The following is a 60,948-nucleotide window of genomic DNA, read 5'->3' on the forward strand; positions in this document are numbered from 1 at the left end:
GTGTCAGGTGTGTTTGCTGCGTTTGTGGTGTGTTTGGTGCCTTCAGGTATGTTTGTTGTGTTTCAGGTATGTTTGGTGTGTTTCAGGTGTTTCAGGTGTGTTTGGTGTGTTTCAGGTGTGTTTGGTGTGTTTCAGGTGTATTAGGTGTGTTTCAGGTGTGTTTGGTGTGTTTCAGGTGTGTTTGGTGTGTTTCAGGTGTGTTTGGTGTGTTTCGGGTGTATTAGGTGTGTTTGGTGTGTTTCAGGTGTTTTTGGTGTGTTTCAGGTGTGTTTCAGGTGTGTTTGGTGTGTTTCAGGTGTGTTTGGTGTGTTTCAGGTGTTTCAGGTGTGTTTCAGGTGTGTTTGGTGTGTTTCAGGTGTTTTTGGTGTGTTTCAGGTGTATTAGGTGTGTTTCAGGTGTGTTTCAGGTGTTTTTGGTGTGTTTCAGGTGTGTTTGGTGTGTTTCAGGTGTGTTTGGTGTGTTTCAGGTATGTTTGGTGTGTTTCAGGTGTTTCAGGTGTATTAGGTGTGTTTGGTGTGTTTCAGGTGTGTTTGGTGTGTTTCAGGTGTATTAGGTGTGTTTGGTGTGTTTCAGGTGTATTTTGTGTGTTTGGTTTGTTTCAGGTGTGTTTGGTTTGTTTCAGGTGTATTTGGTGTGTTTGGTTTGTTTCAGGTGTGTTTGGTGTGTTTCAGGTGTATTAGGTGTGTTTGGTGTGTTTCAGGTGTGTTTGGTGTGTTTGGTTTGTTTCAGGTGTGTTTGGTGTGTTTCAGGTGTGTTTGGTGTGTTTCAGGTATGTTTGGTGTGTGTCAGGTGTGTTTGGTGTGTTTCAGGTGTGTTTGGTGTGTTTCAGGTGCCTTCAGGTATGTTTTGTGTGTGTCAGGTGTGTTTGGAGTGTTTCAGGTGTGTTTCAGGTGTGTTTGCTAGCTTCAGGTATATTAGGTGTGTTTCAGGTGTGTTTGGTGTGTTTCAGGTGTGTTTGGTGTTTTTCAGGTGTTTCAGGTGTATTAGGTGTGTTTGGTGTGTTTCAGGTGTATTTGGTGTGTTTTAGGTGTGTTTCAGGTTTGTGGTTCGTTCCAGGTGTGTTTGGTGGCTTCTGGTGTGTTTGGTGTGTGTCAGGTGTGTTTGCTGCGTTTGTGGTGTGTTTGGTGCTTTCAGGTATGTTTGGTGTGTGTCAGGTGTGTTTCAGGTGTGTTTGGTGCCGTCAGGTATGTTTGTTGTGTTTCAGGTGTTTTTGTTGTGTTTCAGGTGTGTTTGGTGTGTTTCAGGTGTGTTTGGTGCGTTTCAGGTGTGTTTAGTGTGTTTCAGGTGTGTTTGGTGTGTGTCAGGTGTTTCAGGTGTGTTTCAGGTGTTTCAGGTGTGTTTCAGGTTTGTTTGGTGTGTTTCAGGTGTGTTTGGTGTGTTTCAGGTGTGTTTCAGGTGTTTTTGGTGTGGTTCAGGTGTATTAGGTGTGTTTGGTGTGTTTCAGGTGTGTTTCAGGTGTGTTTGGTGCCGTCAGGTATGTTTGTTGTGTTTCAGGTGTTTTTGTTGTGTTTCAGGTGTGTTTGGTGTGTTTCAGGTGTGTTTGGTGTGTTTCAGGTGTGTTTGGTGCGTTTCAGGTGTGTTTAGTGTGTTTCAGGTGTGTTTGGTGTGTGTCAGTTGGTTCAGGTGTGTTTCAGGTGTTTCAGGTGTTTCAGGTGTGTTTCAGGTGTGTTTGGTGCCGTCAGGTATGTTTGTTGTGTTTCAGGTGTTTTTGTTGTGTTTGGTGTGTTTCAGGTGTGTTTGGTGTGTTTCAGGTGTGTTTGGTGCGTTTCAGGTGTGTTTGGTGCGTTTCAGGTGTGTTTGGTGTGTTTCAGGTATGTTTGGTGTGTGTCAGGTGTTTCAGGTGTGTTTCAGGTGTTTCAGGTGTGTTTCAGGTTTGTTTGGTGTGTTTCAGGTGTGTTTGGTGTGTTTCAGGTGTGTTTCAGGTGTTTTTGGTTTGGGTCAGGTGTATTAGGTGTGTTTGGTGTGTTTCAGGTGTATTTGGTGTGTTTCAGGTGTATTAGGTGTGTTTGGTTTGTTTCAGGTGTGTTTCATGTGTTTCAGGTGTGTTTCATGTGTTTCAGGTGTGTTTGGTGTGTTTCAGGTGTTTGGCAGCTTCAGGTGTGTTTGGTGCGTTTCAGGTGTGTTTAGTGTGTTTCAGGTGTGTTTGGTGTGTGTCAGGTGTTTCAGGTGTGTTTCAGGTGTTTCAGGTGTTTCAGGTGTGTTTCAGGTGTGTTTGGTGCCGTCAGGTATGTTTGTTGTGTTTCAGGTGTTTTTGTTGTGTTTGGTGTGTTTCAGGTGTGTTTGGTGTGTTTCAGGCGTGTTTGGTGCGTTTCAGGTGTGTTTCAGGTGTGTTTGGCAGCTTCAGGTGTGTTTGGTGTGTGTCAGGTGTGTTTGCTGCGTTTGTGGTGTGTTTGGTGCCTTCAGGTATGTTTGTTGTGTTTCAGGTATGTTTGGTGTGTTTCAGGTGTTTCAGGTGTGTTTCAGGTGTGTTTGGTGTGTTTCAGGTGTGTTTGGTGTGTTTCAGGTGTATTAGGTGTGTTTCAGGTGTGTTTGGTGTGTTTCAGGTGTGTTTGGTGTGTTTCAGGTGTGTTTGGTGTGTTTCAGGTGTGTTTGGTGTGTTTCGGGTGTATTAGGTGTGTTTGGTGTGTTTCAGGTGTTTTTGGTGTGTTTCAGGTGTTTCAGGTGTGTTTCAGGTGTGTTTGGTGTGTTTCAGGTGTGTTTGGTGTGTTTCAGGTGTTTCAGGTGTGTTTCAGGTGTGTTTGGTGTGTTTCAGGTATGTTTGGTGTGTTTCAGGTGTATTAGGTGTGTTTGGTGTGTTTCAGGTGTTTTTGGTGTGTTTCAGGTGTGTTTGGTGTGTTTCAGGTGTGTTAGGTGTGTTTCAGGTATGTTTGGTGTGTTTCAGGTGTTTCAGGTGTATTAGGTGTGTTTGGTGTGTTTCAGGTGTGTTTGGTGTGTTTCAGGTGTATTAGGTGTGTTTGGTGTGTTTCAGGTGTATTTTGTGTGTTTGGTTTGTTTCAGGTGTGTTTGGTTTGTTTCAGGTGTGTTTGGTGTGTTTCAGGTGTATTAGGTGTGTTTGGTGTGTTTCAGGTGTGTTTGGTGTGTTTGGTTTGTTTCAGGTGTGTTTGGTGTGTTTCAGGTGTGTTTGGTGTGTTTGGTTTGTTTCAGGTGTGTTTGGTGTGTTTCAGGTGTATTAGGTGTGTTTGGTGTGTTTCAGGTGTGTTTGGTGTGTTTCAGGTGTATTTGGTGTGTTTGGTTTGTTTCAGGTGTGTTTGGTGTGTTTCAGGTGTATTTGGTGTGTTTGGTTTGTTTCAGGTGTGTTTGGTGTGTTTCAGGTGTATTAGGTGTGTTTGGTGTGTTTCAGGTGTGTTTGGTGTGTTTGGTTTGTTTCAGGTGTGTTTGGTGTGTTTCAGGTGTGTTTGGTGTGTGTCAGGTGTGTTTGGTGTGTTTCAGGTGTGTTTGGTGTGTTTCGGGTGCCTTCAGGTATGTTTTGTGTGTGTCAGGTGTGTTTGGAGTGTTTCAGGTGTGTTTCAGGTGTGTTTGCTAGCTTCAGGTATATTAGGTGTGTTTCAGGTGTGTTTGGTGTGTTTCAGGTGTATTAGGTGTGTTTGGTGTGTTTCAGGTGTATTTGGTGTGTTTTAGGTGTGTTTCAGGTTTGTGGTTCGTTCCAGGTGTGTTTGGTGGCTTCTGGTGTGTTTGGTGTGTGTCAGGTGTGTTTGCTGCGTTTGTGGTGTGTTTGGTGCTTTCAGGTATGTTTGGTGTGTGTCAGGTGTGTTTCAGGTGTGTTTGGTGCCGTCAGGTATGTTTGTTGTGTTTCAGGTGTTTTTGTTGTGTTTCAGGTGTGTTTGGTGTGTTTCAGGTGTGTTTGGTGCGTTTCAGGTGTGTTTAGTGTGTTTCAGGTGTGTTTGGTGTGTGTCAGGTGTTTCAGGTGTGTTTCAGGTGTTTCAGGTGTGTTTCAGGTTTGTTTGGTGTGTTTCAGGTGTGTTTGGTGTGTTTCAGGTGTGTTTCAGGTGTTTTTGGTGTGGTTCAGGTGTATTAGGTGTGTTTGGTGTGTTTCAGGTGTGTTTCAGGTGTGTTTGGTGCCGTCAGGTATGTTTGTTGTGTTTCAGGTGTTTTTGTTGTGTTTGGTGTGTTTCAGGTGTGTTTGGTGTGTTTCAGGTGTATTAGGTGTGTTTCAGGTGTGTTTGGTGTGTTTCGGGTGTATTAGGTGTGTTTGGTGTGTTTCAGGTGTTTTTGGTGTGTTTCAGGTGTTTCAGGTGTGTTTCAGGTGTGTTTGGTGTGTTTCAGGTGTGTTTGGTGTGTTTCAGGTGTGTTTCAGGTGTGTTTGGTGTGTTTCAGGTGTATTAGGTGTGTTTGGTGTGTTTCAGGTGTTTTTGGTGTGTTTCAGGTGTGTTTGGTGTGTTTCAGGTGTGTTTGGTGTGTTTCAGGTATGTTTGGTGTGTTTCAGGTGTGTTTGGTGTGTTTGGTTTGTTTCAGGTGTGTTTGGTGTGTTTCAGGAGTGTTTGCTGCGTTTGTGGTGTGTTTCAGGTGTCCTGTGCATAAGCAGCTTCTTCAGGTCTACTCCACGCGGACTCTGACTGCTGCGGTTGCCAGGGAGACCGCTCAGGTGGAGGGAAGCTAGGCGGCTTGTTAACTTTAGCAGGACTTCACGCCGCGCTTCCCCGTGACATCTGACAGCACATGCACGCGCGGATGTGAACTGATGTGCGGATCTCCCATCAAGCCTTTCCGGCTGTTGGGAAACGTCTGACAGCTGCGTGGAAACACCGGGTTCTGTTCACTTAAACCAGTCCGAGCAGAAACACGCGACCCGGAACCGCTGTTCCGCCGTGAACCTGATCAGACGGAACCGGTGATAGCGTGCGCGCCGTTAGCGGTCACGTGATATTACTGTAAAGTAATGTTTACTAATGAGGGGGATTGTCACCTGGCTCTCTATTCACACACCTGGTTCCACGACCAGCCGAACCGCGGGTCCACTCCGCGTGGACGCGTCTATAACGTGCCAGTCCTGGAACATGCGCGCGCGGAGAGGAGCTGCAGACATTTTTCTTCCAGTTTGACGGAATGTTTCTGTCTTTGTCACACAGCAGATGCAGAAGAACCGGCAGTCCCGAGTCCAGGAGAGTCCAGGACCAGCAGGGACGAAGCTCCTTCTGAGGGCTCCAGTGACGGAACCTCATATTTACTGGAATTAGTCCCGTCCTCCGCCGCCCCCACCCCCTAACCCTCTCCTCCATCTCCCATCACCTTTCCTTAGAGGACCCCCCCCCCCCCGCATGAAAATACGGCTCTACCTGAGCCTGGTGGCCACGAAGCGGCACCGTGCAGCCTGCCGGGTTCCAGCAGCACCGTGCCGTGCCGTGCCGTGCGTGACATTGTTCCAGCCCGGCTGGGTACCCCGCTCTGGCCGCCTACCTTGCTTTTGGGGGTCTGTCGTAAGTCCATCCCGTTCCAGCCCCCAGATCTCCAAATCCTGCAGCGGGATAATTCCTCTCCATGAAAGAAAGGCTGGATGAAGCTGGGCAGATAGAGAGGAGGGGGGAGGGGAGGGAGGAACGTCCTCTCTGCGCGCTTCTGTTTATTTCTCTGCTGATGAGCCTGGAGACTCGGAGGAATGGGGAGGAGAAGCCGGGGGAGGCGGGGGGAGTCACAGCAGCCAGGAGCACCTCCTCCACCTCCTCCTCTCTGTCTATTGTCTCCGGTGATGAGCTGGTGGTCCTCCGGACCGACGGCGCGCGAGGTTCCGCTCGCAGAGCCGGGTTCGGGTCGGTCCAGCTGCAGCGCTGCTGCTGCAACATGTCGAGCTGTTCCAGCTCATTTTGTTCACATGACGCCATTTTTCAGTCAGGACTGTTCTCCTCCGTTCCTCTCAAACACAGTGTCACTTTCCCCGCGTGTCTGTCCACGCAGCTTCGTGGAGGATCATACAGAAAGCTGTTTAATGAACCAGCTGCATGCAGGCGAGTTACAGAACATGAAACAACGTTTACCAGCTTTATTATGAATTAATTCCAGTCAGACTCGTGGTTTTAATGTTTCTCTGCTCAGTGGGAGAAGGTCCGCACATGTGACACTGTGGAAGTTCACTCAGAAAAACTTGTGTTTATTTCTCTTCTTTAATGATCCCAGCCATGGCAGAGCTGCTGGTGGACAACATGTGCAGAAACATCCTCCTCCCGGTGGCTTCCGCAGCAACCAGCTCGCATTAAAGGAGAGAAACAATCCAGCAACTGTTGTGCTTTATGAATACAATCTTATAAAAGTTCCCTCAAACCATCTGAGTGTTTATGTGTTGGGAGGTGTCCCTGCCGTCTCCCGGGTCTGCTGGTTGGATGATGGTGCACCCCTGCAATCAGACAGACGCCTTTAGAACAGAGATTTCTGTGAGAAAAGCTGCTGCTGTGAAACAACCTGCGCTACAAGCAGGACCAGGACTTCATCCAGCGGGACGCTGGTCCTTCTGCAGCTAACAGGTTTGGAAAGCTGACACTTCATTTACAAACAGTTCGGGATGATAAACACCGTGAAGACTGAATGTGAAGCTCCTGTTTACCCTGAATAAGGTGGAGGTGGGGCGTCATGGGGTCCACAGTGGGTCAGAGCGTCGTTGTAGCTGGGGGGAGCAATGATCCCGGACAGAGGCACCACCTCTGGGGCCGAAGGACCGTCTCCTGCCATCCTCACCGGAACTCTGAATGAACACAAGTTTAGTTTCAGCATCTCTGCATGAAAACATGTGGGAGCCTAGCGGTCCGGAGGACAGAGGTGTTATAACAGCGTTATTAACGACAATGCAGCGTGTTATTACACTGACTGAGTGTATCGTCATGTCGCCGTTTCTCTGCCTCCTGTCTGAAGTGTCTTCACAACCAGCAGGGCTGCACGTAGAAGCTGGTCTCTGCAGAAAGCTGGCGTGTGAGATGACTGCAGGCGTGTCAGAATCAACACGTGTCAGAGCAGATTCACCTGGAACACAGTAGAACAGCTGCTATCGTCTGGCTTTCTCTTCGGAACGCTTCCAGGTTCCACCGGGCTCCATGTGATCTGCTCTGACACAGTAGCATGTTGATTCTGACACGCCTGTAGCATGCGGCCCTGCCGGCTGTGAAGCAGACCTGACAGAGGCAGAGGAAGGCGTGATGAAGACGTTTGGCCTCTTTGTCCTTCTGCAAGTTATTTCAGAAGTTTCTCTAGAAAATGTGTTGCATGAGGAAAGGCAGGAAGACTTCCACCCGGCGGTGAAGGCTTTCACAGCGAAACCCTAACCCTAACCCTAACCCCTAACCCTAACCCCTAACCCCTAACCCTAACCCTAACCCCTAACCCTAACCCCTAACCCCTAACCCTAACCCCTAACCCCTAACCCCTAACCCTAACCCTAACCCTTCCTCAGCGCTCTGTGTGGGACCTTACTGGGCCGCCCGTCTCCGCTTCTTTTTCTTGCTCTTGTAGAAGTAGATTCCCAACACGGTGGCGATGATAGCCGTCACCACGATGGCCAAGATCCCCGCAACCAACCCCGACACGTCCACTGGAGGCGTGTACCCTGCAGGGACACAAACACGGCATCAACACAGTATTATTCATCCAGCTTTTATCTTTCAGTTTTACTAATCAGAATCAAATCAAAGCCTGAAGACTCAAATCTAAACTGGTGTTCATGTTTCCTCACCGTGGCTGGTTTCTGTGACATACTTTTCCCAGAAGTCTTTCTGAAAATGGAAGCAGAATGAGCTTTAATGGGGAGGATTTGGTGGGAATGGGAAACTAGGATGTCTGTTTAGTTATAGTTCTGGAAATGTTTGCTAAATGAATGAAACTCCAGTCTGAGACTGAGACTTTGTCACTAGCATTACCGTGACAAGGTTGTCTTCGAAAATCTCCCTGGCCTCCTCGTAGTTGCACAGTTCTTCCCGACATTCTCTCTCCAAGTTGCCCTGCACCACCAGCTCAAAGTCCCAGCTGTTATACAGCAGCGAGCGGCTCAGGAAGGACGCTGCTGACTGCTCTTCCACAAACACCGGCTCTCCTGCAGGAGGATTCATGTCAAAACAAGCTTTCCTGGCAGCGTTTAGCTCCGTGGCTGCTGGGCCACGTAGAGACTCTGTCTGTGTCTGTAGGCTTTAAGGTTTAAACAATAAACCAGTCTGACCAGGTCTCACTGAGGCTCTTTCATTCTCTATGGTAGGGATGTGAGGTGTCAAACAAAACAAAGCGTGCAGCTTCCCGCCTCCAACATGGACGCCTTTCTGTCCACGCTGTGAAGTATCAAGTGGACCCTCTCCTACCTGATGGATCCATCAGATCCCAGGCCGGCTGCAGGAATTAAACATGAGGGGGCAGAAATGTGAACGGGCCGTCATCTGTGCACGTCATGCTTCAACGTTTGTTGTTGTTATTATTGTTTATAAGTGTTTTTAACAGGCCTGTTGGTAGAGTCCAACACTCTGAAGAAATGGATTGTCAGGTTTCTAACCAAAGACCTGTCCAGCTTGGGCGTCCCACCAGAAAGCTCCTGCTGGTACAGCTCCTAGGGTCACTGAGGCACGCAAACCCCCTGATCCCGACCCGGTGGCGGTCCCTCAGGGGGGAAACAGGATATAGAAATTATACATTACAATAAGTATTAGTCATCGAAGTTTTAACAACCAACAACTTAACGAATGTCTCATTAGACAGTCAATAACAATAAACCAAAATATTAAACTAAGGGGTAGCAGGTCAGCCAGGGGTGTCCAGCTCCGCTCCTCGTGGGTAACAGTCCTGCAGGTTTTCCATGTCTCCCTGCTCCAACACACCTCAAACTCAAACTAATCAGTCATTGTGCAGAACTTCATTGGCTGTTGGATCCATATAATGGAAGTCAGGTGTGTTGGAGCAGAAACACCCTGACTTTGAACACCACCAAGTTCGGCCAATCACAAACAACCAAAGCAGAGCAGAACATCAAACTCCAGAACACAATAAGGGGGCAGAACCTCAAAGAAAAACCTCACATTTATATAAAATCAAGAACAACTAAATAGAGTAGAACATTAAACGTTTTCCTTTTTCTTAAAACACTTTCTCTGCTCTACAATAACTCTCTCCTACTTTTCAGCCCCCAAAACTCCAAAACTCTCCCAAAGTTGTCCATGTCCAGATTATTAGGTTATGTTAAGTTAGGTTATTATGTCCAGGTCTTCTCATGGGCCAGTATCACCCAGTTCCTCTTTCTCTCCAATGACATGGCGCGACGGTACGGGGTTAGGACCAGTGCCAATGTGGAGAACGAACTCTCACATGATGCTGGAGTTTCCTGACAGGGTCTGGCACATACAGGTCATTTAGGCCCAGACACATCCAGTGCTCGTGTGATGGAGCAATGCTCCCAATGACAGTCTCACACACTTAAAAAGCAACAATGCTCTGTTGACACAACATATGGATGTTATATACTGCTGTATTTATTGTTAGTTAGTTATTAAGTAGCCGATCTCACCATATAAATCACTACGATGTATTTAACAGAGCTTCACCGCTGTTTTACCGCTGCAGCAGCTCAGCCAGGGAGGGGAAGAAACCTGACAATCAGCTTGTTTGTCAGCTCATTTGCATACTAACACTGATTGGTCGTTCACTGGGAGGAGAAAGAGGGGTTCCCACAATGCAATGCTGTACAACTGACCACGCAGCTCGGTGCAGAGGGGAGAGAAGTTAAGGTAGTTTCTGCATATTTGGCAGATTTGACTTGAGGGGGCAAACTGTTTGTCTGAGGGGGCGATACCCCCTCCTGCCCCGCCTAAAGCCAGCCTCAATCAGATCCACTTCGCTCTTCTGGACTCATTTCCTACCGAAAACGGCTGCTCTGCTCTGGATTGGCGCGGTTTCAAAGATGCTAAAACAGAACAATTGCTTATTTTAGCAAAGGTCAGATCCCTTCCAGACCAGGACGTGGTGCGGTAGGTCAGATCCCTTCCAGACCGGGACGTGGTGCGGTAGGTCAGATCCCTTCCAGACCGGGACGTGGTGCGGTAGGTCAGATCCCTTCCAGACCGGGACGTGGTGCGGTAGGTCAGATCCCTTCCAGACCGGGACGTGGTGCGGTAGGTCAGATCCCTTCCAGACCGGGACGTGGTGCGGTAGGTCAGATCCCTTCCAGACCGGGACGTGGTGCGGTAGGTCAGATCCCTTCCAGACCGGGACGTGGTGCGGTAGGTCAGATCCCTTCCAGACCGGGACGTGGTGCGGTAGGTCAGATCCCTTCCAGACCGGGACGTGGTGCGGTAGGTCAGATCCCTTCCAGACCGGGACGTGGTGCGGTAGGTCAGATCCCTTCCAGACCGGGACGTGGTGCGGTAGGTCAGATCCCTTCCAGACCGGGACGTGGTGCGGTAGGTCAGATCCCTTCCAGACCAGGACATGGTGCGGTAGGTCAGATCCCTTCCAGACCGGGACGTGGTGCGGTAGGTCAGATCCCTTCCAGACCAGGACATGGTGCGGTAGGTCAGATCCCTTCCAGACCGGGACGTGGTGCGGTAGGTCAGATCCCTTCCAGACCAGGACATGGTGCGGTAGGTCAGATCCCTTCCAGACCGGGACGTGGTGCGGTAGGTCAGATCCCTTCCAGACCGGGACGTGGTGCGGTAGGTCAGATCCCTTCCAGACCAGGACGTGGTGCGGTAGGTCAGATCCCTTCCAGACCGGGACGTGGTGCGGTAGGTCAGATCCCTTCCAGACCGGGACGTGGTGCGGTAGGTCAGATCCCTTCCAGACCGGGACGTGGTGCGGTAGGTCAGATCCCTTCCAGACCGGGACGTGGTGCGGTAGGTCAGATCCCTTCCAGACCGGGACGTGGTGCGGTAGGTCAGATCCCTTCCAGACCGGGACGTGGTGCGGTAGGTCAGATCCCTTCCAGACCGGGACGTGGTGCGGTAGGTCAGATCCCTTCCAGACCGGGACGTGGTGCGGTAGGTCAGATCCCTTCCAGACCGGGACGTGGTGCGGTAGGTCAGATCCCTTCCAGACCAGGACGTGGTGCGGTAGGTCAGATCCCTTCCAGACCAGGACATGGTGCGGTAGGTCAGATCCCTTCCAGACCAGGACGTGGTGCGGTAGGTCAGATCCCTTCCAGACCGGGACGTGGTGCGGTAGGTCAGATCCCTTCCAGACCGGGACGTGGTGCGGTAGGTCAGATCCCTTCCAGACCGGGACGTGGTGCGGTAGGTCAGATCCCTTCCAGACCGGGACGTGGTGCGGTAGGTCAGATCCCTTCCAGACCGGGACGTGGTGCGGTAGGTCAGATCCCTTCCAGACCGGGACGTGGTGCGGTAGGTCAGATCCCTTCCAGACCAGGACGTGGTGCGGTAGGTCAGATCCCTTCCAGACCAGGACGTGGTGCGGTAGGTCAGATCCCTTCCAGACCGGGACGTGGTGCGGTAGGTCAGATCCCTTCCAGACCGGGACGTGGTGCGGTAGGTCAGATCCCTTCCAGACCGGGACGTGGTGCGGTAGGTCAGATCCCTTCCAGACCGGGACGTGGTGCGGTAGGTCAGATCCCTTCCAGACCAGGACGTGGTGCGGTAGGTCAGATCCCTTCCAGACCGGGACGTGGTGCGGTAGGTCAGATCCCTTCCAGACCGGGACATGGTGCGGTAGGTCAGATCCCTTCCAGACCAGGACGTGGTGCGGTAGGTCAGATCCCTTCCAGACCAAGACGTGGTGCGGTAGGTCAGATCCCTTCCAGACCAGGACGTGGTGCGGTAGGTCAGATCCCTTCCAGACCGGGACGTGGTGCGGTAGGTCAGATCCCTTCCAGACCGGGACGTGGTGCGGTAGGTCAGATCCCTTCCAGACCAGGACGTGGTGCGGTAGGTCAGATCCCTTCCAGACCAAGACGTGGTGCGGTAGGTCAGATCCCTTCCAGACCAGGACGTGGTGCGGTAGGTCAGATCCCTTCCAGACCAAGACGTGGTGCGGTAGGTCAGATCCCTTCCAGACCGGGACATGGTGCGGTAGGTCAGATCCCTTCCAGACCGGGACGTGGTGCGGTAGGTCAGATCCCTTCCAGACCGGGACGTGGTGCGGTAGGTCAGATCCCTTCCAGACCGGGACGTGGTGCGGTAGGTCAGATCCCTTCCAGACCGGGACGTGGTGCGGTAGGTCAGATCCCTTCCAGACCGGGACGTGGTGCGGTAGGTCAGATCCCTTCCAGACCGGGACGTGGTGCGGTAGGTCAGATCCCTTCCAGACCGGGACGTGGTGCGGTAGGTCAGATCCCTTCCAGACCGGGACGTGGTGCGGTAGGTCAGATCCCTTCCAGACCGGGACGTGGTGCGGTAGGTCAGATCCCTTCCAGACCAGGACGTGGTGCGGTAGGTCAGATCCCTTCCAGACCGGGACGTGGTGCGGTAGGTCAGATCCCTTCCAGACCGGGACGTGGTGCGGTAGGTCAGATCCCTTCCAGACCAGGACGTGGTGCGGTAGGTCAGATCCCTTCCAGACCAGGATGTGGTGCGGTAGGTCAGATCCCTTCCAGACCGGGACGTGGTGCGGTAGGTCAGATCCCTTCCAGACCGGGACGTGGTGCGGTAGGTCAGATCCCTTCCAGACCGGGACGTGGTGCGGTAGGTCAGATCCCTTCCAGACCGGGACGTGGTGCGGTAGGTCAGATCCCTTCCAGACCAGGACGTGGTGCGGTAGGTCAGATCCCTTCCAGACCGGGACGTGGTGCGGTAGGTCAGATCCCTTCCAGACCGGGACGTGGTGCGGTAGGTCAGATCCCTTCCAGACCGGGACGTGGTGCGGTAGGTCAGATCCCTTCCAGACCAGGACGTGGTGCGGTAGGTCAGATCCCTTCCAGACCAGGACGTGGTGCGGTAGGTCAGATCCCTTCCAGACCAGGACGTGGTGCGGTAGATCAGATCCCTTCCAGACCGGGACGTGGTGCGGTAGGTCAGATCCCTTCCAGACCGGGACATGGTGCGGTAGGTCAGATCCCTTCCAGACCAGGACGTGGTGCGGTAGGTCAGATCCCTTCCAGACCGGGACATGGTGCGGTAGGTCAGATCCCTTCCAGACCAGGACATGGTGCGGTAGGTCAGATCCCTTCCAGACCAGGACATGGTGCGGTAGGTCAGATCCCTTCCAGACCGGGACGTGGTGCGGTAGGTCAGATCCCTTCCAGACCGGGACATGGTGCGGTAGGTCAGATCCCTTCCAGACCAGGACGTGGTGCGGTAGGTCAGATCCCTTCCAGACCGGGACATGGTGCGGTAGGTCAGATCCCTTCCAGACCAGGACATGGTGCGGTAGGTCAGATCCCTTCCAGACCAGGACATGGTGCGGTAGGTCAGATCCCTTCCAGACCGGGACGTGGTGCGGTAGGTCAGATCCCTTCCAGACCGGGACGTGGTGCGGTAGGTCAGATCCCTTCCAGACCAGGACATGGTGCGGTAGGTCAGATCCCTTCCAGACCAGGACATGGTGCGGTAGGTCAGATCCCTTCCAGACCAGGACGTGGTGCGGTAGGTCAGATCCCTTCCAGACCGGGACGTGGTGCGGTAGGTCAGATCCCTTCCAGACCGGGACGTGGTGCGGTAGGTCAGATCCCTTCCAGACCGGGACGTGGTGCGGTAGGTCAGATCCCTTCCAGACCGGGACGTGGTGCGGTAGGTCAGATCCCTTCCAGACCGGGACGTGGTGCGGTAGGTCAGATCCCTTCCAGACCGGGACGTGGTGCGGTAGGTCAGATCCCTTCCAGACCGGGACATGGTGCGGTAGGTCAGATCCCTTCCAGACCAGGACGTGGTGCGGTAGGTCAGATCCCTTCCAGACCGGGACGTGGTGCGGTAGGTCAGATCCCTTCCAGACCGGGACGTGGTGCGGTAGGTCAGATCCCTTCCAGACCAGGACGTGGTGCGGTAGGTCAGATCCCTTCCAGACCGGGACATGGTGCGGTAGGTCAGATCCCTTCCAGACCGGGACATGGTGCGGTAGGTCAGATCCCTTCCAGACCGGGACATGGTGCGGTAGGTCAGATCCCTTCCAGACCAGGACGTGGTGCGGTAGGTCAGATCCCTTCCAGACCGGGACGTGGTGCGGTAGGTCAGATCCCTTCCAGACCGGGACGTGGTGCGGTAGGTCAGATCCCTTCCAGACCAGGACGTGGTGCGGTAGGTCAGATCCCTTCCAGACCGGGACGTGGTGCGGTAGGTCAGATCCCTTCCAGACCGGGACGTGGTGCGGTAGGTCAGATCCCTTCCAGACCAGGACGTGGTGCGGTAGGTCAGATCCCTTCCAGACCGGGACGTGGTGCGGTAGATCAGATCCCTTCCAGACCGGGACGTGGTGCGGTAGGTCAGATCCCTTCCAGACCGGGACGTGGTGCGGTAGGTCAGATCCCTTCCAGACCGGGACGTGGTGCGGTAGGTCAGATCCCTTCCAGACCGGGACGTGGTGCGGTAGGTCAGATCCCTTCCAGACCAGGACGTGGTGCGGTAGGTCAGATCCCTTCCAGACCGGGACGTGGTGCGGTAGGTCAGATCCCTTCCAGACCGGGACGTGGTGCGGTAGGTCAGATCCCTTCCAGACCGGGACGTGGTGCGGTAGGTCAGATCCCTTCCAGACCGGGACGTGGTGCGGTAGGTCAGATCCCTTCCAGACCGGGACGTGGTGCGGTAGATCAGATCCCTTCCAGACCGGGACGTGGTGCGGTAGGTCAGATCCCTTCCAGACCGGGACGTGGTGCGGTAGGTCAGATCCCTTCCAGACCGGGACGTGGTGCGGTAGGTCAGATCCCTTCCAGACCAGGACGTGGTGCGGTAGGTCAGATCCCTTCCAGACCAGGACGTGGTGCGGTAGGTCAGATCCCTTCCAGACCGGGACGTGGTGCGGTAGGTCAGATCCCTTCCAGACCAGGACGTGGTGCGGTAGGTCAGATCCCTTCCAGACCAGGACGTGGTGCGGTAGATCAGATCCCTTCCAGACCGGGACGTGGTGCGGTAGGTCAGATCCCTTCCAGACCGGGACGTGGTGCGGTAGGTCAGATCCCTTCCAGACCGGGACGTGGTGCGGTAGGTCAGATCCCTTCCAGACCGGGACGTGGTGCGGTAGGTCAGATCCCTTCCAGACCGGGACGTGGTGCGGTAGGTCAGATCCCTTCCAGACCAGGACGTGGTGCGGTAGGTCAGATCCCTTCCAGACCGGGACGTGGTGCGGTAGGTCAGATCCCTTCCAGACCGGGACGTGGTGCGGTAGGTCAGATCCCTTCCAGACCAGGACGTGGTGCGGTAGGTCAGATCCCTTCCAGACCGGGACGTGGTGCGGTAGGTCAGATCCCTTCCAGACCGGGACGTGGTGCGGTAGGTCAGATCCCTTCCAGACCGGGACGTGGTGCGGTAGGTCAGATCCCTTCCAGACCGGGACGTGGTGCGGTAGGTCAGATCCCTTCCAGACCGGGACATGGTGCGGTAGGTCAGATCCCTTCCAGACCAGGACGTGGTGCGGTAGGTCAGATCCCTTCCAGACCGGGACGTGGTGCGGTAGGTCAGATCCCTTCCAGACCGGGACGTGGTGCGGTAGGTCAGATCCCTTCCAGACCAGGACGTGGTGCGGTAGGTCAGATCCCTTCCAGACCGGGACATGGTGCGGTAGGTCAGATCCCTTCCAGACCGGGACATGGTGCGGTAGGTCAGATCCCTTCCAGACCGGGACATGGTGCGGTAGGTCAGATCCCTTCCAGACCAGGACGTGGTGCGGTAGGTCAGATCCCTTCCAGACCAGGACGTGGTGCGGTAGGTCAGATCCCTTCCAGACCGGGACGTGGTGCGGTAGGTCAGATCCCTTCCAGACCGGGACGTGGTGCGGTAGGTCAGATCCCTTCCAGACCAAGACGTGGTGCGGTAGGTCAGATCCCTTCCAGACCGGGACATGGTGCGGTAGGTCAGATCCCTTCCAGACCGGGACGTGGTGCGGTAGGTCAGATCCCTTCCAGACCAGGACGTGGTGCGGTAGGTCAGATCCCTTCCAGACCGGGACGTGGTGCGGTAGATCAGATCCCTTCCAGACCGGGACGTGGTACGGTAGGTCAGATCCCTTCCAGACCGGGACGTGGTGCGGTAGGTCAGATCCCTTCCAGACCGGGACGTGGTGCGGTAGGTCAGATCCCTTCCAGACCGGGACGTGGTGCGGTAGGTCAGATCCCTTCCAGACCAGGACATGGTGCGGTGGGTCAGATCCCTTCCAGACCGGGACGTGGTGCGGTAGGTCAGATCCCTTCCAGACCGGGACGTGGTGCGGTAGGTCAGATCCCTTCCAGACCAGGACGTGGTGCGGTAGGTCAGATCCCTTCCAGACCAGGACGTGGTGCGGTAGGTCAGATCCCTTCCAGACCAGGACGTGGTGCGGTAGGTCAGATCCCTTCCAGACCGGGACATGGTGCGGTAGGTCAGATCCCTTCCAGACCAGGACATGGTGCGGTAGGTCAGATCCCTTCCAGACCGGGACGTGGTGCGGTAGGTCAGATCCCTTCCAGACCAGGACGTGGTGCGGTAGGTCAGATCCCTTCCAGACCGGGACGTGGTGCGGTAGATCAGATCCCTTCCAGACCGGGACGTGGTGCGGTAGGTCAGATCCCTTCCAGACCGGGACGTGGTGCGGTAGGTCAGATCCCTTCCAGACCGGGACGTGGTGCGGTAGGTCAGATCCCTTCCAGACCGGGACGTGGTGCGGTAGGTCAGATCCCTTCCAGACCAGGACGTGGTGCGGTAGGTCAGATCCCTTCCAGACCAGGACGTGGTGCGGTAGGTCAGATCCCTTCCAGACCGGGACGTGGTGCGGTAGGTCAGATCCCTTCCAGACCGGGACGTGGTGCGGTAGGTCAGATCCCTTCCAGACCAGGACGTGGTGCGGTAGGTCAGATCCCTTCCAGACCGGGACGTGGTGCGGTAGGTCAGATCCCTTCCAGACCAGGACGTGGTGCGGTAGGTCAGATCCCTTCCAGACCGGGACGTGGTGCGGTAGGTCAGATCCCTTCCAGACCAGGACGTGGTGCGGTAGGTCAGATCCCTTCCAGACCAGGACGTGGTGCGGTAGGTCAGATCCCTTCCAGACCGGGACATGGTGCGGTAGGTCAGATCCCTTCCAGACCAGGACGTGGTGCGGTAGGTCAGATCCCTTCCAGACCGGGACGTGGTGCGGTAGGTCAGATCCCTTCCAGACCGGGACGTGGTGCGGTAGGTCAGATCCCTTCCAGACCGGGACGTGGTGCGGTAGATCAGATCCCTTCCAGACCGGGACGTGGTGCGGTAGGTCAGATCCCTTCCAGACCGGGACGTGGTGCGGTAGGTCAGATCCCTTCCAGACCAAGACGTGGTGCGGTAGGTCAGATCCCTTCCAGACCGGGACATGGTGCGGTAGGTCAGATCCCTTCCAGACCAGGACATGGTGCGGTAGGTCAGATCCCTTCCAGACCGGGACGTGGTGCGGTAGGTCAGATCCCTTCCAGACCAGGACGTGGTGCGGTAGGTCAGATCCCTTCCAGACCGGGACGTGGTGCGGTAGGTCAGATCCCTTCCAGACCGGGACGTGGTGCGGTAGGTCAGATCCCTTCCAGACCGGGACGTGGTGCGGTAGGTCAGATCCCTTCCAGACCGGGACGTGGTGCGGTAGGTCAGATCCCTTCCAGACCGGGACGTGGTGCGGTAGGTCAGATCCCTTCCAGACCAAGACGTGGTGCGGTAGGTCAGATCCCTTCCAGACCAGGACGTGGTGCGGTAGGTCAGATCCCTTCCAGACCGGGACATGGTGCGGTAGGTCAGATCCCTTCCAGACCAGGACGTGGTGCGGTAGGTCAGATCCCTTCCAGACCGGGACGTGGTGCGGTAGGTCAGATCCCTTCCAGACCAGGACGTGGTGCGGTAGGTCAGATCCCTTCCAGACCGGGACGTGGTGCGGTAGGTCAGATCCCTTCCAGACCAGGACGTGGTGCGGTAGGTCAGATCCCTTCCAGACCGGGACATGGTGCGGTAGGTCAGATCCCTTCCAGACCGGGACGTGGTGCGGTAGGTCAGATCCCTTCCAGACCGGGACGTGGTGCGGTAGGTCAGATCCCTTCCAGACCAGGACGTGGTGCGGTAGGTCAGATCCCTTCCAGACCGGGACGTGGTGCGGTAGGTCAGATCCCTTCCAGACCAGGACGTGGTGCGGTAGGTCAGATCCCTTCCAGACCAGGACGTGGTGCGGTAGGTCAGATCCCTTCCAGACCGGGACATGGTGCGGTAGGTCAGATCCCTTCCAGACCGGGACGTGGTGCGGTAGGTCAGATCCCTTCCAGACCAGGACGTGGTGCGGTAGGTCAGATCCCTTCCAGACCGGGACGTGGTGCGGTAGGTCAGATCCCTTCCAGACCGGGACGTGGTGCGGTAGGTCAGATCCCTTCCAGACCGGGACGTGGTGCGGTAGGTCAGATCCCTTCCAGACCGGGACGTGGTGCGGTAGGTCAGATCCCTTCCAGACCGGGACGTGGTGCGGTAGGTCAGATCCCTTCCAGACCGGGACGTGGTGCGGTAGGTCAGATCCCTTCCAGACCGGGACGTGGTGCGGTAGGTCAGATCCCTTCCAGACCGGGACGTGGTGCGGTAGGTCAGATCCCTTCCAGACCAGGACGTGGTGCGGTAGGTCAGATCCCTTCCAGACCAGGACGTGGTGCGGTAGGTCAGATCCCTTCCAGACCGGGACGTGGTGCGGTAGGTCAGATCCCTTCCAGACCGGGACGTGGTGCGGTAGGTCAGATCCCTTCCAGACCAGGACGTGGTGCGGTAGGTCAGATCCCTTCCAGACCAGGACGTGGTGCGGTAGGTCAGATCCCTTCCAGACCGGGACGTGGTGCGGTAGGTCAGATCCCTTCCAGACCGGGACGTGGTGCGGTAGGTCAGATCCCTTCCAGACCAGGACGTGGTGCGGTAGGTCAGATCCCTTCCAGACCAGGACGTGGTGCGGTAGGTCAGATCCCTTCCAGACCGGGACGTGGTGCGGTAGGTCAGATCCCTTCCAGACCGGGACGTGGTGCGGTAGGTCAGATCCCTTCCAGACCGGGACGTGGTGCGGTAGGTCAGATCCCTTCCAGACCGGGACGTGGTGCGGTAGGTCAGATCCCTTCCAGACCGGGACGTGGTGCGGTAGGTCAGATCCCTTCCAGACCAGGACGTGGTGCGGTAGGTCAGATCCCTTCCAGACCGGGACGTGGTGCGGTAGGTCAGATCCCTTCCAGACCGGGACGTGGTGCGGTAGGTCAGATCCCTTCCAGACCGGGACGTGGTGCGGTAGGTCAGATCCCTTCCAGACCGGGACGTGGTGCGGTAGGTCAGATCCCTTCCAGACCGGGACGTGGTGCGGTAGGTCAGATCCCTTCCAGACCGGGACGTGGTGCGGTAGGTCAGATCCCTTCCAGACCGGGACGTGGTGCGGTAGGTCAGATCCCTTCCAGACCGGGACGTGGTGCGGTAGGTCAGATCCCTTCCAGACCGGGACGTGGTGCGGTAGGTCAGATCCCTTCCAGACCGGGACGTGGTGCGGTAGGTCAGATCCCTTCCAGACCGGGACGTGGTGCGGTAGGTCAGATCCCTTCCAGACCGGGACGTGGTGCGGTAGGTCAGATCCCTTCCAGACCGGGACGTGGTGCGGTAGGTCAGATCCCTTCCAGACCGGGACGTGGTGCGGTAGGTCAGATCCCTTCCAGACCGGGACGTGGTGCGGTAGGTCAGATCCCTTCCAGACCGGGACGTGGTGCGGTAGGTCAGATCCCTTCCAGACCGGGACGTGGTGCGGTAGGTCAGATCCCTTCCAGACCGGGACGTGGTGCGGTAGGTCAGATCCCTTCCAGACCGGGACGTGGTGCGGTAGGTCAGATCCCTTCCAGACCGGGACGTGGTGCGGTAGGTCAGATCCCTTCCAGACCGGGACGTGGTGCGGTAGGTCAGATCCCTTCCAGACCGGGACGTGGTGCGGTAGGTCAGATCCCTTCCAGACCGGGACGTGGTGCGGTAGGTCAGATCCCTTCCAGACCGGGACGTGGTGCGGTAGGTCAGATCCCTTCCAGACCGGGACGTGGTGCGGTAGGTCAGATCCCTTCCAGACCAGGACGTGGTGCGGTAGGTCAGATCCCTTCCAGACCGGGACGTGGTGCGGTAGGTCAGATCCCTTCCAGACCGGGACGTGGTGCGGTAGGTCAGATCCCTTCCAGACCGGGACGTGGTGCGGTAGGTCAGATCCCTTCCAGACCGGGACGTGGTGCGGTAGGTCAGATCCCTTCCAGACCGGGACGTGGTGCGGTAGGTCAGATCCCTTCCAGACCGGGACGTGGTGCGGTAGGTCAGATCCCTTCCAGACCAGGACGTGGTGCGGTAGGTCAGATCCCTTCCAGACCGGGACGTGGTGCGGTAGGTCAGATCCCTTCCAGACCGGGACGTGGTGCGGTAGGTCAGATCCCTTCCAGACCGGGACGTGGTGCGGTAGGTCAGATCCCTTCCAGACCAGGACGTGGTGCGGTAGGTCAGATCCCTTCCAGACCGGGACGTGGTGCGGTAGGTCAGATCCCTTCCAGACCGGGACGTGGTGCGGTAGGTCAGATCCCTTCCAGACCGGGACGTGGTGCGGTAGGTCAGATCCCTTCCAGACCGGGACGTGGTGCGGTAGGTCAGATCCCTTCCAGACCGGGACGTGGTGCGGTAGGTCAGATCCCTTCCAGACCGGGACGTGGTGCGGTAGGTCAGATCCCTTCCAGACCGGGACGTGGTGCGGTAGGTCAGATCCCTTCCAGACCAGGACGTGGTGCGGTAGGTCAGATCCCTTCCAGACCGGGACGTGGTGCGGTAGGTCAGGTTTTTGCTACATCTTCGTTATACGTTGATATGTGGACAGTGGTGTAGTGGTTGGCACTGCGACCTTACAGGAAGACGGTTGCTGGTTCGAGCCCCATCCCTGGTGAAGTAATCAGACTACCAGTGTTGACACGACGCATCGCCTGACTGACTCCACACCCAGAAACGGCTTTTCAGCTCCTGCAGAACCGTTTAGAAAACATTCAAAACGTCCTGACTGACATGGCCATCTTGGAGGCAGGTTCTTGGATCTGCATGGATGACTGTACGTGCACACATCAGGTTACATTTGTGCACGTGCACAGCAGCATTTTCCCTGTTAATAACATTATGTAACTTTTCCAATGATACGATCATTGCCCCTTAAAGGAAAATCACGAGATACAGCGTGCTTTCATATAAAATAAAAGCTTTTAAAACAACAATAAATTATACTGATTAAGATTAAATTTAAACTAAAAAATATAATCAAATACATCTCTTTAAAAATAATAAAAATATTAAATTACAGATCAATGTCAGATTATTTAACAGATTACATTCATTAAATGGAAAATTTAAAGATAAAAAATGTAAAATATGACTAAAATAAACTGTAATGTGTGAACTAAGCTGCAGAAAACCGGTAAAACAAGGCGCATCATCGCGACGTCTGATTGGCTGCTGTGATCATGTGACACAGAAGGAAAACGCTGTTTCTGGGCTTCAGTCCCTGAGAAGTCAGAGTGGTTTCTACATGTTCACGTCGCATCCCATCAGACATTCCGCCTGCTCGTTTCTTTCTGGATCCACTCACTTTTATAGAAAACTTATGAGAACAAGTTGTAAGGTGGTCACATGACCGGCGGCTGTGACGTAGAGGCGGGAGATCGGGATCATGTTATCGGACTCTAACATGATCCCACAGTCCCTGCTAAACGTGGCTGCGCTGTGCACGCTCACGTAGAGCACGTCATCCTGAAAACAGGTTGTCTCTTCATCATCATGTGTCATCTGCACCGGATTGTACCAGTAACCCGTGATCCCAGTCTTCCCAGCACACACATACTGGTTCTGACTGCACTCACAAAGGAGCTGCTGCTGCGCATTCATATAAAAGTTTATACAAAGTCTAAATAAGTAAAGTTTTATAGTGAATAAAGTTGAAATAAAGTCAAAAAGCAGCATCCAGAAGGATCGTCTGCTTCTCAGCTCTTTTCTCTCAAGTGAAACAGAAAGATTTGGACGTTTAGAGCCGACAGAGGATTCCTGGAAATGGTGGGGTGTGATCGTCTTCCTGCTCTGGTGGCTTTCCATCGGCTGGTTGGTCACACGGCACCGACACCGGCGGGTTTTTAACCCGAACCGAGACACAGACATCTTCATGACAAACTGCAGATCATAACTCTGTTTTAATGTTAGACTCTGAATTTATCCGACCATGTCGTATCGTCTGTCTCATCGTCATCTCCACATAAAACCCTCACAGTGACGGAAATCCGCCGTGTGCCGGTGAGAGGAGGCTGTACCTGGTGCGTGTCGGCGGACGATGGAGGCGGGCGCCGTCTGAGGCTGGAGCAACACGCCAAGCCAAACTGCTGCCACACCAAGCTACCAGGACACAAAGCAGACACAGATTAGAGAATATTCTAGCAGCCAGCTGCTGAGCGAGACGCTGGGACTCACCTGTCCAAGGCCACACCTGGCCAGCGGGTGACCCATCCTGTCTTCCTCTAAACGTCCAGGAACATAGAGCTGCGACGGAGCTGCCGCAGGACTTCCTGACTCTGGAACAAAGCCTGACAGGGAGGAAGCAAACATGACTAACCTGCTGGACCACATACCTGCAGAGACGCCCCAGACCTGTTTGTGTCACGCCCTTCACCTGACGCTGCTGCCGTCACCTGACGCTGCAGCCTTCGCCTGACGCTGCTGCCGTCACCTGACGCTGCAGCCTTCGCCTGACGCTGCTGCCTTCGCCTGACGCTGCAGCCTTCGCCTGACGCTGCTGCCTTCGCCTGACGCTGCTGCCTTCGCCTGACGCTGCAGCCTTCGCCTGACGCTGCTGCCTTCGCCTGACGCTGCAGCCTTCGCTTGACGCTGCTGCCTTCGCCTGACGCTGCTGCCTTCGCCTGACGCTGCAGCCTGACGCTGCAGCCTTCGCCTGACGCTGCAGCCTTCGCCTGACGCTGCTGCCTTCGCCTGACGCTGCAGCCTTCGCCTGACGCTGCTGCCTGACGCTGCAGCCTTCGCCTGACGCTGCTGCCTTCGCCTGACGCTGCAGCCTTCGCCTGACGCTGCTGCCTTCGCCTGACGCTGCAGCCTTCGCCTGACGCTGCTGCCTTCGCCTGACGCTGCAGCCTTCGCCTGACGCTGCTGCCTTCGCCTGACGCTGCTGCCTTCGCCTGACGCTGCAGCCTTCGCCTGACGCTGCTGCCTTCGCCTGACGCTGCAGCCTTCGCCTGACGCTGCTGCCTTCGCCTGACGCTGCTGCCTTCGCCTGACGCTGCAGCCTGACGCTGCAGCCTTCGCCTGACGCTGCAGCCTTCACCTGACGCTGCAGCCTTCACCTGATGCTGCAGCCTTCGCCTGACGCTGCTGCCTTCGCCTGACGCTGCAGCCTTCGCCTGACGCTGCTGCCTTCGCCTGACGCTGCAGCCTTCGCCTGACGCTGCTGCCTTCGCCTGACGCTGCTGCCTTCGCCTGACGCTGCAGCCTGACGCTGCAGCCTTCGCCTGACGCTGCAGCCTTCACCTGACGCTGCAGCCTTCACCTGATGCTGCAGCCTTCGCCTGACGCTGCTGCCTTCGCCTGACGCTGCAGCCTTCGCCTGACGCTGCTGCCTTCACCTGACGCTGCTGCCTTCACCTGATGCTGCAGCCTTCGCCTGACGCTGCTGCCTTCACCTGACGCTGCTGCCTTCACAGACCCGCTGCAATCCAGGAAATATGAGCTTTACACAGAATATGAGAGAGAGAGTAAACATCATAAACATCCATCCATTTTCACCGCTTGTTCCAGGATCAGATGTTTGGTTGTGGAGAAGCTGGACCCTCTCCCAGTTCAGTCCCCCCACCCCCCCACCACACACACAAAACAACCCTGCAAGAACACATCTACATATATCCCCTTACACACACACACACACACACATCAGACTGCATAAACACACCTGAAGAGCCAGGTAAGTCTTCATTCAGCAGTGGAAACACACCTGGGGCTGAGGAGGAGGAGGAGGAGGAAGATGGCTCATCTGGGCTTCTCCCGGGGAGTCCTGTGCTCCTCATCCTGACGATGGCAGAAGATGCTCCAGAATATTTTACACCAATGGCGTAATTTGCACGGGGGATAGGGGGGTTCCAGCCCCCCCAAAAATCACATCCAGCCAATTCAACCCCCCCAAAAAATAACATAACGATTCTATCTGCACCGATAGAAAGTGACACCCGCTATTCAAACTAGCGTAACTCCGCAACCATTTACGCAATCGACACAGTTCCAACAGATTCAGACGCAGCTTTCTGCTGATATGTGACATGTTGTGGTTTTCGCGGGGGTACGCACGAGGGGGGGGGGGGACATCTGCAGCATCATAGCGGTGATTTAGCGGGTTGTTTGCTGTGTTTTTGTCCAGATGCCTCCTGTAAATAATGCTTTGTAATCATAAATAATTTTATTAGTATAGATTTTGATAGTTTTTAGGGTGTTTTTTCTGTTTTTGTTCTAATTCATCTTTTTTCTTCATTATTCCATGTTTCTTGCTAACTTTCATCTTTTTGCCATAGTTCCTGTTTTCATACAGACCTGGTCCTTAGTAATCACAGTGACATTTTGTAAATAATTTCGTCAATAATGGAGATAATCTGAGGAGATCTGAGTAGAAAGTCCTGGTGAGATTTCTGGAGGATGGACAGGAGCAGTCAGGTGCAGCATCTCAACCACATCATACAGTTTGTATTACACTGAATGTTCCCAGGTTCATCACAGCAACGTGTCTTCATTGTCTAGTCCATGTTTTTATTGGCTTTGTCTGAAATGTCTTCATCTTTACTTGATAAGTTTTCCCTATTCTGTGTATTCATGAAGGCCTTCATTATTCTCTAGAAATCTTTTCTAATGCCACGGTATGTTCATATATTTTAGATATTACTCTGATGAACGTCCATTCAGTAATGGTGACAAAAGGCTGAAGGAGCAGAGGTGATGATGATGCCCATCGTAGCAGGTCACCACATCATCATCAGGCCTGGAAAACGGAGGCAGACCATGACACTGCCAACCCTCACCCACCCAGATTTAGCCCTAAACGTACCACTGGTGTCCAACCCCCTCTGACCACTGGCACACATGCACCTAATGATCATTTTTTCCCTCTTTTTTGACTGTGAGGTGCTCCGGCTGTTGTGTGCAAACTCAAACAAAAGAAGAATTTGGAGAGAGGGAAGAAATTTTATTAACATTTCAGCCGCTGCTGATAAAACACTCCAAATTATTCCAGAACTACAGTTTACAACATTTGTGTGTGTTAGACGTTGGCAAAAAGACTTTGTGTTTTTAGAAATGTGCATCTATTAAAGATGATCCGTGTGGGGCTGAGCATCAAACATTCAGAGTGAAATCAAGAAAAAGACCTTTTTACTCAAGTGTGAAGGAATCTCTGAGAATCTGTGTTCTCATTTAATTCTTATTTAAACATCAAAGCCAAACAAGACATTTTAAAGACTTGGTGCCTTTCTATAAACCACGAGACGTGTTTTACAGATCCAGGACGAAGATGAGGAGGAAGTATTTTCATGAAAATGAATTTAAAGAAACATTTTTGATTAAATGGATTATTTTAATTCTGAAAAAAACTGTCAGGTGGAAGTTCTGGAGTCTCCCAAACAGCTTCAATCGATTGGCTGTCCACGCGCAGAACAGCTGCCTGACCAGAAAAATGAGTCCGAAGAGGAAAATCTGTCTAAAGATTAGACCTGTAAAAGTTACATGTTCATACGGCCTGATATTTGCGTGTGAATTACAACATACACACCAGTAAATCACATAAAACATGTTATGAAGCTAATGCCGCTCCACATAAATCCATCTGTGCAGATTCAAAGATAAAATATGAAACTCATAAATGCAGCTTTAAGACCAGACACACGATTCTGAACATTACCAGGTTTCCTGATACACACACACACACACACACACACACACACACACACACACACACACACACACACACACATCCACCTCATCCTTAAAAAAGGTCACTCTCACACCACATAACTGTGGAAAATATACATTTTATTAAGTGAATATTTTGCTTAACAGGCCGTTTGAATTTGGCATCAGAACAAATATGAGCAGAAAAGTTGTGGAAAAATCAGACGTATATAAATAATGTGAATAAAAACGTCATCAGCTGAACAGGTTTCACGTTTTCTGCCAGCTGATTCTCAACATGGATGTTTAACACTTCATGGCACTAAAACTGATTAAATCCTCATAAATCCATATTCTATCTGATGTTTTTATCATGAGCCACTAAAACATTTTCAGATCTGCTCAAAACTACCAAATATTCTCATTTTTTACCACTTTAGCTCCAAACACCGGTTTATTTTTATTCCTTAAAAACGCTACATGAATTATCAGAGGGTTGGGTTTCTGGTGATGATATGTCAAACATCAGCAGCAATATTGATTAGATATAATTCATGTGTTGTATCAGAGCCTCCCACTTTGGACCATTGTGACCAAAAATGTCCCACTGGCTTCTATTAAAACTACAGATTTTATTCTCCTTGTCATTCCTGTTTAAAACCAGTTATTCTGTAATATCAGAATTTAACCTGATACAAAACTGATGGTTTTTGACTGGTTTCCACAAGATTCAACTGGTTTCCCATCACAGGCCGATGGATTCAACTGGTTTCCCATCATAGGCCGATGGATTCAACTGGTTTCCCATCACAGGCCGATGGATTCAACTGGTTTCCCATCACAGGCCGATGGATTCAACTGGTTTCCCATCACAGGCCGATGGATTCAACTGGTTTCCCATCACAGGCCGATGGATTCAACTGGTTTCCCATCACAGGCCGATGGATTCAACTGGTTTCCCATCACAGGCCGATGGATTCAACTGGTTTCCCATCACAGGCCGATGGATTCAACTGGTTTCCCATCACAGGCCGATGGATTCAACTGGTTTCCCATCACAGGCCGATGGATTCAACTGGTTTCAACAGGAAACCTGTCAGTCCGACAGGAATCCAGTCGGTCCGACAGGAAAGGAAAGGGTTAAATGGTGTTTACTGGTTCTGAGCAGGTCGGAAGTTGTTTAAGTGACTCTTGGAAAACATTCAGATACCACCAGGAACAAACCTTCTTCATCCAAATCCACTTAAAGTTACCATGGCGATGCCAGCCAGGTGAAAACAAAACGCTGACTTTGAGGTTGGACCCAAACCGGACAAGGTCGTCGTGTAGAGGAAGACCCGGGAAAGACCGGGTGAGACGTCCCATCAGCCCCACATCTCTTACATTCCTCACAGAGTGAACATCGAAGCGTGACGCTGCGGTTTGTCAAAGATCTGAATCAGCTTCTCTGTGGCGAGATGTGGCCACACAGAAGTCTAAACCTGATCCACATCCAGAAGCTGATGTTTTCTGCAGAATGTGTAACCATGGCAAACGGTGACATGAGAGCTGCTTCTCTGCCTGCTTTCAGGGCCGCGGCGCTGCGCTGCCCCCCACTGGACGCTCAGGGACATGACGCCACGCTGACGGGAGTGTCACGCAGGTTTCTGACACACACAGAGCTGCCACGTTTTCAGGCTTCTCACTTCAGTCTGGGACAGCAACATTATTATTGATATGATTATTGATCAGTGTCATCACTGAACCGCTCCCTGATTGGCCAAAATGTATTACATTATGTCATTAAAACATCAAAGAAAAAACTGCTTTTGGTTTAAAAAAAATTAAAAAAGTGCAAAACAAAACAGTCTGGAGAATGATGATGCAATTTGCCTGCCTCTCTCACACACACACACACACACACACACACACACACACACACACACCATTTTCTACAAGCTAGAGCTGGATGAGGATGTGGTAACCATAGTAACGGAGTTTAGAGGATGACACAGGGACAGCCACCACTTTTCTGTTTCCCAGTATGAAGCGCTGGAGGGGGGGGGCTCTCCATCTCCTGAAAGTGCCTGCGAACAAGCAGGAAAGGAAACATGCTTAAAAGCTCCGTTAACATATGAAGAAGAACACACATCCAGAACACCTGGGGGTCTCAGGTCTCAGAAGGGGGGTCCTGGACGGGGATGCTGGGGGGGGGGAGGGACACTCTGTGCACCAAGAAGCTGTCGCTTGATGAAAACTGCTGCGTTTCCCAGAGGTATGACGGATAAAATGCTTTTTCAGCGTTTGTTCCTGAAGGTCGCGACAAGCCGCCATGATGTGATGCTTTCTGTTCCAGCAGGTAAACACACCTGAACGCGCAGCATGAAGGGAGTCCTGCTGTCACAACACAGCTCACTGGCTGAAAGCTACTCTACATCTGGTCTCCGCTGTCTTGCTCACTCTGCTGGATTTTAGCCACTCATGGCTCTTTTCCACTGGTACCCAGACCAGGATGGGCGACTCCGGTCCTGCAGATGTTGGAGTTTCCCTGCTCAGTCTGCGTCTCAGAATCGGGAAGAGATTCTAGATGGTGGAAACGCCGCTGTGCTGCAGCCTGCTGATACGACCCAACGTCACGATGTCAGCGCGGCTGCAGCCGCCAGGAACACTACCGAGTAGAAGAAAACTGTCTGCTCGGAAGTAGGGCTGCTCCATCATGGCAAAAGTTATAATCAGGATTATTTTTGACTGAAACTGAGATCTCAATTATTGAACACGATTATCCTTTTATCTTTAACAACATGAATTTTTTTAACATTAAACCACATATTTTAGAAAACTAACAAATAACATGAAGCTTTGTCTTGACAAAGTGTAAATACTGAAGTAAGCTGAATAAATATAAGTAAGGATTAAACAACGCTGCACGTCGTGGCGTTCTAGACTCCATGTCGTGCATTATAACCGTCTAATGGACGGTTCCAGTTGTTTAATCTGCTTTTACCGCTTATATCGGAACTATTTCACGTTGGCCTGGATGTACGTTTTATACCAAACAACCGCTGTCAGGCTGCAGCGCGTTTCTCTCATTCACCTGTTAGACGGCTGATCTGAACCAGCTGGTTAACGCGTTGCTATGGTAACGCCCCGTAACGAAGGGATATTACAGTGTTTAACTCACCGAACTATGTATAGGAAAATAATGCAGCCAGTTGTCACTGACAATGGTATAAACTATGTTTAGGTGAACTTCCACAACCTACTGCAGTTATTCTACATGGACCTGCAGCCGGAGCCGACTGAGACTGGCCGCCTGGGAGTGCTTTAGGACGGGAGAGGCTCCCGCTGCTCCTTCCTTACAGTAACTGCAGAACAATATGTGCCTTCAAGTCAGTCGCCAAAACACCAGAAAAGTCTCTAATAACTCCAGTAAAAGCTGCTAGATTTGTCGCTTTCAACAAAAAAAGTCTCCAGATTTAGCGAGAAAGTCTCCAAGTTGGCAACAGTGTCTGAATGAAAGCAAAGCGGCTGTGGGAGGAGTTTACAGCACAGCGCTGCAACGCCAGAGACGCTCGATTAGCAGCTGAAGACAGCAGGAGAGGAAACTGCAGAGAGAAAAATAATCACACCCTTTTAGTTTTATCACGGTTGGAAACCCAGATCGTAGTTCAGATTAAAACCCAACGAATGGCCCAGACCTGCCCGGAAGGTCCTACAAACCAGGAGTGGTGTCCAACGGACTTTAGTCCAACCGAAAGCCAGGGGTCTCCTGGTTCGGACCAAAGAAATGGACTTTAGTCCAACCTTGTCTCTACTCCCCATTTTCCCCCATTCTGCCCCCTCCTTGCTTTCACATAAAGGTACAGTTTTATCTCAGTGATTGGTCACATGGTGCATCTATCAGAAGTCCTGCCTGGAGGAAGCCCAACTATGTCTATGAGACATCTTGTTGACAACATCGCAGACGAGGTTTTCGTCTGACCACACCAGGAGTCCCAACACGGCTACAACATGGTTCCTGTCTGTCCTCTGTTCAGAAACGGGACCAGAGGACGTGGGATCTGACCTGATGATGCGCACCAGCTCCAGGAAAGCTTCGTCCACATTGTAGCGATTCTTAGCAGATGCCTCCATGTAGTGGATCTTGTTCTCCGTGGCAAACGCCTGAGCGTCCTCTCTGGAGATCTGCACACACAGTTACGATACGGAAGCTGATGAAGACGGGCTGGAAACACACAGAGTCCTCAGAGACGTGGAGCTGTGCAGAGTCTCAGTAACGCGGTGTGGAGGCTGACAGACAGATGGGGTGTGTGAGGTTACCACTCGCTGCTGCTCCAGGTCAGCCTTGTTTCCAACCAGCAGCATGGGAAAGTCATCCCGGTCCTTCACTCTCAGGATCTGGGTGTGGAGCTTACAGACCTCATGGAAACTGTCCACGGAAACACAAAGGTCATCATAAAACCTTCAGAAGTGTGTGTGTGTGTGTGTGTGTGTCATGTTCCTGCTTTTCTCATCACTTGTTGATCTTTGGCTGCTCCTGATTGGACGTTACCGTCAGTTTAAGCTCTCTGATTGGTGGAAAGTCTGACAGGAAGTGTCTTCATCATCATGTCCAGGTGAAAATAGAGGTCTCTTAGCAACATGGTAGTGATGGTGATGAAGATGTGAGAAATAATGGTGGATTTACCATCTAGAGTCTCTGAATAAACACTACATGTTGTGTCTGGATTGTAAAGAAACGCTGGAAAACCTCCGTAGACCAGCTGGAGGGTCACATGACCATCACAGTTTCACACTGCGGTGCTGATGGAGGAGGAGGAAGATCTCAGGAGAAATGTTCTGATGTGTGTCGGCTGTTCAATGTCCTCCTTCAATGACCAATAAATCCACACACACACACACACACACACACACACACACGCGCCTTCATGGTTTCACCTGCTGCGGTCGTTCAGTGCAAACACCAGCAAGAAGCCTTCTCCTGATCTCATGTACTGTTCCCTCATCGCCCCAAACTCCTCCTGACCCGCTGTGTCCAAGACTGAAACACACACAGTCACACAGTTACACAGTTACACAGTTACACACACACACACACACACAGTTACACACACAGTTACACAGTTACACACACAGTTACACACACACACAGTTACACAGTTACACACACACACACACACAGTTACACACACACAGTTACACACACACACACACACACACACACACACACACACACAGTTACATAGTTACAGACACAGTTACACACACACACAGTTACACACACACACACACACACAGTTACACACACACAGTTACACACACACACACACACACACACACACACACAGTTACATAGTTACAGACACAGTTACACACACACACAGTTACACACACACACACACACACACAGTTACACAAACACACAGTTATACACATCCTCATCCATCCATCCGTCCATCTTCTGCCGCTTATCCGGGGTCGGGTTGCGGGGGCAGCAGCCTAAGCAGGGAAGCCCAGACTTCCCTCTCCCCAGCCACATCTGCCAACTCTGCGGGAGGATCCCGAGGCGTTCCCAGGCCAGCCGAGAGATATAATCCCTCCAGCGTGTCCTGGGTCTTCCCCGGGGTCTCCTCCCAGAGGGACGTGCCTGGAACACCTCACCAGGGAGGTCCAGGAGGCATCCTGACCAGATGCCCGAGCCACCTCAACTGGTTCCTCTCCATGCGGAGGAGCAGCAGCTCTACTCTGATCTCCTCCCGGATGACTGAGCTCCTCACCCTATCTCTAAGGGAGAGCCCGGCCACCCTGCAGAGGAAACTCATTTCAGCCGCCTGTATACGAGATCTCCTTCTTTCGGTCACGACCCACAGCTCATGACCATAGGTGAGGGTAGGAACGTAGATCGACTGGTAAATTGAGAGCTTTGCCTTCTGGCTCAGCTCCTTCTTCACCACGACAGACCGGCGCAGAGTCCGCATTACTGCAGACGCCGCACCGATCCGTCTGTCCATCTCGCGCTCCATCCTGCCCTCACTCGTGAACAAGACCCCGAGATATTTAAACTCCTCCACTTGAGGCAGGACCTGACTCCCGACCCGGAGAGCGCAATTGAGTATATAATTAACATTTAATTAATGTTTAATTGATATCTAATTAATATGTGATTCATTTCCTTCAGCCAGTGATGTCTGAGCTTGTTTACTTCCATCAGGCTACGAAATATTTCCATGGTAACCACCGACTCACACCGACTCACACCGACTCAGGTAGGAGGCATCTTACTGTCCAGCCGCGTCTCTCGGCCGTCCACGCTGCAGTTCTTGGTGTAGGAGTCCTCGATGGTGGGGTCGTAGTCCGACACGAAGTAGGACTGTGGAAAAAAACTCTGTAATTATTGAGTTCCACACCCATCAGAACAGACCAGTGCCCGAACTCGCCCTGAACTGGTTTCCTCCCTGTGTGAAAGCCAGACACATCATACCGACATGAGGATTGTTCATTTTGTTCCTGACTTGTTGACAGAAAATTTTCTGTCAACAAAGTTCCACAGCTGGTCTCCAGCGGGTCGGACCAGTAAGATCCCAGAGGTACCAAACCAGTACCACTACATTATCCAGACGTTGCTGAATGATCCTTCCGGAAAAACACCACGAAACTTAAAGTTCTGGAGAAAATAAGTTCAGCGCCAGTAAAGTTTAGCTACTATTAATACAAACACCCAGATCAGGGTCCAGAGTTCTGGCTCGTCAGCTCCATCGTCCACGAGACTGATAACAAGCTGGATGCTCCCTCTCCTCTTTAGTCTGCAGGACACGCCGTCCATGCTGTCCACAAACACTGGTCTGGGTTCTACTGGTCTGGGTTCTACTGGGAGGAAAGGTGCCCTGATGGATCCTGGTCTGGGTTCTACTGGGAGGAAAGGTATCCTGGTGGATCCTGGTCTGGGTTCTACTGGCCTGGGTTCTACAGGTCTGGGTTCTACTGGGAGGAAAGGTGTCCTGATGGATCCTGGTCTGGGTTCTACTGGGAGGAAAGGTGTCCTGATGGATCCTGGTCTGGGTTCTACTGGGAGGAAAGGTATCCGGGTGGATCCTGGTCTGGGTTCTACTGGCCTGGGTTCTACTGGGTGGAAAGGTGCCCTGATGGATCCTGGTCTGGGTACTACTGGTCTGGGTTCTACTGGGTGGAAAGGTGTCCTGATGGATCCTGGTCTGGGTTCTACTGGGTCAAAAGGTGCCCTGATGGATCCTGGTCTGGGTTCTACTGGGAGGAAAGGTGCCCTGATGGATACTGGTCTGGGTTCTACTGGGAGGAAAGGTGCCCTGATGGATCCTGGTCTGGGTTCTACTGGGAGGAAAGGTATCCTGGTGGATCCTGGTCTGGGTTCTACTGGCCTGGGTTCTACAGGTCTGGGTTCTACTGGGAGGAAAGGTGTCCTGATGGATCCTGGTCTGGGTTCTACTGGGAGGAAAGGTATCCGGGTGGATCCTGGTCTGGGTTCTACTGGCCTGGGTTCTACTGGGTGGAAAGGTGCCCTGATGGATCCTGGTCTGGGTACTACTGGTCTGGGTTCTACTGGGTGGAAAGGTGTCCTGATGGATCCTGGTCTGGGTTCTACTGGGTCAAAAGGTGCCCTGATGGATCCTGGTCTGGGTTCTACTGGGAGGAAAGGTATCCTGGTGGATCCTGGTCTGGTTTCTACTGGCCTGGGTTCTACAGGGAGGAAAGGTGTCCTGATGGATCCTGGTCTGGGTTCTACTGGGAGGAAAGGTATCCTGGTGGATCCTGGTCTGGGTTCTACTGGGTGGAAAGGTGTCCTGATGGATCCTGGTCTGGGTTCTACTGGGTCAAAAGGTGCCCTGATGGATCCTGGTCTGGGTTCTACTCGTCTGGGTTCTACTGGGAGGAAAGGTATCCTGGTGGGTCCTGGTCTGGGTTCTACTGGCCTGGGTTCTACAGGTCTGGGTTCTACTGGGAGGAAAGGTATCCTGGTGGATCCTTGTCTGGGTTCTACAGGTCTGGGTTCTACTGGGTGGAAAGGTAGCCTAATGGATCCTGGTCTGGGTTCTACTGGGTGGAAAGGTGCCCTGGTGGATCCTGGTCTGGGTTCTACTGGCCTGGGTTCTACAGGTCTGGGTTCTACTGGGAGGAAAGGTATCCTGGTGGATCCTTGTCTGGGTTCTACTGGCCTGGGTTCTACAGGTCTGGGTTCTACTGGGTCAAAAGGTGCCCTGATGGATCCTGGTCTGGGTTCTACTCGTCTGGGTTCTACTGGGAGGAAAGGTATCCTGGTGGATCCTGGTCTGGGTTCTACTGGCCTGGGTTCTACAGGTCTGGGTTCTACTGGGAGGAAAGGTGCCCTGATGGATCCTGGTCTGGGTTCTACTGGGAGGAAAGGTATCCTGATGGATCCTGGTCTGGGTACTACAGGTCTGGGTTCTACTGGGTGGAAAGGTGTCCTGATGGATCCTGGTCTGGGTTCTACTGGGTCAAAAGGTGCCCTGATGGATCCTGGTCTGGGTTCTACTCGTCTGGGTTCTACTGGGAGGAAAGGTATCCTGGTGGATCCTGGTCTGGGTTCTACTGGCCTGGGTTCTACAGGTCTGGGTTCTACTGGGAGGAAAGGTATCCTGGTGGATCCTTGTCTGGGTTCTACAGGTCTGGGTTCTACTGAGTGGAAAGGTGGCCTAATGGATCCTGGTCTGGGTTCTACTGGGTGGAAAGGTGCCCTAATGGATCCTGGTCTGGGTTCTACTGGGAGGAAAGGTGCCCTGGTGGATCCTGGTCTGGGTTCTACTGGCCTGGGTTCTACAGGTCTGGGTTCTACTGGGAGGAAAGGTATCCTGGTGGATCCTTGTCTGGGTTCTACTGGCCTGGGTTCTACAGGTCTGGGTTCTACTGGGTGGAAAGGTGGCCTAATGGATCCTGGTCTGGGTTCTACTGGGTGGAAAGGTGCCCTAATGGATCCTGGTCTGGGTTCTACTGGGAGGAAAGGTGCCCTGATGGATCCTGGTCTGGGTTCTACTGGGAAGAAAGGTGTCCTGATGGATCCTGGTCTGGGTTCTACTGGGAGGAAAGGTGTCCTGATGGATCCTGGTCTGGGTTCTACTGGTCTGGGTTCTACTGGGAGGAAAGGTGCCCTGATGGATCCTGGTCTGGGTTCTACTGGGAGGAAAGGTGTCCTGATGGATCCTGGTCTGGGTTCTACTGGGAGGAAAGGTGCCCTGATGGATCCTGGTCTGGGTTCTACTGGTCTGGGTTCTACTGGGAGGAAAGGCGCCCTGATGGATCCTGGTCTGAGTTCTACTGGGAGGAAAGGTGCCCTGATGGATTCTGGTCTGGGTTCTACTGGGAGAAAAGGTGCCCTGACGGATCCTGGTCTGGGTTCTACGGGCCTGGGTTCTACAGGTCTGGGTTCTACTGGGTGGAAAGGTGCCCTGATGGATCCTGGTCTGGGTACTACAGGTCTGGGTTCTACTGGGTGGAAAGGTGTCCTGATGGATCCTGGTCTGGGTTCTACTGGGAGGAAAGGTATCCTGGTGCATCCTGGTCTGGGTTCTACTGGGTCAAAAGGTGCCCTGATGGATCCTGGTCTGGGTTCTACTCGTCTGGGTTCTACTGGGAGGAAAGGTATCCTGGTGGGTCCTGGTCTGGGTTCTACTGGCCTGGGTTCTACAGGTCTGGGTTCTACTGGGAGGAAAGGTATCCTGGTGGATCCTTGTCTGGGTTCTACAGGTCTGGGTTCTACTGGGTGGAAAGGTGGCCTAATGGATCCTGGTCTGGGTTCTACTGGGTGGAAAGGTGCCCTGGTGGATCCTGGTCTGGGTTCTACTGGCCTGGGTTCTACAGGTCTGGGTTCTACTGGGAGGAAAGGTATCCTGGTGGATCCTTGTCTGGGTTCTACTGGCCTGGGTTCTACAGGTCTGGGTTCTACTGGGTCAAAAGGTGCCCTGATGGATCCTGGTCTGGGTTCTACTCGTCTGGGTTCTACTGGGAGGAAAGGTATCCTGGTGGATCCTGGTCTGGGTTCTACTGGCCTGGGTTCTACAGGTCTGGGTTCTACTGGGAGGAAAGGTGCCCTGATGGATCCTGGTCTGGGTTCTACTGGGAGGAAAGGTATCCTGATGGATCCTGGTCTGGGTACTACAGGTCTGGGTTCTACTGGGTGGAAAGGTGTCCTGATGGATCCTGGTCTGGGTTCTACTGGGTCAAAAGGTGCCCTGATGGATCCTGGTCTGGGTTCTACTGGGTCAAAAGGTGCCCTGATGGATCCTGGTCTGGGTTCTACTCGTCTGGGTTCTACTGGGAGGAAAGGTATCCTGGTGGATCCTGGTCTGGGTTCTACTGGCCTGGGTTCTACAGGTCTGGGTTCTACTGGGAGGAAAGGTATCCTGGTGGATCCTTGTCTGGGTTCTACAGGTCTGGGTTCTACTGAGTGGAAAGGTGGCCTAATGGATCCTGGTCTGGGTTCTACTGGGTGGAAAGGTGCCCTAATGGATCCTGGTCTGGGTTCTACTGGGAGGAAAGGTGCCCTGGTGGATCCTGGTCTGGGTTCTACTGGCCTGGGTTCTACAGGTCTGGGTTCTACTGGGAGGAAAGGTATCCTGGTGGATCCTTGTCTGGGTTCTACTGGCCTGGGTTCTACAGGTCTGGGTTCTACTGGGTGGAAAGGTGGCCTAATGGATCCTGGTCTGGGTTCTACTGGGTGGAAAGGTGCCCTAATGGATCCTGGTCTGGGTTCTACTGGTCTGGGTTCTACTGGGAGGAAAGGTGCCCTGATGGATCCTGGTCTGGGTTCTACTGGTCTGGGTTCTACTGGGAGGAAAGGTGCCCTGATGGATCCTGGTCTGGGTTCTACTGGTCTGGGTTCTACTGGGAGGAAAGGTGCCCTGATGGATCCTGGTCTGGGTTCTACTGGGAGGAAAGGTGTCCTGATGGATCCTGGTCTGGGTTCTACTGGGAGGAAAGGTGCCCTGATGGATCCTGGTCTGGGTTCTACTGGTCTGGGTTCTACTGGGAGGAAAGGCGCCCTGATGGATCCTGGTCTGAGTTCTACTGGGAGGAAAGGTGCCCTGATGGATTCTGGTCTGGGTTCTACTGGGAGAAAAGGTGCCCTGACGGATCCTGGTCTGGGTTCTACGGGCCTGGGTTCTACAGGTCTGGGTTCTACTGGGTGGAAAGGTGCCCTGATGGATCCTGGTCTGGGTACTACAGGTCTGGGTTCTACTGGGTGGAAAGGTGTCCTGATGGATCCTGGTCTGGGTTCTACTGGCCTGGGTTCTACAGGTCTGGGTTCTACTGGGTGGAAAGGTGTCCTGATGGATCCTGGTCTGGGTTCTACTGGGTCAAAAGGTGCCCTGATGGATCCTGATCTGGGTTCTACTCGTCTGGGTTCTACTGGGAGGATAGGTGTCCTGATGGATCCTGGTCTGGGTTCTACTGGGAGGAAAGGTATCCTGGTGGATCCTTGTCTGGGTTCTACTGGCCTGGGTTCTACTGGGTGGAAAGGTGCCCTAATGGATCCTGGTCTGGGTTCTACTGGGAGGAAAGGTGCCCTGATGGATCCTGGTCTGGGTTCTACTGGGAGGAAAGATCCTGATGGATCCTGGTCTGGGTTCTACTGGGAGGAAAGGTGCCCTGATGGATCCTGGTCTGGGTTCTACTGGGAGGAAAGGTGTCCTGGTGGATCCTTGTCTGGGTTCTACAGGTCTGGGTTCTACTGGGTGGAAAGGTGCCCTAATGGATCCTGGTCTGGGTTCTACTGGGAGGAAAGGTGCCCTGATGGATCCTGGTCTGGGTTCTACTGGGAGGAAAGATCCTGATGGATCCTGGTCTGGGTTCTACTGGGAGGAAAGGTGCCCTGATGGATCCTGGTCTGGGTTCTACTGGGAGGAAAGGTGTCCTGATGGATCCTGGTCTAGGTTCTACTGGGAGGAAAGGTGTCTTGATGGATCCTGGTCTGGGTTCTACTGGGAGGAAAGGTGTCCTGATGGATCCTGGTCTGGGTTCTACTGGGAGGAAAGGTGCCCTGATGGATCCTGGTCTGGGTTCTACTGGGAGGAAAGGTGCCCTGATGGATCCTGGTCTGGGTTCTACTGGGAGGAAAGGTGTCCTGATGGATCCTGGTCTGGGTTCTACTGGGAGGAAAGGTGCCCTGATGGATCCTGGTCTGGGTTCTACTGGGAGGAAAGGTGCCCTGATGGATCCTGGTCTGGGTTCTACTGGGAGGAAAGGTGCCCTGATGGATCCTGGTCTGGGTTCTACTGGGAGGAAAGGTGCCCTGATGGATCCTGGTCTGGGTTCTACTGGGAGGAAAGGTGCCCTGATGGATCCTGGTCTGGGTTCTACTGGTCTGGGTTCTACTGGGAGGAAAGGTGCCCTGATGGATCCTGGTCTGAGTTCTACTGGGAGGAAAGGTGCCCTGATGGATTCTGGTCTGGGTTCTACTGGGAGAAAAGGTGCCCTGACGGATCCTGGTCTGGGTTCTACGGGCCTGGGTTCTACAGGTCTGGGTTCTACTGGGTGGAAAGGTGCCCTGATGGATCCTGGTCTGGGTACTACAGGTCTGGGTTCTACTGGGTGGAAAGGTGTCCTGATGGATCCTGGTCTGGGTTCTACTGGCCTGGGTTCTACAGGTCTGGGTTCTACTGGGTGGAAAGGTGTCCTGATGGATCCTGGTCTGGGTTCTACTGGGTCAAAAGGTGCCCTGATGGATCCTGATCTGGGTTCTACTCGTCTGGGTTCTACTGGGAGGATAGGTGTCCTGATGGATCCTGGTCTGGGTTCTACTGGAAGGAAAGGTATCCTGGTGGATCCTTGTCTGGGTTCAACTGGCCTGGGTTCTACAGGTCTGGGTTCTACTGGGTGGAAAGGTGCCCTAATGGATCCTGGTCTGGGTTCTACTGGGTGGAAAGGTGCCCTAATGGATCCTGGTCTGGGTTCTACTGGGAGGAAAGGTGCCCTGACGGATCCTGGTCTGGGTTCTACTGGGAGGAAAGGTGTCCTGATGGATCCTGGTCTGGGTTCTACTGGGTGGAAAGGTGTCCTGATGGATCCTGGTCTGGGTTCTACTGGGAGGAAAGGTGTCCTGATGGATCCTGGTCTGGGTTCTACTGGGAGGAAAGGTGCCCTGATGGATCCTGATCTGGGTACTACAGGTCTGGGTTCTACTGGGAGGATAGGTGTCCTGATGGATCCTGGTCTGGGTTCTACTGGGAGGAAAGGTATCCTGGTGGATCCTTGTCTGGGTTCAACTGGCCTGGGTTCTACAGGTCTGGGTTCTACTGGGTGGAAAGGTGCCCTAATGGATCCTGGTCTGGGTTCTACTGGGTGGAAAGGTGCCCTAATGGATCCTGGTCTGGGTTCTACTGGGAGGAAAGGTGCCCTGACGGATCCTGGTCTGGGTTCTACTGGGAGGAAAGGTGTCCTGATGGATCCTGGTCTGGGTTCTACTGGGTGGAAAGGTGTCCTGATGGATCCTGGTCTGGGTTCTACTGGGAGGAAAGGTGTCCTGATGGATCCTGGTCTGGGTTCTACTGGGAGGAAAGGTGCCCTGATGGATCCTGATCTGGGTACTACAGGTCTGGGTTCTACTGGGAGGATAGGTGTCCTGATGGATCCTGGTCTGGGTTCTACTGGGAGGAAAGGTATCCTGGTGGATCCTTGTCTGGGTTCAACTGGCCTGGGTTCTACAGGTCTGGGTTCTACTGGGTGGAAAGGTGCCCTAATGGATCCTGGTCTGGGTTCTACTGGGTGGAAAGGTGCCCTAATGGATCCTGGTCTGGGTTCTACTGGGAGGAAAGGTGCCCTGACGGATCCTGGTCTGGGTTCTACTGGGAGGAAAGGTGCCCTGATGGATCCTGGTCTGGGTTCTACTGGGAGGAAAGGTGTCCTGATGGATCCTGGTCTGGGTTCTACTGGGAGGAAAGGTGTCCTGATGGATCCTGGTCTGGGTTCTACTGGGTGGAAAGGTGTCCTGATGGATCCTGGTCTGGGTTCTACTGGGTCAAAAGGTGCCCTGATGGATCCTGATCTGGGTTCTACTCGTCTGGGTTCTACTGGGAGGATAGGTGTCCTGATGGATCCTGGTCTGGGTTCTACTGGGAGGAAAGGTATCCTGGTGGATCCTTGTTTGGGTTCAACTGGCCTGGGTTCTACAGGTCTGGGTTCTACTGGGTGGAAAGGTGCCCTAATGGATCCTGGTCTGGGTTCTACTGGGTGGAAAGGTGCAATAATGGATCCTGGTCTGGGTTCTACTGGGAGGAAAGGTGCCCTGATGGATCCTGGTCTGGGTTCTACTGGGAGGAAAGGTGCCCTGATGGATCCTGGTCTGGGTTCTACTGGGAGGAAAGGTGTCCTGATGGATCCTGGTCTGGGTTCTACTGGGAGGAAAGGTGTCTTGATGGATCCTGGTCTGGGTTCTACTGGGAGGAAAGGTGTCCTGATGGATCCTGGTCTGGGTTCTACTGGGAGGAAAGGTGCCCTGATGGATCCTGGTCTGGGTTCTACTGGGAGGAAAGGTATCCTGGTGGATCCTGGTCTGGGTTCTACAGGTCTGGGTTCTACTGGGTGGAAAGGTGCCCTGATGGATCCTGGTCTGGGTTCTACTGGGTCAAAAGGTGCCCTGATGGATCCTGGTCTGGGTTCTACTGGGTCAAAAGGTGCCCTGATGGATCCTGGTCTGGGTTCTACTCGTCTGGGTTCTACTGGGAGGAAAGGTATCCTGGTGGATCCTGGTCTGGGTTCTACTGGCCTGGGTTCTACAGGTCTGGGTTCTACTGGGAGGAAAGGTATCCTGGTGGATCCTTGTCTGGGTTCTACTGGCCTGGGTTCTACAGGTCTGGGTTCTACTGGGTGGAAAGGTGGCCTAATGGATCCTGGTCTGGGTTCTACTGGGTGGAAAGGTGCCCTAATGGATACTGGTCTGGGTTCTACTGGGTGGAAAGGTGCCCTAATGGATACTGGTCTGGGTTCTACTGGGTGGAAAGGTGCCCTGGTGGATCCTGGTCTGGGTTCTACTGGGTGGAAAGGTGCCCTAATGGATACTGGTCTGGGTTCTACTGGGAGGAAAGGTATCCTGGTGGATCCTGGTCTGAGTTCTACTGGGAGGAAAGGTGCCCTGATGGATCCTGGTCTGGGTTCTACTGGGAGGAAAGGTGCCCTGATGGATCCTGGTCTGGGTTCTACTGGGAGGAAAGGTGCCCTGATGGATCCTGGTCTGGGTTCTACTGGGTGGAAAGGTGCCCTGATGGATCCTGGTCTGGTTCAGGTTCATGTTAAATTGACATAATCTCTTTCAGCAAATGAGGGGACCACGTTGTGGACTTGTGGACTGGACCGGGTCCGGATCTTACCTGGATGAACTGGATGGTCAGGGCGCTTTTCCCCACCCCTCCTCCTCCAACCACCACCACTTTGTATCTCTGCTCTTCTTCACTCATTTCTTCTCCAGCGGGGTTGGTCTGGATCGGGTTCCTGCCTGGGTCCGGGTCCGGGTTCCTGCCTGGGTCCGGGTTCCTGCGTGTTGCTGCCGTCTAGCAGAGGAAAGTCTCTCCCTGCGGGTTCAAAGTGAAACTTTCTGACTTCATTGCCTGCAGCGACGCTTGTTGCACAGCGGCGCGCGCGCGTTGGTCGCAGCCACACCTGGACACGAACTTCCGCCAAGTTTCAGCAGAAGCCGAGAAAAATGAGACTATTCGGAAGAAATCCAACTTTTCGGGCTCCAAACCGGCGCGGGTCGGGTCCGGTTCTGGAGTTTGGACTCTTCTTCGGCTTCGGGCGGATTCTCGGGGCGGAACCGCTTCCTTCTTTCTTCCGGCGCGCGACTGTTTCTGCACGCGCTAAACACGACGCACGCGGCGAGTCTCGACCCGTTACTGAACAGTATCCGGATACATACCGACCCCATGACGGTCCTTATATGGTCCCGCAGAGGATCCGGAACCACGTTTAACCCTTTCCTCCGAACCAGGACCGAACACACCGGAAGGGCTTCAGATGAATTCATTTAGCGTTTAGATGAGTCATCGTCCTCATCATCATCATCATCATCACGGAGCGGAGGCACTGCGGCCTCGCAGAGCCGCTGGTTCGAGCCTGGCTGGTGGGCTGAACCCCCCCACGGAGCTATAATGGTACAGTCCAACGTCACTGGAAATCATTTTATTCTTCTCAAAACAAAATGTCCAAACAAACTCCAAAATCCAGCCGACTAAAGTAAATACAGAAATAATTGTCTGTAAAGTGATTTATAATAATTACATTTTATTTCATTTCATTTTTATTCATTTTATTTCATTTTCTAAAACAGAAGTTCATCAAATCAAACCCAAAGAGACAAAAAAAAGCTGCTCGTCAGAATAAAAAAACATTTCAGTATATTTTATGGAAAAGTTGGTTCTGTGTTGTGATTGGACAGAAGTCTCTACAGGACTGTCTGGGTCTCCCTCCTGAACCTGGTTCCTCTGGACCATCCATCCACCATCCATCCATCCATCACCCACCATCCATCCATCCATCCATCCACCCATCATCCATCACCCACCATCCATCCATCCACCATCCATCCATCCATCACCCACCATCCATCACCATCCATCAATTCCTCTGTCAGAACCAGTAAATGAACTTAAGAGTAAAAGATGTAGAAAAGGTTTAAATTATTTTATCAATAAATTCATTTAAAATATTTTCAAAACTTTTCCTGTCAATAGAAATGATCAGATCAGCTGATTCAACACACCTGGGAGACAGGAGTGTTTATAAACGTGTAATAAATAAAGAGCAGGTGGTCTGTTGTTCTGACGGTCATGTCGCCACGGCTACCTGTCCATGTTACTCTACACATTACTTGACGGGTCCCTTTGTCCTCTCAGCATCTGTACGACAGCGCCGGCTGCCCTGTCTTCAGCGGATGGACGAAGACTCCGGCTAACAGGACCTTCTCCCCCCAGTCCAGCAGTTTTTTCAGAGTGATGCTGAACGGAGACACCAAATCCTTCACCCTGGTTCTGCTCCAACGGCTATGGGTCGGGTTCTGCTCCCAGTGGGGGAAGTCTGTGCTAGACGGCCTCTTCGACTCGGGATCCTCTCCTGACTCCGGACTGTGGACCGGCTTTGGGGAGGGGCAGGTAGATGTGTAGGGGGAGACTGTTGCTGCCGCAGTCAGAGAAAGGGTGAGACTTTTACGTTTGTCTAAAAGAGAAGCAGAACCCGACAGGTCCTGCAGCTGGGGGGGATTGGGGACTGGTTCAGGGGAGGGGGAAGGGCTTGGAGTTGGTTTCTGCTTTGGACAGAAGGTCAGGTGGAGAGTCAGGGGGTCCTGTTTGTTTCCACCTTCGGAGGATAATTGTCTTTGCTGCGTTGTGTCCTTGTGGTGTGACATGTCCGCCGTGACAGCCTCAGCTCCCGGATCGCCGTCCTGCCGGCTGAGCCGGTCTCTGCCAGATGTCTTCTGGCTCAGAGCGCCCTGGAAGTGCTGCAGTTGACCCAGGAAGTTGAAGTTGGGGCAAATGGTGGGTCGGCGCTCTTTCACAAATCTGATGAGACCGACAACAGGTGCGTTAGAGTTGCAGCTGAGACCCGTCTAAACAACACGTCGATTCTGAACACGCTCAGTCAGGTTTCCATTCAGCAGATAAAAGCAAACAGCTCCCCCTGCTGGACAAACGTCTAACCAGCAAGACGATGCAGCAGTCCTGTGGATGGGTGGCGTTCAGTGTGGTTCTCCTCCTGGGGCGGAACAGCGGACCAGTTCTACACCCTCCTCAGGGTCCGGGAAGGACCGCTGGAGGGATTCCATCCACCCATCATCCATCCTTCCATCCATCCATTTACCCATTATCCATCCTTCCATCCATCCATCCATTTACCCATCGTCCATCCTTCCATCCATCCATCCATTTACCCATCGTCCATCCTTCCATCCATCCATCCATTTACCCATCGTCCATCCTTCCATCCATCCATTTACCCATCGTCCATCCTTCCATCCATCCATTCATTTACCCATCGTCCATCCTTCCATCCATCCATCCATTTACCCATCGTCCATCCTTCCATCCATCCATTTACCCATCGTCCATCCTTCCATCCATCCATTTACCCATCGTCCATCCTTCCATCCATCCATTTACCCATCGTCCATCCTTCCATCCATCCATTTACCCATCGTCCATCCATCCATCCATCCATTTACCCATCGTCCATCCATCCATTTACCCATTACCCATCCTTCCATCCATCCATCCATCCACCCATCATCCATCCTTCCATCCACCCATCATCCATCCTTCCATCCATCCATCATCCATCCTTCCATCCATCTACCCATCATCCATCCTTCCATCCACCCATCATCCATCCTTCCATCCACCCATCCACCCATCATCCATCCTTCCATCCATCCATTTACCCATCATCCTTCCATCCATCCATTTACCCATCATCCTTCCATCCACCCATTATCCATCCTTCCGTCCATCCATCCATTTACCCATTATCCATCCATTCATCCATCCACCCATCGTCCATCCTTTCATCCACTCATTATGCATCCTTCCATCCACCCATCATCCATGCATCCATCCACCCATCATCCATCCATCCATCCACCCATTATCCATCCATCCACCCATCATCCATCCATTTACCCATCACCCATCCATTTACCCATCACCCATCCATTTACCCATCACCCATCCATTTACCCATTGTCCATCCTTCCATCCATCCATTTACCCATTGTCCATCCATCCACCCATCATCCATCCATCCATCCACCCATTATCCATCCATCCACCCATCATCCATCCATTTACCCATCACCCATCCATTTACCCATCACCCATCCATTTACCCATTGTCCATCCTTCCATCCATTCATTTACCCATTGTCCATCCATCCACCCATCATCCATCCTTCCATCCACCCATCATCCATCCTTCCATCCATCCATTTACCCATCACCCATCCTTCCATCCACCCATTATCCATCCTTCCATCCACCCATTATCCATCCTTCATCCACCCATCATCCATCCTTCCATCCATCCATTTACCCATTATCCATCCTTCCATCCATCCATCCACCCATCACCCATCCTTCCATCCAACCATTATCCATCCTTCCATCCACCCATCATCCATCCTTCCATCCATCCACCCATTATCCATCCTTCCATCCATCCATTTACCCATTATCCATCCTTCCATCCATCCATCATCCATCCTTCCATCCTTCCATCCATCCTTCCATCCACCCATCATCCATCCTTCCATCCATCCATTTACCCATCATCCATCCTTCCATCCACCCATTATCCATCTTTCCATCCATCCACCCATCATCCATCCATCCATTTACCCATCATCCTTTCATCCACCCATTATCCATCCTTCCATCCATCCATCCATTTACCCATTATCCATCCATTCATCCATCCATCCACCCATCCATCGTCCATCCTTCCATCCACTCATTATGCATCCTTCCATCCACCCATCATCCATCCATGCATCCATCCACCCATCATCCATCCATCCATCCACCCATTATCCATCCATCCATCCATCCATCCACCCATCATCCATCCATTTACCCATCATCCATCCATCCATCCATCATCCATCCATTTACCCATCATCCATCCTTCCATCCACCCATCACCCATCCTTCCATCCATCTATTTACCCATTGTCCATCCTTCCATCCATCCATTTACCCATTATCCATCCTTCCATCCACCCATTATCCATCCACCCATCATCCATCCATTTACCCATCATCCATCCTTCCATCCATCCATTTACCCATTGTCCATCCTTCCATCCACCCATCATCCATCCTTCCATCCATCCACTTACCCATCATCCATCCTTCCATCCATCCATTTACCCATTGTCCATCCTTCCATCCATCCATTTACCCATTGTCCATCCTTCCATCCACCCATTATCCATCCATCCATCCATCCACCCATCATTCACCCATTTACCCATTATCCATCCTTCCATCCATCCACCCATCACCCATCCTTCCATCCATCCATTTACCTATTGTCCATCCTTCCAGCCACCCATTATCCATCCATCCACCCATCATCCATACTTCCATCCACCCGTAATCCATCCATCCATCCACCCATCCATCCACCCATTTACCCATCATCCATCCATCCATCATCCATCCATTTACCCATCATCCATCCATCCATCATCCATCCATTTACCCATTACCCATCCTTCCATCCATCCATTTACCCATTACCCATCCTTCCATCCATCCATTTACCCATTACCCATCCTTCCATCCATCCATTTACCCATTGTCCATCCTTCCATCCATCCATTTACCCATTGTCCATCCTTCCATCCATCCATTTACCCATTGTCCATCCTTCCATCCATCCATTTACCCATTGTCCATCCTTCCATCCTTCCATTTACCCATCGTCCATCCTTCCATTTACCCATCGTCCATCCTTCCATTTACCCATCGTCCATCCATCCATTTACCCATCGTCCATCCATCCATTTACCCATCGTCCATCCATCCATTTACCCATCGTCCATCCATCCATCCATCCATTTACCCATCGTCCATCCCTCCATCCATCCATTTACCCATCGTCCATCCTTCCATCCATCCATTTACCCATCGTCCATCCTTCCATCCATCCATTTACCCATTACCCATCCTTCCATCCATCCATTTACCCATTACCCATCCTTCCATCCATCCATCCACCCATCATCCATCCTTCCATCCACCCATCATCCATCCATCCATCTACCCATCATCCATCCTTCCATCCACCCATTATCCATCCATCCACCCATCATCCATCCTTCCATCCATCCATTTACCCATTATCCATCCATTCATCCATCCACCCATCGTCCATCCTTTCATCCACTCATTATGCATCCTTCCATCCACCCATCATCCATGCATCCATCCACCCATCATCCATCCATCCACCCATCATCCATCCTTCCATCCATCCATTTACCTATTGTCCATCCTTCCAGCCACCCATTATCCATCCTTCCATCCAGCCATCATCCATCCTTCCATCCACCCATCATCCATCCATCCATCCACCCATCATCCATCCTTCCATCCACTCATTATGCATCCTTCCATCCACCCATCATCCATCCTTCCACCCACCCATCATCCATCCATTCATCCATCCATCCATTTATTCATTCATCCATCATCCATCCATCCATCCATCATCCATCAATTCATCCATCCATTTACCCATCATCCATCCTTCCATCCACCCATCATCCATCCATCCATCCATTTACCCATCATCCATCCTTCCATCCATCCACCCATCATCCATACTTCCATCCACCCGTAATCCATCCATCCATCCACCCATCCATCCACCCATTTACCCATCATCCATCCATCCATCATCCATCCATTTACCCATTACCCATCCTTCCATCCATCCATTTACCCATTGTCCATCCTTCCATCCATCCACCCATCGTCCATCCTTCCATTTACCCATCGTCCATCCATCCATCCATCCATTTACCCATCGTCCATCCTTCCATCCATCCATTTACCCATCGTCCATCCTTCCATCCATTTACCCATCGTCCATCCTTCCATCCACCCATCATCCATCCATCCATCTACCCATCATCCATCCTTCCATCCACCCATTATCCATCCATCCACCCATCATCCATCCTTCCATCCATCCATTTACCCATTATCCATCCATTCATCCATCCACCCATCGTCCATCCTTTCATCCACTCATTATGCATCCTTCCATCCACCCATCATCCATGCATCCATCCACCCATCATCCATCCATCCACCCATTATCCATCCATCCACCCATCATCCATCCTTCCATCCATCCATTTACCTATTGTCCATCCTTCCAGCCACCCATTATCCATCCTTCCATCCAGCCATCATCCATCCTTCCATCCACCCATCATCCATCCATCCATCCACCCATCATCCATCCTTCCATCCACTCATTATGCATCCTTCCATCCACCCATCATCCATCCTTCCACCCACCCATCATCCATCCATTCATCCATCCATCCATCCATTTATTCATTCATCCATCATCCATCCATCCATCCATCATCCATCAATTCATCCATCCATTTACCCATCATCCATCCTTCCATCCACCCATCATCCATCCATCCATCCATTTACCCATCATCCATCCTTCCATCCATCCACCCATCATCCATCCATTCATCCATCCATCCATTTATTCATTCATCCTTCCACCCACCCATCATTCATCCATCCATCCATCCACCCATCATCCATCCTTCCATCCATCCACCCATCATCCATCCATCCATCCACCCATCATCCATCCTTCCATCCACCCATCATCCATCCATTTACCCATCATCCATCCATCCATCCACCCATCCATCCATCCACCCATTATCCATCCATCCATTTACCCATCATCCATCCATTTACCCATCATCCATCCTTCCATCCACCCATCATCCATCCTTCCATCCATCCATTTACCCATTGTCCATCCTTCCATCCACCCATCATCCATCCTTCCATCCATCCATCCATTTACCCATCATCCATCCTTCCATCCATCCATTTACCCATCGTCCATCCTTCCATCCATCCATTTACCCATTGTCCATCCTTCCATCCACCCATTGTCCATCCTTCCATCCACCCATTGTCCATCCTTCCATCCACCCATTGTCCATCCTTCCATCCACCCATTGTCCATCCATCCATCCATCCACCCATCATTCACCCATTTACCCATTATCCATCCTTCCATCCATCCATTTACCCATTATCCATCCTTCCATCCACCCATTATGCATCCTTCCGTCCTTCCATCCACCCATCATCCATCCTTCCACCCACCCATCATCCATCCTTCCATCCACCCATCATCCATCCATTTATCCATCCATCCATTTATTCATTCATCCATCCACCAATCCATCATCCATCCACCCATCATCCATCCTTCCATCCACCCATCATCCATCCATCCATCCATTTATTCATTCATCCATCCACCAATCCATCATCCATCCACCCATCATCCATCCATTTATCCATCCATCCATTTATTCATTCATCCATCCACCAATCCATCATCCATCCACCCATCATCCATCCTTCCATCCATCCATTTACCCATCACCCATCCTTCCATCCATCCATTTACCTATTGTCCATCCTTCCATCCACCCATTATCCATCCATCCATCCACCCATCATCCATCCTTCCATCCATCCATTTACCCATTATCCATCCTTCCATCCACCCATTATGCATCCTTCCATCCACCCATCATCCATCCTTCCATCCACCCATTATCCATCCATCCATCCACCCATCCATCCACCCATTATCCATCCATCCATCCACCCATCATCCATCCATTTACCCATCATCCATCCATCCATCATCCATCCATTTACCCATTACCTATCCTTCCATCCATCCATTTACCCATTGTCCATCCTTCCATCCACCCATTTACCCATTGTCCATCCTTCCATCCACCCATTTACCCATTGTCCATCCTTCCATCCACCCATTATCCATCCATCCATCCATCCATCCATCCATCCACCCATCATTCACCCATTTACCCATTACCCATCCTTCCATCCACCCATTATGCATCCTTCCATCCTTCCATCCACCCATCATCCATCCGTCCACCCACCCATCATCCATCCTTCCATCCACCCATCATCCATCCATTTATCCATCCATCCATTTATTCATTCATCCATCCATCCATTTATTCATTCATCCATCCACCAATCCATCATCCATCCACCCATCATCCATCCTTCCATCCATCCATTTACCCATCACCCATTATCCATCCATCCATTTACCCATTTGTCCATCCTTCCATCCACCCATTATCCATCCATCCATCCATCCACCCATCTTCCATCCATCAATTTACCCATTATCCATCCTTCCATCCACTCATTATGCATCCTTCCATCCAACCATCATCCATCCTTCCACCCACCCATCATCCATCCATTTATTCATTCATCCATCCACCAATCCATCATCCATCCATCCATCCATTTACCCATTATCCATCCTTCCATCCACCCATCATCCATCCTTCCATCCACCCATTATCCATCCATCCATCCATCCACCCATCATCCATCCATTTACCCATCATCCATCCATCCATCATCCATCCATTTACCCATCATCCATCCTTCCATCCACCCATCATCCATCCTTCCATCCATCAATTTACCCATCATCCATCCTTCCATCCATCCATTTACCCATCATCCATCCTTCCATCCATCCATTTACCCATCATCCATCCATCCATTTACCCATCATCCATCCTTCCATCCATCCATTTACCCATCACCCATCCTTCCATCCATCCATTTACCCATTGTCCATCCTTCCATCCACCCATCATCCATCCTTCCATCCATCCATCATCCATCCTTCCATCCATCCATCCATCCATCTACCCATCATCCATCCTTCCATCCACCCATCATCCATCCTTCCATCCACCCATCCACCCATCATCCATCCTTCCATCCATCCATTTACCCATCATCCTTCCATCCACCCATTATCCATCCTTCCGTCCATCCATCCATTTACCCATTATCCATCCATTCATCCATCCACCCATCGTCCATCCTTTCATCCACTCATTATGCATCCTTCCATCCACCCATCATCCATGCATCCATCCACCCATCATCCATCCATCCATCCACCCATTATCCATCCATCCACCCATCATCCATCCATTTACCCATCACCCATCCATTTACCCATCACCCATCCATTTACCCATCACCCATCCATTTACCCATTGTCCATCCTTCCATCCATCCATTTACCCATTGTCCATCCATCCACCCATCATCCATCCATCCATCCACCCATTATCCATCCATCCACCCATCATCCATCCATTTACCCATCACCCATCCATTTACCCATCACCCATCCATTTACCCATTGTCCATCCTTCCATCCATTCATTTACCCATTGTCCATCCATCCACCCATCATCCATCCTTCCATCCACCCATCATCCATCCTTCCATCCATCCATTTACCCATCACCCATCCTTCCATCCACCCATTATCCATCCTTCCATCCACCCATTATCCATCCTTCATCCACCCATCATCCATCCTTCCATCCATCCATTTACCCATTATCCATCCTTCCATCCATCCATCCACCCATCACCCATCCTTCCATCCAACCATTATCCATCCTTCCATCCACCCATCATCCATCCTTCCATCCATCCACCCATTATCCATCCTTCCATCCATCCATTTACCCATTATCCATCCTTCCATCCATCCATCATCCATCCTTCCATCCTTCCATCCATCCTTCCATCCACCCATCATCCATCCTTCCATCCATCCATTTACCCATCATCCATCCTTCCATCCACCCATTATCCATCTTTCCATCCATCCACCCATCATCCATCCATCCATTTACCCATCATCCTTTCATCCACCCATTATCCATCCTTCCATCCATCCATCCATTTACCCATTATCCATCCATTCATCCATCCATCCACCCATCCATCGTCCATCCTTCCATCCACTCATTATGCATCCTTCCATCCACCCATCATCCATCCATGCATCCATCCACCCATCATCCATCCATCCATCCACCCATTATCCATCCATCCATCCATCCATCCACCCATCATCCATCCATTTACCCATCATCCATCCATCCATCCATCATCCATCCATTTACCCATCATCCATCCTTCCATCCACCCATCACCCATCCTTCCATCCATCTATTTACCCATTGTCCATCCTTCCATCCATCCATTTACCCATTATCCATCCTTCCATCCACCCATTATCCATCCACCCATCATCCATCCATTTACCCATCATCCATCCTTCCATCCATCCATTTACCCATTGTCCATCCTTCCATCCACCCATCATCCATCCTTCCATCCATCCACTTACCCATCATCCATCCTTCCATCCATCCACTTACCCATCATCCATCCTTCCATCCATCCATTTACCCATTGTCCATCCTTCCATCCATCCATTTACCCATTGTCCATCCTTCCATCCACCCATTATCCATCCATCCATCCATCCACCCATCATTCACCCATTTACCCATTATCCATCCTTCCATCCATCCACCCATCACCCATCCTTCCATCCATCCATTTACCTATTGTCCATCCTTCCAGCCACCCATTATCCATCCATCCACCCATCATCCATACTTCCATCCACCCGTAATCCATCCATCCATCCACCCATCCATCCACCCATTTACCCATCATCCATCCATCCATCATCCATCCATTTACCCATCATCCATCCATCCATCATCCATCCATTTACCCATTACCCATCCTTCCATCCATCCATTTACCCATTACCCATCCTTCCATCCATCCATTTACCCATTGTCCATCCTTCCATCCATCCATTTACCCATTGTCCATCCTTCCATCCATCCATTTACCCATTGTCCATCCTTCCATCCATCCATTTACCCATTGTCCATCCTTCCATCCTTCCATTTACCCATCGTCCATCCTTCCATTTACCCATCGTCCATCCTTCCATTTACCCATCGTCCATCCTTCCATTTACCCATCGTCCATCCATCCATTTACCCATCGTCCATCCATCCATTTACCCATCGTCCATCCTTCCATTTACCCATCGTCCATCCTTCCATTTACCCATCGTCCATCCTTCCATCCATCCATTTACCCATCGTCCATCCTTCCATCCATCCATTTACCCATCGTCCATCCTTCCATCCATCCATTTACCCATCGTCCATCCTTCCATCCATCCATTTACCCATTACCCATCCTTCCATCCATCCATCCACCCATCATCCATCCTTCCATCCACCCATCATCCATCCATCCATCTACCCATCATCCATCCTTCCATCCACCCATTATCCATCCATCCACCCATCATCCATCCTTCCATCCATCCATTTACCCATTATCCATCCATTCATCCATCCACCCATCGTCCATCCTTTCATCCACTCATTATGCATCCTTCCATCCACCCATCATCCATGCATCCATCCACCCATCCATCCACCCATCATCCATCCATTTACCTATTGTCCATCCTTCCAGCCACCCATTATCCATCCTTCCATCCAGCCATCATCCATCCTTCCATCCACCCATCATCCATCCATCCATCCACCCATCATCCATCCTTCCATCCACTCATTATGCATCCTTCCATCCACCCATCATCCATCCTTCCACCCACCCATCATCCATCCATTCATCCATCCATCCATTTATTCATTCATCCATCATCCATCCATCCATCCATCATCCATCAATTCATCCATCCATTTACCCATCATCCATCCTTCCATCCACCCATCATCCATCCATCCATCCATTTACCCATCATCCATCCTTCCATCCATCCACCCATCATCCATACTTCCATCCACCCGTAATCCATCCATCCATCCACCCATCCATCCACCCATTTACCCATCATCCATCCATCCATCATCCATCCATTTACCCATTACCCATCCTTCCATCCATCCATTTACCCATTGTCCATCCTTCCATCCATCCACCCATCGTCCATCCTTCCATTTACCCATCGTCCATCCATCCATCCATCCATTTACCCATCGTCCATCCTTCCATCCATCCATTTACCCATCGTCCATCCTTCCATCCATTTACCCATCGTCCATCCTTCCATCCACCCATCATCCATCCATCCATCTACCCATCATCCATCCTTCCATCCACCCATTATCCATCCATCCACCCATCATCCATCCTTCCATCCATCCATTTACCCATTATCCATCCATTCATCCATCCACCCATCGTCCATCCTTTCATCCACTCATTATGCATCCTTCCATCCACCCATCATCCATGCATCCATCCACCCATCATCCATCCATCCACCCATTATCCATCCATCCACCCATCATCCATCCTTCCATCCATCCATTTACCTATTGTCCATCCTTCCAGCCACCCATTATCCATCCTTCCATCCAGCCATCATCCATCCTTCCATCCACCCATCATCCATCCATCCATCCACCCATCATCCATCCTTCCATCCACTCATTATGCATCCTTCCATCCACCCATCATCCATCCTTCCACCCACCCATCATCCATCCATTCATCCATCCATCCATCCATTTATTCATTCATCCATCATCCATCCATCCATCCATCATCCATCAATTCATCCATCCATTTACCCATCATCCATCCTTCCATCCACCCATCATCCATCCATCCATCCATTTACCCATCATCCATCCTTCCATCCATCCACCCATCATCCATCCATTCATCCATCCATCCATTTATTCATTCATCCTTCCACCCACCCATCATTCATCCATCCATCCATCCACCCATCATCCATCCTTCCATCCATCCACCCATCATCCATCCATCCATCCACCCATCATCCATCCTTCCATCCACCCATCATCCATCCATTTACCCATCATCCATCCATCCATCCACCCATCCATCCATCCACCCATTATCCATCCATCCATTTACCCATCATCCATCCATTTACCCATCATCCATCCTTCCATCCACCCATCATCCATCCTTCCATCCATCCATTTACCCATTGTCCATCCTTCCATCCACCCATCATCCATCCTTCCATCCATCCATTTACCCATCATCCATCCTTCCATCCATCCATTTACCCATCGTCCATCCTTCCATCCATCCATTTACCCATTGTCCATCCTTCCATCCACCCATTGTCCATCCTTCCATCCACCCATTGTCCATCCTTCCATCCACCCATTGTCCATCCTTCCATCCACCCATTGTCCATCCATCCATCCATCCACCCATTTACCCATTATCCATCCTTCCATCCATCCATTTACCCATTATCCATCCTTCCATCCACCCATTATGCATCCTTCCGTCCTTCCATCCACCCATCATCCATCCTTCCACCCACCCATCATCCATCCTTCCATCCACCCATCATCCATCCATTTATCCATCCATCCATTTATTCATTCATCCATCCACCAATCCATCATCCATCCACCCATCATCCATCCTTCCATCCACCCATCATCCATCCATCCATCCATTTATTCATTCATCCATCCACCAATCCATCATCCATCCACCCATCATCCATCCATTTATCCATCCATCCATTTATTCATTCATCCATCCACCAATCCATCATCCATCCACCCATCATCCATCCTTCCATCCATCCATTTACCCATCACCCATCCTTCCATCCATCCATTTACCTATTGTCCATCCTTCCATCCACCCATTATCCATCCATCCATCCACCCATCATCCATCCTTCCATCCATCCATTTACCCATTATCCATCCTTCCATCCACCCATTATGCATCCTTCCATCCACCCATCATCCATCCTTCCATCCACCCATCATCCATACTTCCATCCACCCATTATCCATCCATCCATCCACCCATCCATCCACCCATTATCCATCCATCCATCCACCCATCATCCATCCATTTACCCATCATCCATCCATCCATCATCCATCCATTTACCCATTACCTATCCTTCCATCCATCCATTTACCCATTGTCCATCCTTCCATCCACCCATTTACCCATTGTCCATCCTTCCATCCACCCATTTACCCATTGTCCATCCTTCCATCCACCCATTATCCATCCATCCATCCATCCATCCATCCATCCACCCATCATTCACCCATTTACCCATTACCCATCCTTCCATCCACCCATTATGCATCCTTCCATCCTTCCATCCACCCATCATCCATCCGTCCACCCACCCATCATCCATCCTTCCATCCACCCATCATCCATCCATTTATCCATCCATCCATTTATTCATTCATCCATCCATCCATTTATTCATTCATCCATCCACCAATCCATCATCCATCCACCCATCATCCATCCTTCCATCCATTTACCCATCACCCATTATCCATCCATCCATTTACCCATTTGTCCATCCTTCCATCCACCCATTATCCATCCATCCATCCATCCACCCATCTTCCATCCATCAATTTACCCATTATCCATCCTTCCATCCACTCATTATGCATCCTTCCATCCAACCATCATCCATCCTTCCACCCACCCATCATCCATCCATTTATTCATTCATCCATCCACCAATCCATCATCCATCCATCCATCCATTTACCCATTATCCATCCTTCCATCCACCCATCATCCATCCTTCCATCCACCCATTATCCATCCATCCATCCATCCACCCATCATCCATCCATTTACCCATCATCCATCCATCCATCATCCATCCATTTACCCATCATCCATCCTTCCATCCACCCATCATCCATCCTTCCATCCATCAATTTACCCATCATCCATCCTTCCATCCATCCATTTACCCATCATCCATCCTTCCATCCATCCATTTACCCATCATCCATCCATCCATTTACCCATCATCCATCCTTCCATCCATCCATTTACCCATCACCCATCCTTCCATCCATCCATTTACCCATTGTCCATCCTTCCATCCACCCATTATCCATCCATCCATCCATCCACCCATCATTCACCCATTTACCCATTATCCATCCTTCCATCCATCCATTTACCCATTATCCATCCTTCCATCCACCCATTATGCATCCTTCCGTCCTTCCATCCACCCATCATCCATCCTTCCGTCCTTCCATCCACCCATCATCCATCCACCCATCATCCATCCACCCATCATCCATCCTTCCATCCACCCACCATCCATCCATTTATCCATCCATCCATTTATTCATTCATCCATCCACAAATCCATCATCCATCCACCCATCATCCATCCTTCCATCCATCCATCATCCATCCTTCCATCCATCCATTATCCATCCATTTACCCATTATCCATCCTTCCATCCACCCATTATGCATCCGTCCATCCACCCATCATCCATCCTTCCATCCACCCATCATCCACACTTCCATCCACCAATTATCCATCCATCCATCCACCCATCCATCCATCCACCCATCATCCATCTATTTACCCATCATCCATCCACCCATCATCCATCCTTCCACCCATCCATTTACCCATCATCCATCCTTCCATCCATCCATTTACCCATTACACATCCTTCCATCCATCCATTTACCCATTGTCCATCCTTCCATCCACCCATTTACCCATTGTCCATCGTTCCATCCACCCATTATCCATCCATCCATCCATCATTCACCCATTTACCCATTACCCATCCTTCCATCCACCCATTATGCATCCTTCCGTCCTTCCATCCACCCATCATCCATCCTTCCACCCACCCATCATCCATCCTTCCATCCACCCATCATCCATCCATTTATCCATCCATCCATTTATTCATTCATCCATCCACCAATCCATCATCCATCCACCCATCATCCATCCTTCCATCCATCCATTTACCCATCATCCATCCTTCCATCCATCCATTTACCCATTGTCCATCCTTCCATCCACCCATTATCCATCCATCCATCCACCCATCATCCATCCATCCTTCCATCCATCCATTTACCCATTATCCGTCCTTCCATCCACCCATCATCCATCCTTCCACCCACCCATCATCCATCCTTCCATCCACCCATCATCCATCCATTCATCCATCCATCCATTTATTCATTCATCCATCCACCAATCCATCATCCATCCTTCCATCATCCATCAATTTACCCATCATCCATCCTTCCATCCACCCATCATCCATCCATCCATCCACCCACCCATCATCCATCCTTCCATCCATCCACCCATCATCCATCCATTTATTCATTCATCCTTCCACTCACCTATCATCCATCCTTCCATCCACCCATCATCCCTCCATTCATTCATCCATTTATCCATCATCCATCTATCCATCCATCATTCACCCATCTATCCTCCATCCACCCATCTATCCTCCATCCACCCACCCATGAGGTGGAAAATGTGGCTGGGAGAGGGAAGTCTGACCCCCCGCCCCTCCAGTTAAGGAGCAGAAATATTTTCCATGTAACACTAGACAGGAAAAGGGCAAATTCTGTTTTTGTTTTGTTCTTTTTCTAACTGTTGATTTAAAAGTCAAATAAATGACTAAGTAGTTTAACTTAGTGAAATGAAGAAGATGATGTGAAATTATAGATAACAGAAATATAAAGCATTTATATTTCCAGATATCATCACCATAAAAGCACTTCCTGCCAGATGATGCAGACATCACCAGGTGGTACCTGTAGGCGTGGTCCAGGTCCATGTCCAGGCTGTACATGATGTAGGCCACGGCCAGAGCTGGCGAACGAGAGATTCCTGCTGCACAGTGGACCAGAACGGAAGCTCCAGAGGATATGGCTGCATCTGGACACCAGAGACATCACGGTCAACCCAACCCAGAGGCTGTTTTCATACCAGCAGAGAAGAGTTCTGACCAATAAAATGCAGCGCCTGCGGTATCCATGGCAGCAGGTCGTCCCACAAGGAGTCGTCGATGGGGATGCGGAGATACCGGGAGCTGGGTAGGAAAGAAGGCTGTGGACTGCAGCGGCTCACGCTCAGGACGTAGGAAATACCCAGCGAGCCCAGCTGCTCCTACACACACACACACACACACACACACACACACACACACACACACACATTAATTCACACACACATACACACATTAATTCACACACAAAACACAAAAACCCACACTGCCCCCTCGTGGCAGAAAGGCGCGAATACAGCGCAGGGGATGACGTCACTCGATGAAAACACACTTTTTACTGATTCATCAACCAGCTTTCTGCTTTCCACGCGGCCCTTCGGATGACGTGCACGCGCTCCTCATCTCACCTGCGTCACGTCCCTCTCCGCTCCCAGGTAGAGCCGCGGCAGGATCACAGACAGCGGGGGTCGTTGTGCGTCTCCATCCCGGGACCAGACCATCTGCAGACCAGACCATGACAAACTGGTCAGAGCGTGCGCGCGAGCCTCCAGCAGATGTTTCCTGTTGGTTTTGGTCGCGTGAAGCAGATGGAGAAGTTTTCCACTAACAGGAGAAAAACTTCTGCAGCAGAGGCGACGCATCACTTCCACGTAAAGTAGAGAACTTCTGCTCACTGACACGCTTCCTCGTGCACGTGAGACAGATTTCTTACCGTGATGCGTTTCCTGACCAGGTGGTTCTGCAGAGGTCTCAGTCTGGTCCGGATCAGCGGTTCTGCAGAGGTCTCAGTCTGGTCCGGATCAGCGGTTCTGCAGGTTCTAGTCCGGATCGGATTAGCGGTTCTGCAGAGAGTCCGGTCCGGATCAGCTCCGTCCTCAGACTGCTCAGATGATCTCATCCTCCTTCCAACAGCAGCTCCGTACTGGATGATGTCATGTTCAGCCAATCAGCGCGCTGCTTCGCTTCTGCACGCGCAGCAGCGGAGACAGACCGCACATGCGCGGTGTCTGGACAGTTCCTCGTCTGGCCAACATTTACCTGGAAAAGCTGTGATGTCCAGCAGCAAGGGAACGCAGCATGCAGGTTTTATATGGCATTGGAGGAAGCCGTGCGCGTTCACGCAGCGGTGGCGCGCCTTGACGCAGCAGAGCTGCATTGACGGTGTGTTCAGACCAAACGCGTTCTGAGCGTCAAGAGGGCAGGTTTCCATGTGAAGTCTATGTGGAGGTGCGGCAAGGGGGCGTCGAGCTTTCTCGCGTCGCGTTGTGAGCGTAGGCGTGATGCACGCATTTTGAAGACGTTTTGACGCACGTTTTTGGCGCAACCGGCATTCCATATGTGCGTCACGCGCCTAAATTTAAGACGTTTTTTAAGCTCGCGGAACGTGCGTCAAAAGCCAGAGATGGAAAACCTGAACTCGACGCGGGGCGTCAGCCAATCAGAGCGATCAGCTGGCAGCTCCTGGAGGATTCCTGTGGTGAACCCAGACCCGGGGCTGAGAAGCCCGACGACAGCCTTCCTCATGCGGCTCTCTGACTCCTGCCTTGCGGATCGTGAAGCAGCCGCTGGCTTTCTGAAAATGCATCTAAACAAGTCATAATGATCCTCAACGCTGCAGTTCTCTCCACTAACAAGAGCTGCAGGCTGCTTGCAGAAACTCTGCTGTCCTAACGGCCCTAACTGACCCTGTCAGGGTTGCCAGTTCTGGCTGATTTCAGCTGCAGCGAACTCCACCAAAGAGCTGCTCCGTCGGTAACTCCGTATATACACGACTCAAAAACTAAAGGGAACACCTAAACAACTCCAAGTCAACCAGACTTCTGTGAAATGGAACTGTCCACTTAGGAAGCAACACTGATTGACAATCAGTTCCACCTGCTGTTGTGCAAATGGAATAGACAACAGGTGGAAATTATAGGCAACTGGCAAGACACACCCAATAAAGGAGTGGTTCTGCAGGTGGAGACCACAGACCACTTCTCAGTTCCGATGCTTTCTGGATGATGTTTTGGTCTGAATGCTGGCGGTGCTTTCACTCTAGTGGTAGCATGAGACGGAGTCTACAACCCACACAAGTGGCTCAGGTAGTGCAGCTCATCCAGGATGGCACATCAATGCCAGCTGTGGTAAGAAGGTTTGCTGTGTCTGTCAGCGTCGTGTCCAGAGCATGGAGGCGCTACCAGGAGACAGGCCAGTACATCAGGAGACGTGGAGGAGGCCGTGGGAGGACAACAACCCAGCAGCAGGACCGCTACCTCCTTCTTTGTGCAAGGAGGAACAGGAGGAGCACTGCCAGAGCCCTGCAGAATGAGCTCCAGCAGGACACAGATGTGCATGTGTCTGCTCCAACAGTCAGAAACAGACTCCATGAGGGTGGTATGAGGGCCCGACGTCCACAGGTGGGGGTTGTGCTTCCAGCCCAACACCGTGCAGGATGTTTGGCGTTTGCCAGAGAACACCAAGATT

General features: G+C 51.8%; 3 protein-coding genes across 3 annotated transcripts in view; all 3 read right to left on the reverse strand.

The window, feature by feature from the left end:
* LOC306765241 (proline-rich protein 12-like) overlaps nucleotides 1-5,477 on the reverse strand; it is a gene marked incomplete at both ends in the record, with an annotated part of 489,381 nt that extends 483,904 nt beyond the window's left edge. Inside the window, 1 exon segment of the mRNA XM_079252643.1 lies at nucleotides 5,395-5,477. Within this exon segment, the coding sequence (XP_079108769.1) occupies nucleotides 5,395-5,477 (83 nt within the window).
* A 19,931-nt stretch (nucleotides 5,478-25,408) lies between these two features.
* On the reverse strand, nucleotides 25,409-41,771 carry rras (RAS related). Its single transcript, XM_079252436.1, has 7 exons — nucleotides 41,589-41,771; nucleotides 41,300-41,500; nucleotides 32,229-32,316; nucleotides 30,885-30,987; nucleotides 30,267-30,375; nucleotides 30,013-30,131; nucleotides 25,409-28,033 (listed from the first exon to the last, which is right to left on the reverse strand). The coding sequence occupies exons 2-7, from the start codon at nucleotides 41,384-41,386 to the stop codon at nucleotides 27,946-27,948; spliced, it is 594 nt and encodes a 197-aa protein (XP_079108562.1). The 5' UTR covers nucleotides 41,387-41,500; nucleotides 41,589-41,771; the 3' UTR covers nucleotides 25,409-27,945.
* Nucleotides 41,772-42,473: 702 nt separating this feature from the next.
* On the reverse strand, nucleotides 42,474-59,370 carry LOC306765779 (uncharacterized protein). The gene is made up of 5 exons (XM_079253283.1): nucleotides 59,195-59,370; nucleotides 58,890-58,982; nucleotides 58,484-58,643; nucleotides 58,289-58,412; nucleotides 42,474-43,483 (listed from the first exon to the last, which is right to left on the reverse strand). Exons 2-5 carry the CDS (start codon nucleotides 58,980-58,982, stop codon nucleotides 42,817-42,819), a joined length of 1,044 nt encoding a protein of 347 aa, XP_079109409.1. The 5' UTR covers nucleotides 59,195-59,370; the 3' UTR covers nucleotides 42,474-42,816.
* Nucleotides 59,371-60,948: the final 1,578 nt, after the last annotated feature.

Source organism: Telmatherina bonti, assembly GCF_933228915.1.
Source record: "Telmatherina bonti genome assembly, chromosome: 14".
Lineage (NCBI taxonomy): Eukaryota > Metazoa > Chordata > Actinopteri > Atheriniformes > Telmatherinidae > Telmatherina > Telmatherina bonti.

Coding starts and splice junctions, on each gene's coding strand:
- LOC306765779 (XM_079253283.1), bottom strand. CDS start 58,982: ATGGTCTGGTCCCGGGATGGAGACGCACAACGACCCCCGCTGTCTGTG. Junction 58,644..58,889: donor CGGAGAGGGACGTGACGCAG/GTGAGATGAGGA, acceptor GTGTGTGTGTAG/GAGCAGCTGGGCTCGCTGGG. Junction 43,484..58,288: donor GACCTGGACCACGCCTACAG/GTACCACCTGGT, acceptor CGGTCTCATCAG/ATTTGTGAAAGAGCGCCGAC.
- rras (XM_079252436.1), bottom strand. CDS start 41,386: ATGAGTGAAGAAGAGCAGAGATACAAAGTGGTGGTGGTTGGAGGAGGA. Junction 30,988..32,228: donor CCGAGAGACGCGGCTGGACA/GTAAGATGCCTC, acceptor TGTGTGTTTCAG/TCTTGGACACAGCGGGTCAG. Junction 30,376..30,884: donor GCACTGAACGACCGCAGCAG/GTGAAACCATGA, acceptor TTCCGTGGACAG/TTTCCATGAGGTCTGTAAGC.